The 56421-nt window shown below is 45.9% G+C and overlaps 2 protein-coding genes and 2 long non-coding RNA genes across 5 annotated transcripts; 2 read left to right on the top strand and 2 right to left on the bottom strand.

Annotated features, from left to right (window-relative positions):
- Positions 1-1187: 1187 nt before the first annotated feature.
- Positions 1188-28963, bottom strand: MS4A14 (membrane spanning 4-domains A14). The gene is given in 7 exon segments (NM_001076541.1): positions 1188-1280; positions 1388-3646; positions 14968-15066; positions 19615-19764; positions 22993-23043; positions 25674-25802; positions 28733-28963. Coding segments are annotated over 6 exon segments (2586 nt in total). The 5' UTR covers positions 28871-28963; the 3' UTR covers positions 1188-1280; positions 1388-1627.
- On the top strand, positions 15060-36603 carry LOC112441666 (uncharacterized). The gene is made up of 5 exons (XR_009490739.1): positions 15060-15222; positions 15752-15997; positions 21764-21856; positions 24345-24443; positions 36080-36603. It is a non-coding gene; the product is annotated as an uncharacterized lncRNA (long non-coding RNA).
- Positions 32599-49833, bottom strand: MS4A7 (membrane-spanning 4-domains, subfamily A, member 7). 2 transcript variants are annotated; one of them, XM_015474980.3, is made up of 6 exons: positions 49711-49820; positions 45771-45933; positions 39833-39989; positions 38076-38132; positions 36179-36385; positions 32599-33061 (listed from the first exon to the last, which is right to left on the bottom strand). In XM_015474980.3, exons 2-6 carry the CDS (start codon positions 45878-45880, stop codon positions 32942-32944), a joined length of 651 nt encoding a protein of 216 aa, XP_015330466.2. In that variant the 5' UTR covers positions 45881-45933; positions 49711-49820; the 3' UTR covers positions 32599-32941.
- LOC132342378 (uncharacterized) lies at positions 36958-40685 on the top strand. The gene is made up of 2 exons (XR_009490740.1): positions 36958-39570; positions 40507-40685. It is a non-coding gene; the product is annotated as an uncharacterized lncRNA (long non-coding RNA).
- Positions 49834-56421: the final 6588 nt, after the last annotated feature.

The raw sequence follows: 56421 nt of genomic DNA, 5'->3' as shown, positions 1-56421 counted from the left end.
CCCAGGTGGATTTTCATCTTGCTTTTACCCTGAGATTCTTCAGCAGCAGCCCAGCCTGCCCAGTCCCCAGTGGGTTGGCAGGGAGAGGAAGAGCTGGCATTTCTCTGGGTGACCAATGGCAACTCTCCACCCTCCACCTGCCCAAGGACTGGGTTGAATTAGAAAAATTCCAGGTTTTTTTTTTGTATCGATGTAGAAACTCTGTTTTCTCCCTAAGACACTATTTTTGCAGCTGTTTGAAGTTCGTATATTTTTCTCTACTGCAGAGCTTACACAAAATTAAAGAAGAATGTTAATGTTCAATTTTTATTATCCTGTATTTAAAGTTTTGTGTTTTTTTTTTTTGCAGATCTATTTGCTAATGGACCAAAAAAAATTAGTATTCCCAACCAAAAAAAAGCACACAGCCAGTCTCTCCAGCTCTGTGTATCACTGCCCTACTGCATGTAATTTCACTCGCCTCTCGGTAAAGGCTCCAAGCTCATGTTTATGTTTTTACACATAATTTATTGAATCCCTACTAGAAGGATCCTTTGTGCAGAGTCCTGTAGAAGACATAGATACAGCGCAATCTTGGGGTATTCATAAGAATACGAGAGAACTATGAGAGTGTCTGTGATTTCAAAAAAGAAGGAAGTTGAAGAGATACTCCTGAAATACTATTTAAACTTCTTGAAATAGAAAAAGGAAAAAAAATGCAGACATCAACAAGGGTGATGTCTTAATTTTTCCCGCTAATAAATATTAGCGGGAAAAATGCTGGTGAATAACCCCAATGTATCAAACACAGTTTAAGGAGAAAGAAGATTGCAAATGTAATCAGGCTTGGAGGATGGAGGGCAACTGATGGCTTGTGATCACAGTTTCCTTTGACCACTGAGGGTGACACTGTATGTCATGAGTTTATTAAATTAGAAGGGGCGAGCAGAGCCATATGACGGGCAGTAGAGCTTCACGCAATTCATGAGTCTGTCATAATTTCTACTGTGACTTCTGCATCTCTTCCCTTCCCTGCCTCTTACTTCCCTGTCTCTAGGTATGTTTTATTCTCTCTCTCGCTCTCCACCACATTCTGTACTCACTGCCACATCCTACCTCATTAATTGAACAAAGTCCATATCCTCAACATATATTTAGATTTGGAGCAGGGAGTAAGTTGGGTGATTGGAAACAGCAAAACAGGGTCATGGTGGGATTGATTTTTATTCCTTGCCAACTCTTTCGGTCCTTGAGCCCTTAGGGAGCTGCGTAGACTTCTTCCTGGTTGACTTACTGAGCTCCTGTAATACACAAAGGTGAAGGCAAAACATGTTAGCACCATAGAAGAGTAACTCCATTAAATATTAAGCTGTAAAAAGAATTAGTGATCATAAACTGAGACACTAACCTTGATAACAGAGTTTAAATGTGAATTATTTCTTCACCCCCAGAAAGTTCTGATATAGTATTAATATTTGTTGTCATTTTATTATAATTAAGGACATGTCCTTTGAGTGTTTTGCTTGCCCTTTGTTTTCTGGTGAGTAAATAAGGTAGTAACCACACCTGCACACAGACGTTGGAGATTGCTTTTCCCTAATTCGGTTCCAAAATCAGGAGTGGTGCAGTGTGTGGGAGAGTCTGCACATTAGCCCAAGTCTTCAGATTGCTCTCTTTCTTTTGAGCCACAGGAGGTGGAAGCTAAAGACTGGCCTTCTTTGCATACAGCGGAGCAAGTTGATGTGTCTTGTTTCACATCTTGCTCTGAATTTTTATTGGACATATAGGCGTGATATGTGTCTTGTACTGAGCTTTGGTAGGAAGAACAGTTAGAATCTGGTTTTATGTCTTCTAATTGCAGGTCAGTTGGGCTTTGACTTTTTCCGCAACTCGTGTCCTCTGACTTGATGTCCCTTGTTTGCACAGCATCTGTTTCCATATCTTGTTTTTGACTTCCTGTGGATTGAAGTTCTTGTACTGAGCTTTGGTAGGAGAAACAGTTAAAATCTGACTTCGCGTCTTCTGATTGCAAGTCACTTGGAGTCTGGCTTTTTCCACAACTCATATCCTCTGATTTGATGTCCCTTGTTTGCACAGCATCTGTTTCCATAACTTCTTTTTGGATTCCTGCAGATTGAAGGTCTTGTTGGTCTTTATTTTGGTGCTGACTGTCTTGTAGAACATCTTGGGACTGTTCATCTAGGTCAGCTGGAATAGTGGCGTGCAGAGTCTGGGTTTCCTGGAATAGAGACCTCTGCTTCCGGGATTCTTTCACTTGTAGATCTTGGGTTTGCCAGGCCTGGAAGTCCCAATTTTGGGAATGCTGCATTTCAAGTTGCCGTTCTCGTTTCTCCCATTCTTTGCTTTTCCAGTCCTGAGTTCTCCATTCTTGGGATTGTTGTCCTAAAGATTGCCAGGTTTGGACTCTCCTGTCTGGAGACTGCCAGTCATGGTACTCCTGGATTTGCATATCCTGGTAGAGCTGCCTCGGGGGTTTCTCCTCTTGGATTCGCAGGTTCTCAGCTTGCTGGTCTGGGAGTTGCAGTATGGTTTGACTAACTTGGATTTCCTTATCTATGAATTGCTTTTTTGGAGAGAGCCAGCTTTTGATGTGCTTGTCTAGGGATTTCCTCCTTGGGTGTGGTTGGTCTTGAATGTACACGTCAAGGGCTTTCTGTTTTGCACACGGACAGCCTTTGCTTTGCTGCAGTTGGGAATGCTGCTTTGATGGTCTCCTGCTCTGAAGTTCCTCCTCAGGTTTCCATTCTTCGGTCATTAACATGACTTCCGATTTAATGTCTTGATACAATAAATGCACAGCTCTCTGTTCTTGAGATTGGATGTTGTGTAGTTGAAAATCCAGAGACCGTCGATCTAAGTGTTGCATATTAGAGGACTGCACAGAAAGTAACGACGTGGCTCCAAATGGTATGGCTTGTAACGGCAGGGCTTGTCTTTGGAAAGCAAGGTCTTGGGCAGGCATGTCTGGGGATGGTAGGTAGTCAGATAGCATGTCGTGGGATTGTGTATTTTGCAGTGGTATGCCCTGGGATTCCTTGTCTTGGGATGTAATTCCATGAGACTCTGTGACATGAGATGTTGACGCTTCAGATAGCAAGTCTTGTTCTGGCGAAGTTTTGGCTCTCGGAGCTTGGTATGGCAAGTCTTGGGGTGGTAAATCGTGGACACTTTTTACAGAATAAGATGGAAAAAGTTGGAGTTTTGAGGCTTGGTCCTGCAACAGTGGAGGTTTCTCTTCTGGGGATTGTGTGATAGCAGCTTGTAGGTCTTCGTCTTTAAGTGGTTCAGTATTCATCATGATTTCTGAGGACTTTTGCTCTAGAATGGGAGGCGAATGTTTCACCTCCACTTCTTCTCCATAAAGGCTTAAAGTTTGAGGGACATATTTCTGTCGTTCATCTTCCATAAACAGAGAAGATGTGTTGAAACTATTACTGCCTCTCCTGCCTGCATGTTGGAAGGTAAACTGATTTTTTGTGACTCTTAACTTGAAGAATGAATAGCCTCCAAAGAAAACAGGTTTTATGTTTGTCGTTGAATCAGCACTAGTAGACTCTTCTTGTAGCTCAAATTGTATGACGGCATTTTCGTCAGGAACAGATAGTTCACTCTCTTGAGTAACATCCGAAGGCAAGAAAAACACAATCTATAAAACCAAAGGGTGAGGGAAACAATAGAACAGAATCATCTTTGACATTATTTTCTTCTTGTAGTCCCAAATTATTTTTCCTCTCTCCCTTAAGATAGTATACAGGAAGCAAAATCTACAGGAGGAATCAGAAAACAAACCCAAGACTGCTCTTTACCATCAACTCATTAGTTTTGCTTATTTATATTTACTTTTTGTAAATTTGTTTTTTGGCCATGCCACACGGCATATATGTGGTCTTAGCTCCCGACCACGGATAGAACTCATGCCTCCTGAAGTGAAGCTTAAACACTGGACCACCAGGGCAGTCCCAACTCACTAGTTTTTTTTGTTGTTGTTTGTTTTATGGACAAGTCTTCAGCCTCTATTGTCTCATCTATTGAAGAGGGGAGTTTATTGAGATTGTCTGGGATTAGTCTTCCCATACTTAGGATTTGGCTCAGATGGTAAAGAATCTGCCTGTGGTGCAGGAGACCAGGGTTCGATCCCTGGGTCAGGAAGATCCCCTGGAGATGGGAATGGCTACCCACTCCAGTATTCTTGCCTGGAGAATCCCATGGGCAGAGGAGCCTGGTGGGCTATAGTCCATGGGGCTGCAAAGAAGTGGGACCTGACTGAGGGACTAACACTTTCACTTTCTAAGATATTTTAAGTTATCTACTCAATATTCATATATTCAGGTTTATAATGATTATTGCCAAATTCAGACTTAAATTGAAGAAAGTAGGGAAAACCACTAGACCATTCATGTATGACCTAAATCAAATTCTTTATGATTATACAGTGGAAGTGAGAAATAGATTTAAGGGCCTAGATCTGATAGATAGAGTGCCTGATGAACTATGGAATGAGGTTCGTGACATTGTACAGGAGACAGGGATCAAGACCATTCCCATAGAAAAGAAATGCAAAAAAGCAAAATGGCTGTCTGGGGAGGCCTTACAAATAGCTGTGAAAAGAAGAGAAGTGAAAAGCAAAGGAGAAAAGGAAAGATATAAACATCTGAATGCAGAGTTCCAAAAAATAGCAAGAAGAGATAAGAAAGCCTTCTTCAGCGATCAGTGCAAAGAAATAGAGGAAAACAACAGAATGGGAAAGACTAGGGATCTCTTCAAGAAAATCAGAGATACCAAAGGAACATTTCATGCAAAGATGGGCTCGATAAAGGACAGAAATGATATGGACCTAACAGAAGCAGAAGATATTAAGAAGAGATGGCAAGAATACACAGAAGAACTGTACAAAAAAGATCTTCACGACCCAGATAATCACGATGGTGTGATCACTGACCTAGAGCCAGACATCCTGCAATGTGAAGTCAAGTGGGCCCTAGAAAGCATCACTATGAACAAATCTAGTGGAGGTGATGGAATTCCAGTTGAGCTATTCCAAATCCTGAAAGATGATGCTGTGAAAGTGCTACACTCAATATGCCAGCAAATTTGGAAAACTCAGCAGTGGCCACAGGACTGGAAAAGTCAGTTTTCATTCCAATCCTAAAGAAAGGCAATGCCAAAGAATGCTCAAACTACCGCACAATTGCACTCATCTCACACGCTAGTAAAGTCATGCTCAAAATTCTCCAAGCCAGGCTTCAGCAATATGTGAACCGTGAACTTCCAGATGTTCAAGCTGGTTTTAGAAAAGGCAGAGGAACCAGAGATCAAATTGCCAACATCTGCTGGATCATAGAAAAAGCAAGAGGGTTCCAGAAAAACATCTATTTCTGCTTTATTGACTATGCCAAAGCCTTTGACTGTGTGGATCACAATAAACTGTGGAAAATTCTGAAAGAGATGGGAATCGCAGACCACCTGATCTGCCTCTTGAGAAATCTGTATGCAGGTCAGGAAGCAACAGTTAGAACTGGACATGGAACAACAGACTGGTTCCAAATAAGAAAAGGAGTTCTTCAGGGCTGTATATTGTCACCCTGTTTATTTAACTTATATGCAGAGTACATCATGAGAAATGCTGGACTGGAAGAAACACAAACTGGAATCAAGATTGCCAGGAGAAATATCAATAACCTCAGATATGCAGATGACACCACCCTTATGGCAGAAAGTGAAGAGGAACTCAAAAGCCTCTTGATGAAAGTGAAAGAGGACAGTGAAAAAGTTGGCTTAAAGCTGAACATTCAGAAAACGAAGATCATGGCATCTGGTCCCATCACTTCATGGGAAATAGATGGGCAAACAGTGGAAACAGTGTCAGACTTTATTTTTCTGGGCTCCAAAATCACTGCAGATGGTGACTGCAGCCATGAAATTAAAAGATGCTTACTCCTTGGAAGGAAAGTTATGACCAACCTAGATAGCATGTTCAAAAGCAGAGACATTACTTTGCCAACAAAGGTTCATCTAGTCAAGGCTATGGTTTTTCCTGTGGTCATGTATGGATGTGAGAGTTGGACTGTGAAGAAGGCTGAGCGCCGAAGAATTGATGCTTTTGAACTGTGGTGTTGGAGAAGACTCTTGAGAGTCCCTTGGACTGCAAGGAGATCCAACCAGTCCATTCTGAAGGAGATCAGCCCTGGGATTTCTTTGGAAGGAATGATGCTAAAGCTGAAACTCCAGTACTTTGGCCACCTCATGCGAAGAGTTGACTCATTGGAAAAGACTCTGATGCTGGGAGGGATTGGGGGCAGGAGGAGAAGGGGACGACAGAGGATGAGATGGCTGGATGGCATCACTGACTTGATGGACGTGAGTCTCAGTGAACTCCGGGAGTTGGTGATGGACATGGAGGCCTGGCATGCTGCGAATCATGGGGTCTCAAAGAGTCGGATGTGACTGATCTGATCTGATCTACTAGATGAACTGGACGCTCAAGATCATAGTCAAATGTGGGTTTTTCCCTATAATTGTGCTCAGAATTATAGATAGGTCAAGATATAAATGGATAACAACACAGTCTATCAAATGCTATTACAGAACTAGGTACTATGTGCTTCACGAGAATGTACAAGATGAGCTAATTCTGAGAGCTGGCAAAGGGTTCACTGAAGAAGAGACATTGGTCTGTGTCCTGATGGATGAACAGAGATTCCTTGGGTATAAAGTAAGATGAAGGAAGAAAGGAACCAAAGTCCAGGGAGCGGAAAGAGTGGATACAAGAACATAAGGCTGGGGTGTAGCAAGTGTGATGGCCGGTGACCAGCAGTTAGATACTGTCAGATGTGTAGGTCCCGGGAGCTGAACGTGTCCTTTCAGAGCTGCGCGTTGAAACCTCATTGACCGTGTGTGGGGTTGAGAGTTAGAATCTGGCAGGTGATTGGGCCATGACTGTGAAGCCCTCGTCAGTGAGATCTGTGCCTGGTGAAAGAGCCCTGTGATTTGTCCTTTCTTCCATGAGAAGCCTGCCGTCCGTGGACCAAGAAGCGGGTCCTCACTAGACCCGGAACCAGCTAGCACCCTGATCTTGGCCTTCCCAGCTCCCAGAACCATGGAAATGCATTTTTATCCTTTAAACTACCCAGTATTTAGTACGGGGATTCACAAGTGCTCAGTGGTAAAGAATGCACCTGCCAAAGCAGGAGCCACACAAGACGCAGGTTTGATCCCTGGGATGGGAAGATCCCCTGGAGGAGGAAATGGCAACTTGGCCCAGAATTCTTGCCTGGAAAGTTCCATGGACAGAGGAGCCTGGTGGGCTGCAGTCCCTAGAATCACAGAGTCAGACATGGAACGAGTGTGGAGCACACGTGAGTTCACACACAGCTTTACCACAGCATCCCAGCTAGGTCAGGACAAAATCTGTTACCAAGAAGTGGGATTGCTGCTGTAACCAATACCCAAAGATGCAGAAGCAGATTTGGGACTGGGTAATGAGTAGAAGCGGGAAAAGCTTTGAGGGGCATGCTAGAAAAGGCTTATATTATTGTGAATGAACTGTTAGGGACAATTTCCGTGAGAGCCCAGGAAGAAAAAAGGAGAGCTGCGGAGAAAACTTCTGTCTTAGAGAACACCTTAGTAATCTTGAATGAAGTGCTGGTGGAAATATGGATGATAAAGGTCACTGATGAGGTCTCAGACAGGAATGAGGAAAATGTCATTGGAAACCAGAAGGCGGTGATCTTGGTATAAAGTGGCTAGGAACATGGCTGAACTGTGTTTATGTTCTAGTATTCTGTGGAAGATAGAACTTGTAAGCAATGAAGTTTAACTGAAGCTATGTCTAGGTGAAGTGTTGAAGGTGAGGCTTGACTTCTACAGACAGCTTATACTATAATGTGAGAAGATAAAAATGATGTAAGGATGGAATTATTAAGCCAAAAGGAAGTGGGACTCTATGGTGTGGAAAATTCTCAGTCCATTTGTATTACAAAAAAAATGAGAACATTTAAGAGTAGATCACGTGGGGACTTCCCCTGTGGTCCAGTGGTTAGGAGCCCACCTTCCAATGCCGAGGACACAGGTTTGATCCCCGGTCAGGGAACTAAGGTCCCGTGTGCCACAGAGCAGCTGGGCCTGTGTGCTCTGAAGCCCACATGCCACATCTAGAGAGCCCACACCCCGCAGCTGAAGAAGCCCATGAGCTGCAACAAAGACCCAGCCAGCCACCAAAAACAGGAGAGTGGGCCAAGTGACTGCTTTGATAAGGAAAGTATTGCGGATCCGCGATCTCACCAGCAGCCAGAAGCGATTCTCCAAGACAATGGAAGAATGATCCCCAGAGGCGTCTGAGATCACCAGGGCTGCACTCCCACTACAGACCCTGAGTGCAAGGGCCCCTGAAGAATGGTTTCAAAGGATGGGACCAACTCCCAGGCTCAGGCAGTCAAGATGCCCTCACCCCGTGCTGTGAGGTGGGGTCGAGGCCGAGGGCTGCTGCAGGCACTGTGCCCAGCAGACCCGCGGGGACATGGCCACCGCACCCTCGGTTTCAAAACACAGAGCCGCAGGCGCAGGACCCCAGGCCGGCAGCCACAGTGCCCCGGCGGGGAGTGGCCGCGGGGCCTTCCTGCTCAGTGGGGCTGAGGTCCTCCCAGTGTGCTTGGAAGACGGAGCATCAGGCCCAAGAGGACCATTCTTTCACCTTAAGCCTTAAATGGTTTGTGCTGTCAGGTCTGAGGTTTACTTGAGACCTAGTTGTCCTTCTTTCCCGTTTCTCCCTTAGGGAGTGGGAACGTGTATCCCATGCCCATTCCTTTGCTGTAGTTTGGAAGTTTGGTTTCATAACACGTTTGGTTTCACAGGTTTGCAGCTGGAGGGAATTTGCCTCCGGTTAAGCCATATCTTAACTCTCACCCATATTTAATTAAGATGATGTTTTAGCTGAGACTTCGGACTTAGACTTTGAAGTTGATGCTGTAACAATAAGGAACTTTTGGGGGCCACTAGGATAGAAAGGATGTATTTTTCATATGAAAAGGACATGAATTTGGGAGGGAGCAAGGATGGAAATTACTGACAAATAGATGGGGAAACAGTGGAAACAGTGAGACTTTATTTTCTTGGGCTCCAAAATCACTGCAGATGGTAACTGCAGCGATGAAATTAAAAGACGCTTGCTCTTTGGAAGAAAAGTTATGACCAACCTAGACATCATATTAAAAAGCAGACACAGTAGTACTTTGCCAACAGAGGTCCGTCTAATCAAAGCTACAGCTTTTCCAGTAGTCATGTATGGATAGTTGGACTATCAAGAAACCTGAGCACCAAAGAATTGATGCTTTTGAACTGTAGTGTTGGAGAAGACTCTTGAGAGTCCTTGGACTGTAAGGAGATCCAACCAGTCCATCCTAAAGGAAATCAGTCCTGGGTGTTCATTGGAAGGACTGATGTTGAAGCTGAAACTCCAATACTTTGGCCACCTGATGTGAAGAGCTGACCCATTTGAAAAGACCCTGATGCTGGGGAAGACTGAAGGCAGGAGGAGAGGGGACGACAGAGGATGATGCTCACTGACAATGAGCTTGAGCAAGCTCCGGGAGTTGGTGATGGACGGGGAAGCCTGGAGTGCTGCGGTCCACGGGGTCACAAAGAGTCAGACACGGCCGAGCGACTCAATTGAAGGGTGGAAATTAATTAATTTTCGTATATTGAAAATTAATCAACAACGTGATTACATTTGGAGGTGTGGCCTTCGGGTGATAAATTATGTCATGAGAACCATGCCATCATGAATGGGGTTAGCGATCTTATAAAAGAGACTTCAGAGGCCTCCCTGGCTCCTTCTGCCATATAAAGACACAGCGAGATATAAACCAGGACGTGGGCTCAACCTCCTGGAACCTTGATCTTGGACTCAGCAGCCTGCAGAGCTCCAAGAAATAAAACTCTGCTGTTTAAGTCACCCAGTCTGTCGTTGTTGTTGTTTTTAATAGAAGCCTAAATGGATTAAGACACTAGGCTAGGAAATTTGGACTTTTCCTTATAGGCTTCCCCGGGACTCAGATGGTAAAGAATCTGCCTGCAATGAAGGGGACTCAGGTTTGATACCTGGGTTGGGAAGATCCCCTGGAGAAGGGAATGGTAACCCACTCCTGTTCTTGCCTGGAGAATTCCAGGGATGGGGGAGCCTGGTGGGCTACAGTGCACATGATCGCAAAGAGTCAGACACGACTGAGTGACTAACCCTTTCAGTTTCATTACAAACAAGTAAGATGTAGCCAGTGCTTCCCATTCCTTACAACTTATTTGTATTTGAGAGGAGTTGTCATTACAGACCAGTCTTCTGGGTTTTGTCAGCCTGTGTCCTTGTCTGAGGTCATCTATAGAGTCAGAAGAGACTACTGCTTCTATCTGATGAAGCAATTGGACCTCTAGGTGATTAAATGATCTCGCTGTGGTCACCCAGTGGCTGGATGACAGGCTAAAGCTGTGGCTGTCCACATTCTCACATTATCGTTCCCCACTCTTCCAATTTGTTTCCACACCTACATGTCATCCTTGTTGGAGGGCATTTATGTGAAGACAAATGGTACTTTAAGGGAGATGTCTGAATTTTTACTTATTCCCAAACTTCCATTTCGTTTGAATTATAATTCATTCATTTGTTAAAAGAGCAGTTTGGAGCCATGAATTATAGTTTATCTAGCTTTATTTAAGTGCGATGATTTTAATAAGTTTACTCATCCCTAATGTGGAGAAGGCAATGGCGACCCACTCCAGTACTCTTGCCTGGAAAATCCCATGGACAGAGGAGCCTGGTAGGCTCCAGTCCTTGGGGTCACGAAGAGTCAGACACGACTGAGCGACTTCACTTTCACTTTTCACTTTCCTGCATTGGAGAAGGAAATGGCAACCCACTCCAGTGTTCTTGCCTGGAGAATCCCCGGGACAGCGAAGCCTGGTGGGCTGCCGTCTATAGTGTCGCACAGAGTCAGACAAGACTGACGCGACTTAGCAGCAGCAGCAGCGTCCCTAATAATAACTGAGATTACCAGGTGCTAAGCAAGGCTCCAAAGTCATGTCAGCTAGTTGTTATGACATCTGTATGAGGTTGTCATCCTTGTTTTATGACTTAAAGAGCTAGACTCAGAGAGAGATTTTAAGTGATCCAACTAGTGTCAAGAGCTGTTAACTTGTGAACTTGGATTCATACGCTGAAGTAGAATTATAGGTCCTGTGCTTTCCTATACCTATGCTTCCTCGTAAGAGCTACTTCACTTATGCCTTACTTCAGAGTGGGTACGACCAAAGACTATAAGAAGTCATGCTTTTAGGCACCATGGTGGGCACTGTGGTGGGCACAGGAAACATTCAGAGTCCACTTCCTTTTCCTCTTGAGATCAGGGTGCATATTGCATCATAGCTTTAAATCTTCTATTGTAGCTTGCATATTGCAGAGCAATTACAAAGCTCTGTTCGTAGAATTAAATTGGATAGTTATTCAGTGTGAGCAGTTTGCTCCTAGAGTGTTCTGCAGAGCTTTATAACCTTCTGTACTCGTATCAGGAAAAGAGCGATGAATCAGGCATTTGGGCTCAGATAATAAAAGTGTTACATATGAGTTTAAACTTTACATTTATACTCATTTATAATAAAAGATTCTCTGCAAACTAGGGTAAATTTAGTCCATGAAAACCCTATAGGGTAACATCATATTTAAGGGTAAACTGTAACATTTTTTTACCCTAAGATTGGGAACAAAGAATGGTTGTGTATGCTCAGCATTCAAAATACGAAAAAATGTCCAGGAGGCTCTACACAGTTCAGTAAATCAAGAAAAATAAGGAATAAAATTTGTAAATAAAAGTGTCTTTACTGGGAAAATAGATGTCTATCTAGAAAATTCTAGGAAATCAATAATAAAGCTACTAGAGTTAGTAAGTTTTATAAAGTCATAGCATACCAATATATAAAAATAACTGCATTTCTCTTTCTAGGAATGGACATCTGGCAAGTAAAAATTTTAAATGCCATGTACAATAGCAAGAAAAAACATGAAATACTCAGGGGTGAATTTAACAAAATATGCATAAGATTTATACACTGAAAACTACAAACTATTGCTCAGAGAAATGAAAGGAAATATAAGAAAATGTAAACATATCACAGACATTTATAAGAAGGCTAAATATTATGAGTAAGCAGTTTTCTCCAGATCATCTATAAGTTCAATAGAGCTCCAATCAAAATCCAAGGAAGATTTTTGTAGGAACTGATAGTTTCTAAATCAAATCTGGAAATCTTGAACACCTAGAACAGCCAAAAAGTGTTTTGAAAAAGAACAAAGGAGATGTACACTGCTTGGTTTTAAGAATCACTCTTGAGAAGTCACAGGGAAGAAGGCAGAATAGGAAACTCCTGGAACCTGCCTATTCATCTGCGCAATAATCATACTGGCAGAAACTGAAGTAACTATTTTGAAATTCTGGAGTCTGTTTGAACACTTGAAGCTTCCAAAGAACCTCTTGGCTGCTAAACTGGCAAGTTATGTCAGCCAGTTTCAGCCTTCAGAACAGCAGTGAGCACTCATCTCTCACTCCCAGCCCCTGGCAGGAAGCTGGGAGACGACAACGCATGTCCCTAGTGTGACCTGCTGGAGTGGGATGGGCAGTAAGGACCTTGTCTCCCAAATATCAGGTTTCCTGTTTTAATTGTAGGTCAGTGCTTCTCATCACTGAGGTGCAAGTGCAGAGGCTGGATGCCATTGTTTCAATCCATATTGGCTGAGGCAGCTTTGAGGGAAGCTACCCCTATCTTCAACTATTTTTGTTTTGATTTGATGTTCAGAAACAATTATGTATATGTGAAAATGTAGAAGCCCACCATACAGACCTGAAAAGATGCATGCTGAGAAAAGTCCTGAGAAGCTCTTAAGCTTTCATCTCAGGCTGTTCTCTGGCACTGAGATGCTCAGCTGCTGCTGCTAAGTCACATCAGTCGTGTCCGACTCTGTGCAACCCCATAGACGGCAGCCCAACAGACTCCTCTGTCCCTGGGATTCTCCAGGCAAGAATACTGGACTGGGTTGCCATTGCCTTCTCCAATGCATGAAAGTGAAAAAAGGGAAGTCGCTCAGTCATGTCCTACTCTTAGCAACCCCATGGACTGCAGCCTACCAGGCTCCTCCATCCATGGAATTTTCCAGGCAACGGTACTGGAGTAGGGTGCCATTGCCTTTTCCGCAGAGATGCTCTATGGCAATAAAAACAAACAAGCCCTCTCCCTGAGAAAACCCAAAGGAAAAGGGAGAGTCTGATTTCGAGAGTTCATGCATTATAAGATTCAGATGTCCGGTTTCCAACAAAATAAATCTCAGGGTCTACAAAGAAACAGAAAAATGCGGTTTGTTCAGGGGTGGTGGTTGTTTATTCACTAAGTCATGTCCGACTCTTGCAACCCTGTGGACTGTAGCCCGCCATGCTCCTCTGCCTGTGGAATTCTCCAGGCAAGAATACTGGAGTGGGTTGCCAGTTCCTTCTGCAGGGAATCTTCCCAACCCAGGGATCAAACCCCGGTATCCTGCACTGCAGGTGGATGGACTCCTTACTGACTGAGCCAACAAAATAAATGAGCAGAAATTGCACCTGAGGAACCCCATAATTCAGATATACTAGACAAAGACTTTAAAACAACTCAAAGATCCTAGAAGAGCTGAAGAAAATCATGTGCAAACATAGCAAAATGATATATGAACAAAATGAAGATATAAATAAGATATAAATTATAAAACAGAACCAAAATAATTTCTAGAGCTGAGAAATTTAATAAAAATGCACACCAGAGGGGTTCAGAAGTTGATCTGAGCAGGCAGAAGAAATAATAAATGAACTTGAAGATAGAACAATTGAAATCATTGGGTCTGAGGAACAGAAAGAAGAAATAGTTAAGAGAAGTGAACACAGCCTACGGGACCTGTGAGCTATGAGCGAGCAGACCAACACACGCACGCTGAGATCTCAGAAGAAAAAGAAAAAGAGGAAAAAATAATATTTAGAGAAATAATGACTGAAAATTTACCAAATCTGGTGAAGAATATTCATCTACAAATCTAAGAAGCTCAGTGAACTTCAAACAGGATAAATCCAAAGGGATGCACACCAAAGCACATTTTAATTAAACTGTTGAAGCCAAAGACAGGGAATCTTTTAAACAGCAAAAGTGCCTCATCACATATGAGGAATCCTCAATTAGATTATTAATTTCTTTCATATGTAAAATAAAGATGCTTTAATAATTAAGATTAAGTTGTGTTAGGTGATTATAACAATAACTAACATAGTGAACATTCGATAAATGTGGAGCTACAGTGATTATTATAAATACTATTGGTATCACGAGGGCCTCCCTGGTGGCTTAGAGGGTAAAGCATCTGCTTGCAATGCAGGAGACCCAGGTTCGATCCCTGGGTCAGGAAGATCCCCTGGAGAAGGAAATGGCACCCCACTCCAGTACTCTTGCCTGGAAAATTCCATGGACGGAGGAGCCTGGTAGGCTACAGTCCATGGGGTCACGAAGAGTTGGACACAACTGAGTGAGGACACATTACATTGGTATCACTTGAATAGTTTTCTTCCTCTCTGTTGAGGGGGTTGTTTCAGAGCTTTATGGCCCAGGTATAAGCACCTCATGTTACAATAATATGAATCCCCATTTAGTCTTGTTTTCCATATATTTTGACAGGGAGATAAGGAGTTATGTCTGAACAGAGATGACTGTGTACAGCAGAGGAATAAAAAGCAACATGGTTTGTCTCCGAGCGTCGAGTGAACCATCAGTTTTAAGTTTGTCCCTCCTTGATCTTCCTAAACTTAGAAATTGTAATTCAGCCCCTGAGAATACAGCTCTGCTGACTTAATAGGCTAGAGGTCCCCTTGATGTGTCCCAGTAGGAATCCATACTCACAAACGTCATTGAACGCACCTCGTTTGAATTTGCCCAGCAGTTGCTTCTGAAGGAGGCGATGGTCACAGCGATGCTGAGCTCTGCTATGCTGATGATCAGTAAGACCGACAAAATTCCCTGTAAATAATGAAGATAAGTCTACGGTATTTGGAATGAAAGCTGTACCATTTCAAAGATATAAACCAAGGACCAGCACACGGTGTGACCAAGCACGGGAAAGCCCACGTTTCAGATGCCTCTAGAACCGCAGTGACTGAACTGTTTTCATCCCATGTACGTCTTTCTGATGGGCCGGGACAGTGAACTCCAGTGCCTGTAGAGGCCCCTGACAGCTGTCTCAGACAGGTGAAACAGGGCGGAGAAAGGCCAGAAGGGATATATCCCTCAGTGTCCATCACTCAGTCCCGGGCAACAGTTCCATGTGGGAACATGGGAACCTTGATGCCTCGTGTTCTCTCCTTTCCTAAGGCAGCTGTATCTACACACTGTTAATGTGAGACTTTCCAGGTATTTGTTCACTTCTGTGAACCAAATGGAACAGCCTTTGGGTCTGGCGTAGCCTATAATTGCCATTTTGCACACTCTGCTGTAAGGTGGCGTTTAGTTGCCTTAAAGCACGGAGAAGTGGCAGGGAATAGCATGATGTCCAAAAAGTTTAGCCTTTGGGAACAAGAAGAGCTGACTGCAGTTGGGTCCAATGTTACACTTAACCTTGGACAAGAGTCTGTCTAAATTTTGATTTCCCTGCAACACAGCCAAAAGTTTGAATATTCTCCTTTTGCTTTTTTTTTTTTTTTTTTAGAAAACCACAATGTATGCAGTGGAAAGGCTACCCACTCCAGGGTTCTGGCCTGGAGAATTCCATGGACTGTACAGTCCATGGGGCCACAAAGAGCTGGGCGCAACTGACTTTAACTGTCACTGTGAATGCACCAGCTTCAGCTGGTGAACGAGATGGGCTGACCTTGGCCTTTGTGGAACTTCCATCATTGTAAGGGAGGCAGACAGTGACAAATAACTAGGCAATTATTTACTTCACTGAATTATGGTAAGTGCTATGAAAAAACACTGGGGGCTACTATTAATATAAGGGGAGACCTACCCTGGGTGGGCGGAGGTGTGATCAGGAAGGACCCCCTTAAAGAGAATGAGGAGGAGTTCAGCGGGTGGGTGGGAAAAGATAGGTGCTGGGCTGGGGAACATTTGAAGAAAGAAAACGTGGTCTAGAAAACTTAAAGAATTCTAGAAGGTGGAGAGGGCAGCATGCAGTGAGGATAAAGGCCTGGAATAATGCTAGAAGGTTAGGCCAGATAGATGTGTTAGAGTCTTATAAACCTAATAAAATTGGGGCTAAATTCTGTGTTTGACAGGAAGGCACTGCGTGATTCTGATCAGGTGTGTGTTTTTAAGTGACGACTAGCTGCAGTGTAGACGATGGATTGGTGTTCAGGGCAGAAGTCAGTCCAAGAGATGTGTAAAGCCCACTGTTCCTGGGTCTTTTTAGTTTGTTTTTGACCTTTGGGTTGTGCTCAGCAAGGAATTGTGGAGTGATATACGTAGGAGGTCTGGGAACAGAGTCTCCTGGATTCTGAAAGCAGGAGCTACTAATCCTCCAGTGCACATCCGTGCCGGGCAGGAGCGGAGTCCGCTGAATGCAGGAGCTACTAATCCTCCAGCGCACATCCGTGCCGGGCAGGAGCGGAGTCCGCTGAATGCAGGAGCTACTAATCCTCCAGTGCACATCCGTGCCGGGCAGGAGCAGAGTCCGCTGAACGCAGGAGCTACTAATCCTCCAGTGCACATCCGTGCCGGGCAGGAGCGGAGTCCGCTGAATGCAGGAGCTACTAATCCTCCAACGCACATCTGTGCCGGGCAGGAGCAGATTCTGAAAGCAGGAGCTACTAATCCTCCAGTGCACATCTGTGCCGGGCAGGAGCAGAGTCCGTTCATCTGCGCACTTAACCTCAGAAGACAATTTCTTCCTGGTATTTGCTAATGTAATGCACGGTGGTGGCCTCCTGGGAAAAGGGATAAGGCTAATAGGGGAGCGTCACGTTCTTGGTCCAGTTAGGATTTTGTCTCTTACACTGTTTTCTGACTTTCCTTAGTAACCTTTTATGAGTCTAATTCTGTAATTTATTTCTGAACGCATCAGAGTGTACCAGGCTCACTTTAACGGGTAAACATGAGGATTACACAAGACCTCACATTCAGTCACTGATGGCTGTTTTCCTTCTTTATCAGAGGAGACAATTTCCCATGTTCCCACTTCACTTCTCTCCACCCAAGTCAAACCTCATTAGCATTTAAGGACAAAAGCCTTCAATATTTGACTGATTGGGATTGAATGAAAGCCGAAATTTGCTTAGCAATTGCTGACATGCATAAAAATAATGTCATTAAATACTTATTAGATTAATACTTAAAATAATCCCTATATTTTCTGGTAAAGATACGGTTCATCTCTTGTAATGTGTAAAACTCTATATATAATGATTTGTGCTCTAAAATTATTTAAAAAAACACTTTATTAAGTGCCTTAGACACTTTCTCCAACTATATTTAGCATTAACTGAGCAAACTTTTTCATGCAAAGATGGGCTCGATAAAGGACAGAAATGGTATGGACCTAACAGAAGCAGAAGATATTAAGAAGAGGTGGCAAGAATACACAGAAGAACTGTACAAAAAAGATCTTCATGACCAAGATAATCATGATGATGTGATCACTCACCTAGAGCCAGACATCCTGGAATCTGAAGTTAAGTGGGCCATCATTATGAACAAAGCTAGTGGAGGTGATGGGATTCCAGTTGAGCTATTTTAAATCCTGAAAGATGATGCTCTGAAAGTGCTGCACTCAATATGCCAGCAAATTTGGAAAACTCAGCAGTGGCCACAGGACTGGAAAAGGTCAGTTTTCATTCCAATCCCAAAGAAACGCAATGCCAAAGAATGCTCAAACTACTGCACAATTGCACTCATCTCACACGCTAGTAAAGTCATGCTCAAAATTCTCCAAGCCAGGCTTCAGCAATATGTGAACCGTGAACTTCCACATGTTCAAGCTGGTTTTAGAAAAGGCAGAGGAACCAGAGATCAAATTGCCAACATCCGCTGGATCATGGAAAAAGCAAGAGAGTTCCAGAAAAACATCTATTTCTGCTTTATTGACTATGCCAAAGCCTTTGACTGTGTGGATCACAATCAACTGTGGAAAATTCTGAAAGAGATGGGAATACCAGACCACCTGCCTCTTGAGAAACTTATATGCAGGTCAGGAGGTAACAGAACTGGACATGAACAACAGACTGGTTCCAAATAGGACAAGAATACGTCAAGGCTGTATATTGTCACCCTGCTTATTTGACTTATATGCAGAGTACATCATGAGAAATGCTGGGCTGGAAGAAGCACAAGCTGGAATCAAGATTGCCGGGAGAAATATCAATAACCTCAGATATGCAGATGATACCACCCTTATGGCAGAAAGTGAAGAGGAACTAAAAAACCTCTTGATGAAAGTGAAAGACGAGAGCGCAAAAGTTGGCTTAAAGCTCAACGTTCAGAAAACGAAGATCATGGCATCCGGTCCCATCACTTCATGGAAAATAGATGGGGAAACAGCGGAAACAGTGTCAGACTTTATTTTTCTGGGCTCCAAAATCACTGCAGATGGTGATTGCAGCCATAAAATTAAAAGACACTTATTCCTTGGAAGGAAAGTTATGACCAATCTAGATAGCATATTCAAAAGCAGAGACATTACTTTGCCAACAAAGGTCCGTCTAGTCAAGGCTATGGTTTTTCCAGTGGTCATGTATGGATGTGAGAGTTGGACTGTGAAGAAGGCTGAGCACCAAAGAATTGATGCTTTTGAACTGTGGTGTTGGAGAACACTCTTGAGACTCCCTTGGGCTGCAAGGAGATCCAACCAGTCCATTCTGAAGGAGATCAGCCCTGGGATTTCTTTGGAGGCAATGATGCTGAAGCTGAAACTCCAGTACTTTGGCCACCTCATGCGAAGAGTTGACTCATTAGAAAAGACTCTGATGCTGGGAGGGATTGGGGGCAGGAGGAGAAGGGGGCGACAGAGGATGAGATGGCTGGATGGCATCACGGTCTCAATGGAAATGAGTTTGGGTGAACTCCAGGAGTTGGTGATGGACAGGGAGGCCTGGCATGCTGCAATTCATGAGTTCAAAAAGAGTCGGACACGACTGAATGACTGAACTGAACTGAGCAAACTTTTTAGATCATTCTATTCCTTAATAAGACCAATAAGGTAAAATCAAATCCAATTCCTGTCAATACTAATAGGAAGAGCTAAATCCTATTGGCCCTTACACCGCGCCGAGTCACGCTCTGGTGTATGTGATCGTCATAATACACCAGTGGGCTATCTTATTGTCTTCATTTTTCAAATGAGGAAAATGGAGGTTCGGAGAAGATGAAATACTAGGCTAAGGTCACAAGCTTATAAGTGACAAAACCAGAAGTCAAGTCCAGACTCTATGGCTCTTGAGTCACACTGGCTCTTCTCAACAGTGAGCTCAAATGCTGAGGCAACCTCGATCACAGGCGTCTAAATGAATGAGTCGATGCACCATGAACATTGTTCACACAAGATGATACAGACTCACTGCCCAGAACGAAACCACTTACATTGTAAAGGACTCTACCTATCACGCATATTCCTTCAAGGGAAGGCCCGTGGCAGTACTTGTGTTGGTATCTGTAGCTGATGATGGTGAGAATGATTCCAGCCACTGCGACCACAGAACTGATAACATTCAGGCCCGTGACACCTTGTCCCTGGAAAATAGTTTAAAAAATAACAACAAAATAAATAAACACTTTGAAAGAATTTCCTTGTGCTTTTATCTTTCCCCGTAACCCTCAGGGAGGAGTTGCTCCATCAGTATCCTGAATTCATCAAAGTCATAGGCCAGGCCAGGTTTTAGAATGAGCCAGGGAGCTAAGGAAGCAATCCGGGAAGGCAGGGGTGCTCTGTAGTTGGGTGCGTATTCAGCTGGGTCTGACTCTTTGCAACCCCATGGACTGTAGCCCACCAGACTCCTCTGTCCATGGGATTTTTCCAGGCAAGGTTACCGGCATGAGTTGCTATTTCCTATTCCAGGGCATCTCCCTGACCCAGGGATCGAACCTGCATCTCTTGTGTCTCTTACAGTGGCAGGCGGATTCTTCACCACTGCACCATCTAGGAAGCCCCTGGGGTGCTCTGTGGTTAATGCTAAAGAAAACGTCCTTTCTATCCTAATGTGTCATCTTTCATAATCTATAAGCAGAATTGTGTGCTAGAGAGTATCTTGGCCTTGTAATTAGAACCGATTTTTCAGTCCGAGGGCAATGGCACCCCACTCCAGTACTCTTGCCTGGAAAATCCCATGGATGGAGGAGCCTGGTGGGCCGCAGTCCATGGGGTCGCTAAGAGTCGGGCACGACTGAGCGACTTCACTTTCACTTTTCACTTTCCTGCATTGGAGAAGGAAACGGCAACCCACTCCAGTGTTCTTGCCTGGAGAATCCCAGGGACGGGGGAGCTGGTGGGCTGCCGTCTATGGGGTCGCACAGAGTTGGACACGACCGACGCAACTTAGCAGCAGCAGCAGCAGCAAACTAGGACCCTATACACACCAACAGATCTCTTGGAGTTTCCATTTCTGCTTTTACAAGTGAGAGTGGAGTCACCCAACTTTAGGGCATATCTGCTTATTTTAATAGATATTTCTTGTAGGTCAGCTGTGTGTCAGGTGCCGCATTAAGCCCGTGATTCACAAAGGTAAACACGAAAGATGAGGTCTTGCCTTCATGTGGCTTACCTCACCCCCTAGAGGATTCAAACCGTAAGCAACCAAATCAGTAACATCTTACAGATGGCAATGAATTTGAACTGAGATTTAATGGTTTCCTTCCTTTGGCTCTCACTTTTCGAACCTCCAAGCTATTAACAGTTCAGATAGCCCCACCAATTTCCTATTCCCTTTACTTCCTATTTTTTTTAAATTTTGTTTCGTTTTGTTATATAACTCTTGAGTTCCTTTGAAGGAAGAGAGGTGTCATTCATTACCTAATCCCAGCATGGATAGTGCTCTTTTAAAAGAGAAACAGAAAAGTCTCCTATCTCAGTTCCGCGGATGGTTACTATACTCGACTTTGTTACATCTGTTGGAAGTGCAGTGATACATTTATGCATTTACACACCGTGTCCTATCCGGCAGGACGTGTGACTCTCTGTGGTGTAACTTGGAAGTACACCTATGATTTTAATGTTTGCCCCAAACGCAGATCTTTCTCTGCCCACGGGGATTTTGGCAGAAAATACCCAGGGTCACGCGGATATGCCGTCTCACTCAGTCCCAAGTCTTTTGGTTCCTTCAAGGCTCTGTTCTGGCTCCCAGAGGACATTTCATGGACTAACATCTCTAGCTCAACACCCCCTCAGGTGTATTCTGCTTTACAGTTTACAAAGAGCGTGCACAGCTTAGTCTCCTCTCATCCTCATGACAGTTTTACGATGTCGGCAAACCCCCTTTTATCCCCACGTCACAGGTCAGTAGGATTCTGGGGTCAGGTGATTGTGAATTCGGAGGAAGAGCTCTGATGGAGCCAGGTCTTACACCGCCCAGGTTAGCACTGCTGTCCCCGTGACGTAACGGTCTGCCTCCAGCTCAGTGAGTCGTGGGCAGGTCTGCCTTATCCTCGGTCTATCCCTCAGGTCCAAAAGGAAGTCAGTGCAAGAGAAGAATGAAAGTTGAGGCTTCGTCTGCATTGTCCGTATCTATCTCCACAGGTAGAGAGAGATGGAGGCCTTCGTCCCCGCTAGAAGCCCCTGAGGTTTGTAGCTGTCTCTAGCGGATATTGGCAGAGGACCATAAAGAAAGAGGTAAAATGGCTTTGAGAGAAGGTCTACTTCTCCAGGGCCTTAAAAAAATCAGACTGGTTAGGCATGTAAACATTTAAGTATCATTTTGTCTTATATGTGGTATCTTATTAAATCCTCAAAATAATCCTTCAGATTTGACACAGCGATGAGTGGTGGCCTGGATTCAGCCCTAGAACAATCAGCATCAATGCCAGACTCTTTCCTGCAGACTTTGGGCAGACCCCAAGGAGAAGACTCTGTCGTTGTTGGGGTGTGTGTGTGTGTGTGTGTGCAGTCACTCAGTTATGTCTGACTCTTGTGACCCTATGGACTGCCCTCGAGGTTCCTCTGTCCATGGGATTCTCCAGGCAAGAACACTGGAGTGGGTTGCCATTTCCTCCCCCAGGGGATCTTCCTGACCCAGGGCTCTAACCCACATTCCCTGCACTGGCAAGCGATTCTTTACCACTGCGCCACTTGGGGAGCCCATTGTTGGGGTGAGGGTGTAACAACTGGGACCCTGGGATTGAATTTGCTTACAGTAGGGTTTATACACCTTGACACAATAAGTATTTGGAGCCAGATACAGTTTTTTTTTTTCTTTTACTGTCTTTTGTATTTTAAAATGTTTAGAAACATCTCCAGCCTCTACCCACTAGATGACAACAGCCCTCCTCACCCTCCCACCCCTGGCTGTGATGATCAAAATGTCCTCAGCGTGGGGCTTCCCTGGCGGTCCAGTGGTTAAGCCTGTGGCTTCCACTGCAGGGGCCGTGGGTTCCATGCCTGGTCAGGAACTAAAATCCTGCGCTCTGAGCTTGGCAGCCAGGAAAAAAAAAAGGGCCTTCAGGCTTTGTCTAATATTCCTGGGGGTGGGGCTGGAGGAGGCACAAAATCACTCCCAGTTAAGCACTGTTGAGTTAGAGGAGCGTAAAGTGGTCTTTAATAAGCAGGTCCTTTGGTTGATTTGACCAAGGCAGCGGCACCCAGGGGGAGGCTGCAGGGCTCATGCTGCTGCCAAATAGCAGGGGCCTCGACTGCACACTTGATGCGCAAAGACTTCCCTGGAGGGTCCTTTATTACCCAAGGCTTTCTGCCCAAAGATGCTCTAAAAGAAGTACAGTTTCAAACTGCCCAGAAGTCACAAGGCGACTTACCACACACTTGTCATTGCTGTGGGCTCCTGTGAGGTACCCTGTGACAGTGAACTGTGGGGAAGGAAAGAGAAAAGTTACCAGCGATGGAGCGCTTGACTGCCCTACGGTATAACCTCCTTCGGAGACTATATCGTAACCGACATGTCTGTGACCCTCCCAGACCCTTCCGTAACTGGCCTCTTCCATCAGGGAAGGACGGTGGGCCCTGACGTAAGAAAATAATCCTGTGCTGGCCATGCTTGTCACTCAACAAGGGCTCTTTGCCCACGTAAGGTCCAAAAGGTACCACCCTGCTGGGCTCCAAAAGAAAGACGTCCTGGGCTCTGGGCCTGGAATAGTGAAGGTGAGCTCTGTGTGCTCTGAGTAAGTGCGGGGCCTGGAATCTAGTCTTATCTTACCCACTTATTTATATGAGACACAAAGAGCCTGGCTGTTGTTTAGTCGCTCTTTGTGACTCCATGGACGGTAGCCCGCCAGGCTCCTCTCTTCATGGGATTCTCCAGGCCAGAATATTGGGTGGGTTGCCATTTCCTTCTCCAGGGGATCTTCCCAACCCAGGGATTGAACCCACGTCTCCTGGAGAAGAAGGCATCAGAGGATGAGATGGCTGGATGGCATCACTGATGCAATGGATATGAAGGAGATCATGAGGGACAGGGAGGCCTGGCATGCTTCAGTCCATGGGGTCGCAAAGAGTCGGACACGACTGGGCGACTGAACAACAGCAACTTCTGCACTGCAGGTGGATCCTTTACCACTGAGCTCCTGGGAAGCGCAGAGAGCTTAGAACCACACAGAAGAAATGAGACCGGTGTTCCCCAGGGTGGGGTCCATATTTTTTTTTAATGTTCCAATAATGAGAACCTCTGCCATGGGAATTGGTTTTCCACTTTGGGGATATTGGGCCTTGGAGTCAAGGACCTTGAGAAGACATGTAGGGATCAGAATGTCACCTCTGATGCCTCCTTCAGCTTCACCTCCCAGCTTGGGTCACCGATCAGGCTAGCTCTACTTCCAGGTCATTCTCGAAGCCGTCCGCCTTTATCTTTGCTGCCGCCCAGAGAGTTCAAGGTACCACCTCTCCATTTCTGGAATCCTGCAGCCTCCCCGCAGCTGGTTCTCCCAGATCTGCTCTTATCATGCTTGGGCTCATTACCCTCTCAGGGGACATAACATTTTAGAGATAACAAGGCTTCCGATCTTACTAACCTTGCTCTCGTATTAAAGCACCACATTCTTTTTACGACCATAAGGATCGGCATGACCTGGTTCCAGCCTACATTTTTGGCCTCCTTTTATGCCACTGCAATAGACTCATTGGTCTTCTTTCTGTTGCTCTCGCCCACATCAAGCCCTCAGCTCATGCTTCACTGTTGCCGGGAGCGAGCTTTCCCTCTACTTTGTGCGGTGAACACCCACGTGCAGAGCGCCTCCCTGGCCTCCCAGCACAGGTGAGTCCCCATTAAATGTTCACCTGACGCCTGGAACTCCTCCGAGGGCGCAGCAGGATGTGGTGACGTGCCTGTGGAGCTGCTTGCACTTTCGCTTATAGCCTAGCCACCAGATGCCTAACCCTGTCTATTTCTAAGCGCAGCTCGTCACTTCTCCCAAAGAGGGCCTTGTCCACCAGGGCCCTGGCACCTAGGACCCTCCTGCAGATGTAGGATGGGTGCTCAGTAAATACCTCTTCAGTGAAGAGTGGAGTTTTAAAAAGTAATGTGCCAGACCCTCATTGTCGTTCACGCGTGCCAATTACACAGTATCACGCTGGGAACGTCCTCTCGTGACGTGGGGAAGCGAGGAGCTGGTCTGCCTGCTTTCTGTGTGTGCGCTGTGAAAGTCACGCTGTCTCACGCCATTGACGTTTGGGAAATGGAAGCTAGCAGCACTGCTGGTGTCTCAGGAAAGGTTCGGGGTGTTTGTGCTCATCAAGAGAGGCAGGGCGTTAACAGAGACAGTGTCTCATTTCTTCATTAGTTCACCCATGTGTTCACAGAGCGATTCATTCACGCCTGCTATGCAGCAAGCATGACTCTGAGGTCTGAGAATGTAACGACAACTCTAACAGACAACACTCATGCCCTTTTGGGACTCTAGGTTTTAATAGCGGAAGCTCTACAGAGTCTAGCCTTAAATATGATGGCATAAGATTAGGAACCAAGGCTGTGGGGATTGGACAGATATAGGTCTGTACTAGGAATTATGTTTACGATTCTTTCATTAGCTGGATGAATGACATTCATAAACTGTCTCTGGGCATAATGAAGCAGTTGAGCCATAATAATGTGTTAAAATTCTCCTTAAGCTTTGAGAGGCTGTGATTGTGAGTGTTAGCCAGGCAGGTTTAAATTGCTACCTACTCCCAAATTCCATTTTTTTTATTTGCAAAGGGAAAAGTAGGATATATGCCCATCTAATCTCCCAGATTGGTAGTAAGGAGCAAATGACTTACTATACACACGAGGGCTGGAAAACTTTTCAACACTGTACACGTAAGAGTGGTTATCACCATGAGGATGGTGGTACTGCCATGACCCAGATGGAATCACTTCTTTTCCTGGGGAGGGGATTGGCTATCTGGTCTCCTTGGGGACCACCTGCGTGGGATTCATTGTCTCAGGACTGGAGTCAATTCAAACCAGTCTTTTGGTAATTCCTCCAAAGCTCCTAACAGTACTCACAATAAATGCTCCCCAGAATGGATATCCTGTCAAGAAAACCAGGGGGAATCTTTGGGCGAAGTTGAAGTAATTCAATGCAAATATAGCTCCGATGCCGGCAATGATCAGGGCAAGCAGGACCTGGGAAGCCTGTGAAGAGAAGAATGGGCCGGTGAGGCCACGCGTGCCCGGGCTCTCTGGAGCCTCCCAGGCGAGTGGGCATCGCCACTAGAATGTCGCCCCCTCCGCCTGCGTGCCTTCCCCTCCTGTTTACCCACCACTCAGGCTTTCAGGAGGCCCGGCGGCCTTCCTCCCCTCACTCCCCTGTGTCCGTGTCCGAATCCTTCATGCTCACCCTTCCCTGCTGACAGTGTCTCTGGGGTTATCAGTCCGTCTTGCATCTCACGGGTTTGAGCATGTGTCTGACTCTCCCTCTAAATTTGCGGTCCTCGGCTTTCGGCACCAGGGACCAGTTTCGCGGAAGACAGTTCTTCCACAGCCGGGGGGTGGGGTGTGGGGCGCTGGGGAGTATGGTTTGGGGATGGTTCTCGAAAGAGGCGTGAACCTCGATCCCCCACAGGCGCGGTTCACAGTCGCCTTCACACTCTGATGAGACTCTAGAGCTGCTGCTGATCTGACAGGTGATGCCGTGAGCAGCTGGGGCTGCTGGAAACCCAGATGAAGCTTCGCCCCCCGCCCGCCCGGGGCTCACCGCCTGCTCTGCGGCCCGTTTCTCACAGACCATGGGCTGCCACGGAGCCCTGCCCTAGACGGCAAGCTTCTCGGGACGCCGATCCCAAACTACTCACCTTGACATTCTTTCCCCTTCTGTAGAACCAGCCTCCTGTTACCATCCTCACCCCAACACACACACACACATTTTCCACATTAAATATAGCCTTTGAGAATTATGGTAACCGCTCCAGTACTCTTGCCTGGAAAATCCCATGGACGGAGGAGCCTGGTGGGCTACAGTCCATGGGGTCGCAGTCAGACACGACTGAGCGACTTCACTTTCACTTTCTTTTCTTTCTTTTTTGAGAATTGTAGCCTCAGTCCAGTGCTCTGAAAGTGTATGAAGTTCCCTGAGCTGGAGCAGAGAAGTTGGGGGGAGGTTATGCCTCACCTCTTGATGCGAAGGCCTGTCCAGAGCCAAGAGTGACCCCGTGGGCCCCTCAGCCCATTAGGGGTCACAGGGAGAGGGGAGCGTGGTGGTTCCTGGGGGTCCGCGGCTTTCCTCAGCGCAGAGCGTCTCTGCGTCCGCTCAGGCGTCTGGGTTCCCCCAGGCCACACGTCTATGGCCCTGGGTCACAACTGTCCCGGTAGTGTTCTGATTCTTGTACTAAGGATGGGGGCTGTGCACACAGCTTTGCTCTAGTCTATTTATGACAGATTGTGTGTGTATCAACGCTGCAGCTCACTATGAGCTTTGAGGGTGGTTTTCAAAGAGCTCCCAGTGCCTGTAACAACACAAAGGCGATGTTTAACTTCACCTCCAAAGGCTTTTAGCTCCGAGAGAGGTGCTCCCACAGCCCAAGCTCACTCCTTTAATAAGATATTTAGAAAAGTGGCCCCGGTTTCCTCCGTCCCCCCTGCTGGGATTCAAAGATGATCGCTAGCTCCTCCTGAAACAGGCCAGGGATTTCCTCAGAGTTAGTGGTCTTATTCGTGACAGTTGAGCTTTCTATTTCTCAGAGTTAAATAAGCCCTCAGAAGCATTGCTGAGAAATGAGCAAACCCTGCATGTTTCTAAACAGAACTTTAATTCCCTTGTTGATCAAAACACAGGGACGTTTTGTGACAACCTAGAGGAGTGGGAGGGGGTTTCAGGAGGGAGGGGACACGTGCGAGAAAGGCTGATCCGTGTTGACGTCCGGCAGTGAAAGTGAAAGCCGCGCAGTCGCGTCCGGCTCTTTCCACCCCATAGACTGTACACTCCGTGGGATTCTCCAGGCCAGAACACTGGAGCGGGGAGCCTCTCCCTTCTCCAGGCGGACCTTCCCAACCCAGGGATCAAACTCAGGTCTTCTGCATTGCAGGATGTATGGCAGAGGCTGGCACAATATTGCAAAGCAATTATCCTTCAATTAAAAATAAATAAATACTTTGTCAACAAAGGTCCATCTAGTCAAGGCTATGGTTTTTCCAGTGGTCATGTATGGATGTGAGAGTTGGACTATAAAGAAAGCTGAGTGCCGAAGAATTGATGCTTCTGAACTGTGGTGTTGGAGAAGACTCTTGAGAGTCCCTTGGACTGCAAGGAGACCCAACCAGTCCATCCTAAAGGAAATCAGTCCTGAATATTCATTGGAAGGACTGGTACTGAAGCTGAAGCTCCAATACTTTGGCCACCTGATGCGAAGAGCTGACTCATTTGAAAAGACCCTGACGCTGGGAAAGATTGAAGGTGGGAGGAGAAGGGGACAACAGAGGATGAGATGGTTGGATGGCATCACTGACTCAATGGACATGGGTTTGGGTGGACTCCAGGAGTTGGTGATGGACAGGGAGGCCTGGTGTGCTGCAGTCCATGGGGTCGCAAAGAGTCGGACACGACTGGGCTACTGAACTGAATTGAAATAATTTGTAAAATGTAGGGAAGTGGTCTTGTAGGCTACATGTTAGCTCTTCTACTGAATATCCAATTATGTGTACATGCTCATGACTTAGAAGGCTGCAGGGACTTCCCTGGCCGTTCAGTGGTTAAGAATCTGCCTTGCAGTGCAGGGGATGCAGGTCCATCCCCTGGTCAGGGAGTTAAGGTCCCACATGCCAAGGAGCAACTGAGCCCACATGCCACAACTGCTGAACCCACGAGGCACAACTAAGAGTCCATGCGCCACAAAAAGATTCCGCCTCCTGAAACTAAGGCCCAAGGCAGCAAATAGTAACAGATAAATGAATAAATAGACAGGCTATCTCTTTTTAAAAGAGTATAAGAAAGAAGGATGTATTTTAGGTGACAGATGAGGGGAAACTGAGGGGATCAATGTCTTTTCTGAAAAGCATCTCTGCAAACATACTTGGAGAAATAACATGGTCTCCTTTCCAAGAAGACCCATGAGTGGGCGAGGACTTACCCCCAGGACTTTCGGCTCTCCCTTCAGGAATTCCAGCAGAGAACTGTGAGGGCCATAGGGAAGTGCAGTCAGTACAGTTTCGTTTGGTTGTACACTGATGACATGGGTTGATCTTTTGACCTCAGATGATGATTCCATGATTCAATGGCAAAACTCTATGAAAAAAAATGGGTGAGTAACCATTGCAGCCAAAATCATGGTCTGCCATCAGTCTCACATGGAGTCCTTGGCAATGAGCCCTTAGCAATTACCCAGCACTAGAACCACAGAATCACAGTCATTGAGTCACAGAGTCCTAGAATTCTAGAGCATCTTCTTCTGTCTTCCTGGTGAAGGATCCGGTTATCTGGAAGACTTGCTTTATTGTCCACTTATTTGTAAACAGATGGTCAACACAAAATAAACAGGTGGTGTACCAACAAATCCCAGGGCCTGTGTTCATGGGCTAGAAAGGAACTAAATGAGGAAACACCCACGGTGTTCCTGGCACTGCGGAAGGGGTTCTGTTTTAACATGTATTCACATTGATTCTTTTAACATTTCTACCATCCTGAAAATGAGGTACAGAAGGTTAAACTGTTCGAGGCCACGTACCGAGCGGCGGGGAAGGAGTCAGACCCTGCCCGCCTGCCTCCAAACTCTGCGTCAGCCGGGCTGCCACCCTCTTTCGAAAGGCGTTTCCCACTCGTGGTTGACTGATTGTCTCAGTACTGATTAACCATCTTTCTTTCCCAGTGAAAATCAGTACATGCAGGTATTGGACCAGATGTAGTTGCCACTTCCATAGGGTGTAACTCTAGCTTTCAAAAAGACAGGTAAGATGAAGTCAAGTGAGAGTCTTCCTGGTTAGAGCTATGCAAATGCAACTCAAACAATGTAAAACTCTATATGGAATTTTGCTTTCCGTGTTTGTGTGTGCGTGTGTGAAAGTCACTCAGTTATGTCTGACTCTTTGCAACCCCATGGACTGTAGCCTTCCAGGCGCCTCTGTCCGTGGAATTCTCCAGGCCAGAATACTGGAATGGGTAGCCATTCCCTTCTCCAGGGGATCTTCCCAACCCGGGGATCGAAGCCAGGATCGAATCCGCATTGCAGGTGGATTCTTTACCATCTGAGCCACCAGGGCAGCCCAACATAGGGCTGTAGTGAGAATTAAATGAGATAATCTGCATAGCACACTTTTGTAAGTGCTGGTGTTATCACCACTGTAGTGAAGAGCAGATGGATGGTAGGAGAGAAAGGGTGTCTGAGTCTAGTGCTGTGCTTAGTCGCTCAGTCGTGTCTGACTCTTTGTGACCCCAGGGACTGTAGCCCGCCAGGGTCCTCTGTCCACGTGGATTCTCCCTGAAAGGATACTGGAGTGGGTTGCCATGCCCTCCACCAGGGGATCTTCCCAACCCAGGGATCGAACCCAGGTTTCCCACATTGCAGGCAGATTCTTTACCATCTGAGCCACCAGGGAAGCCCCCTTTTTGTAATTTTTAAAAAACGTTTATTCATTTACTTACTTTATTTTGGCTGTGCTGGGTCTTTTCTCTGTAGCAGTGAATGGGAGTTCTCTCTAGTTGCGGTGAATGGGCTTCTCACTGCGATGCTTCTCTTCTTGTGGAGCACCAGCTCTTGGGCGAACAGGCTTCAGTAGTTGCAGCACATGGGCTCAGTGGTTGTGGCTCCCAGGCCCTGGAGCACGGGCTTGGTGGTTGCAGCTCCCGGGCCCTGGAGCACGTTGGTTGCGGCTCCCGGGCCCTGGAGCTCGGGCTCGGTGGTTTCGGCTCCTGGGCCCTGGAGCTCGGGCTCAGTGGTTGTGGAGCATGGGCTTAGTTGTTCCATGTGGCCTGTGGGATCTTCCTGGATCAGGGATTGAACTCTTGTCTCCTGCTTTGGCAGGTGGATTCTTTACCACTGAGCCACCAGGGAAGCCCCGTTTTCCATGTTACTCCTTGCTATTCTTACATTTGTTATGATTTTAACAATTAAACCATAAAGCAAATAGTTTCACAAAACCTCCCATAATGTTCAAATATTACCTTGAGTATTTCCTAGTTATAGCAGGGTTTCTTAACCTTGACATGGCTGGCATGTGGGGCCTGAAGATTCTTTGCCACCATAGAAAGTTGTTCTGTGCATTGTAGCATCTCCCAGGGCTGGAGATTAGAGGATGCCTTCAGCTCCTTGCCTACTCAGTGAGGCTGCTAACTCACTTCAGCAAGGAGACTCTCACTGGAGTTGGCTAAGATCAGAAGGATCAGAGAGTTTGTGATAAGGATCTGAGTATGTGTGACTCAGCCAGTGATTCTGGGTTAAGTTTCTGAGGAAGATGCATTTTTAGAAAATCAGGGCTGAGAACTTGGACTTCTAATATGTATGATAAATGTCTGCAGTGTCTTCTTGGGCTTGGTTGAAACTTTTCACACCTTTTCTTGCTACAAGTTTCTTAGATCTTCCTGTTAGTGATTCTTGCTAATTGATTTCCCAAACTGAATGTGGTTATGAAGCAAAAAGTAAGGAGCCAAGACAGACTCCCAAATTTCTGACTTTAGAACTGAGCAGATGGTCACTCCAATTTTGACAGACAACCAGGCTAGGGGTAAGGGTTTGGATGAGAGGTTAGAAATGAAAGGTGAAATGTCCTTACCAATCCTCCCATCAGTTTGCAATATTAACCTAGATAATGCTGAATACAATCCTCTAGATATTCTGAAGAAACTTTCTATTAACAGTAGAAAGTAAATAAGAAATAGCTCTTGGATAACATACAATTTTATTGCATTGCTTGGCTTATTGGGTAAAAAGAAATCTCAAAGTTTCTCCAGCCCCAGTGTAAAATATTCACACACACACACACACACACTTGAAAACATTCTAGTGCACTCTAGAGCACTAGTATCCAGATCAAGAAAAACAGTGTCTCCAGGAACCCGTGGGCCCTCTGGGTCCCCTTCCAATCATCACCTGCAAAGGTAACCACTATCCTGACCCTCTCAGTTAGATTCCACGTGTACACGTGGAATCATACACTGTGGGAGTCGTCCATGTGGCATATAATTGCTGTTTGTCCACTTGCGTTGGTATATCACACGCCATTGTTTGTGTGTGTTAGTCGCTCAGCTGTACCTTTTGTGACCCCCAGGACTGAAGCCCGCCAGGCTCCTCTGTCCATGGAGTTCTCCAGGCAAGAATACTGGAGTGGGCTGCCATGCCCTTCTCCAGGGGATCTTCCTGACGCAGGACCTGAAGCTGGGTCTCCTGCGTTGCAGGGAGACTCTTTACCGTCCGAGCCACCTGGGAAGCCCATCCATTGTCCGACTACACCACGGTTTTATTTGTCTCTCCTACTCTTTGGCATTTGGAGAGTTTCCTGTAGGGGCTCTGGTGTGTATCACTTTGGCATTTGGAGAGTTTCCTGTGGGGCTCTTGTGTGTATCACTTTGGCATTTGGAGTTTCCTGTGGGGGCTCTGGTGTGTATCACTTTGGCATTTGGAGAGTTTCCTGTGGGGCTCTTGCGTGTATCACTTTGGCATTTGGAGTTTCCTGTAGGGGCTCTGGTGTGTATCACTTTGTGCCCATCTTTGTACGTGTCACTCGGAAGGCATGCTGTGGATTTCTGTCGCACGTTCCCTCTAGGATAGGCCTCAGCCTAGACCAGGGGAGACAGTAGGAGCCTCTTTATTGGGCAGTTCTATTCACTCCAGTACAGTAACAAGTTAATTATATTTCTATGTGTCTAATTTCTTGTTTGGTCTAGGACTTAGATGGGAGAGAGCGTTCTGGTTAAATTCGATCTTTGAGTTTAGATATTTAAGAATAAGGTTGTTAAATGAGACAGAGAACAGAGGCATATTTAACTGACAGAAATAGAGCCGTATTATTGTAGAAGTATTTTTTAATTGAAGTGTTCTTGGAATCCATGATGTTTAAAATTTAAGCAATGTGAGTATGAAAGTGCTACAGAAGCAGGGCCTATAAACCACACGACTCGCCAGCTCACACCAGCGCAAGACCACACATCCTCTCGTCTTTTTGTTTTTCCTGGGGTTTAGCTGCTTTGCCGAATCGTGTTAGTCTCGTGAGTCTGCCGTCCATGCACACGCGCTCCCTCTTTGCCAGCCCAGAGCGCTGAGAAAAGGCCCTGTGCTATGCGGCAGGTTCTTATTAGTTCTCTCATCCGTCATGATGTGCGTATGTCGGCTCCGGTCCCCCAGTTCTTCTTATTCGTGACTGAATGAACGCAGGGCTGTCACAGTCGACCGTTTCCACCAAAAGACAGAAGCGTATGCAGCTGCTAAGAGCTCCAGCACCGTGAAGTTGAGCATCACCAGCAGGACACCCTGTAAGTCAACACAGGGATGGTTGGTGCCCGACTCGTTCAGGAGACAAGACTGCGAGTGAAGACTCTAACAGTGGAGAGAGGAAGGGGCGGTGAGGACCACGTCATCCTCTTTCCTGCTTTTCCTTTCGGATCTCTGAACCAAAGCAGGGAAATGAATAGCAAGGGTTTCCACTCAAGACCTCGGTATTCCACACTCAGAGATGAGAGTCAGCCTTCATTCACCTGTGTGTGTGTGAAAGCTGCTCAGTCGTGTTCGACTCCTGGCGACCCCATACAGTCCATGGGATTCTCCAGGCCAGAACACTGGAGTGGGGAGCCGTTCCCTTCTCCAGGGGATCTTCCCAACCTAGGGATCGAACCCAGGTCTCCCGCGTTGCAGGCAGATTCTTTACCAGCTGAGCCACCAGGGAGGTCGCTCACTTACCTATAGGCGCTCCTATTATTTTCTCTTTTTTCTTGAGTGTCTTTGGTTGCCACGCTGTTTCTAGGTGTGGGCTTTTTATTCATCCTGCAACAATCTCAGTGCAGTCCTTCAGTCTGAACTCCCATATCTTTCTTAAATTCTGCCAAGTTCTTGCTTATTTCTATTGCATCCTCCCTGTCTACCACGCTGTCCCACTGGAGCTCATATGAGATGTGTTGAACCTTCTCCCTTCACTGTGTCCTCCGTGTCTTTTAACTTCTCATTGATATTTTCTAAATTTTTATCTTAGTGTATTGTGTTCTATGTGGTTTAATCAGACCTATATGTTGTATCTCCTATTTAACTGATGCTAAGTTCTTAATTTCAAATATTTTAATTTTCATTTATAATCATACTATTTGGCTCTTTTTCAGATCCACTTGTTTTTTTGTTCATTGCCATATTCTTTCATTTGGTTTTAATTCCTTTTTAAATATCTTTAATCGTTTAAAATGCAGTTTCATTATAGCATTTTTTCAAATTATGATGTAATCTCTAACTCTCAGGTAACTACATTTCATGTTTGTCCTATTTTCTGCTATCCCTCATTTTTTCCCTTAATGTTTTTCAAAATATTTTCATTCTTAGATAACTTCAGCGTGTGGGCGATGATGGTTGGAGAGTTCATGGTAGGTAGGAGACGCATAATTTGCACTTACAGACATCTCTGTTGATGGAGAAGACTCTTGAGAGTCCTTTAGATTGCAAAGAGTCCATCCTAAAGGAAATGAAGCTTGAACATTCATTGGAAGGACTGATGCTGAAGCTAAAGCTCCAATAGTTTGGCCACCTGACACAAAGACCTAACTCACTGGAAAAGACCCTGAAGCTGGGAAAGATAGACAGCACAAGGAGAAGGGGACACAGAGGACGAGGCGGTTAGAGAGCATCACTGACTCAGTGGACAAGAACCTGAGCAAACTCCAGGACACAGTGGACAACAGAGGAGCCTGGAGTGCTGCGGTCTATGAGGCTGCAAAGGGTGGGACACGCATTAGTGACGGAACAACAGTAACTCTTGATGGGAGTTGGGTTTGATTCTGATAGTACCTTGGGAGTTTCACAGATCCGGGGACAATTTTAAGTTAGTCATTTTAGTCAAGGTTCCTCTATTTTATATGTAATTTCGGATTTGGGTACCCTATCTGCACAAGGCTTGGGGAGATGATTTCATCCTATAAACCTTTATGGAAGAGTTTCTGGAAGCTTCTTGAGATGCAGGACAGAGTGTTCTCCTTGTCTTATTTCTTAAATAGGCTAAATATTTAGTCTCAGCTCCTAACATTTTGCAGAGCACTTGGTGCGAGCTTCCTACATCCAGCGTGCCTGAAGAGCCTCAGATCCTATCATGGGAATTAAACTTCCATGAGCCCACCTCCAACATCTATGTTCCTTCCAGGCCGCCATGGTCTTCTGACCTCTGCTCTGGCTTTAATATCCTTCTTAGTTTTCTAGGATGTAAGATGACCTTCCTGCCACCCTCCCTTCTTTCTGTCTTCCATCTCTTGATATGTATTTTTAACTTTAACTTTGTTACTTTCCCCAGGTAATCTTTACGTTAATAAAGAGAGTGGGCTTTGAATTCTGCCTGGTCTGCCGAGTCGCAGCTCCTCTGATGTTGCAGGAAGTTCTCTTTGGCTCTAGTTACCTGAGCGGGGGAGGCAGTTTGAGATGCGTTTTTGCTGAATTAAGGTCTGATTACCCACGGCGGGAGAGCGCCTCTCCCATTCTCCTTGCTTTGCCTGACCTCTCCCGTGCACCAGCGTTGTTCTGTCTGCTGGGCTTCCTCAAGCTGAGTTCCAGCCAGATGAGTCTCTGTACCCTTCCACTTCCTCAAGCTCCTGGATCAAAGCAGATGCTTTTGGCAACCTCTGGGTCCCACAGGCAACCTCAGAGAAGGCTGTGAGTTCAGAAACGCACACACAGTCTCTGTGATTCAAGAGACAGATCCAAGGGGATGACACAGATTGCCTTTGTCTCCCCAGCTCAGACGAAGAGGAGTCACAAGGGGAGTAACCCTTCTCCTAAAAGGGCCAGAGTTTATGGTTTCCAAACTCTGAGCCTGCATATAGAGGACTGACCAAGCCAAGATGGTCATAATCAACAGGTGATGACCATCAGGTTTGGGGGAAGTGTGGCAAGAAGATGGTGCCAAGGGATGCTGGCATTCCTGCTAAGAGTCATCCCTGGGTAGACCATCTCTCATTGTCTGCAGCCCTGCCTGGCCAGTCTAGTAGTTCTGTGCTTGGGCTTAAGGCTCAAGTTCCATACCAGCTTACCATATGATGCATTAATCCCAAATCAAATCGAAAGGAAATGTTTCTGTCTGTGCTGTGGGCGGTGGGAATGCCTGTTCAACGAAGGGGGCACTTTGAGGGCTAAAGCTACTGAGAATGGGGTATTTATCATTTAAGAAGGATGACCAAACAGGCCATCACGCACAGCCCTTCTTGATTCCCTGTTTTGACCTCGCACAGTGCTTCGCCCATATTATGCAGCCTGCTGACCAACCTCTTTCAACCATAATTTTTTGTCTTTCCTATTTGCTTCCAGACGTTCAAACCAACAGGGCTGGAGACTGCTGAAAAGGCAGAAAAGTCTGCGAAGCAGGGACACTGAGGTATCACATGACAGGAAGTGCAGTCTACTTACTGTTAGATCGACAATGGTCAGGAGACAGTCCTTGACGTCATATATCGAGTAATAGTACGTCGAATAAGGCAGCAAGGATAGGTAATCCCTTCCGGAGTCACACTGCTGGGAGGCCGTCCTCAGGGCTACCAGGCTGCCAGCGAGGAGGATGAGGCCCACTCCAGCAGCCACAGAGCTCACTGCACTGAAGATGAGGCTGTTTATGGCCTGGAAGAAAAATTCTGCACTGGGACCTCATCACGGATGCAGCACGTGAGGCTGTTCACCCTCCATCCACTCTCTGCAATGGGGCTTCCCTGCGTCTGTTCTCCTCCAACCCGTGTGCTCCTTGGGGACACAGACTGTGTTTTATTTACTCTGTAGGCCCTTCTCACTACCTGGTTTGTCACCTGATATAATCAGTAAAAGGTTGTTGAATGAGAAAATGTATGAACGGTTCTTTCTTAGGGGAAGAGGTCTGGCTCCTTGACTCTGCAGGGCCACCAAGATGGAGAAGGAGCTTCCCGGGAACCTGCCAGGGCCTCCTTGACTTCCTCAGCAGCTTTAGCATCATTCTTTTGCTCTAAGGGCTCTGGAATATGGCCTTTGGTCCCTCCTGTGAGGACCATTCTCTGACTCTCTTCCCATCAAGAAGCAGCTTCAGAGAAAAGGCTGAAACCAGCTGGAGAAGTTGGACTACCCATCTGGAGGCGAATCAGACCAATGAGAACCACATCTGTCACACTCTCTCCTGGGGTGTATTCTACATCTTGGGGAAAAGAGCTTCCACAGGATATGATTCCTCCACAAAAATGAGCCAGGCTTGGTGTCAGGCTCCCAGCGCACACTCTTTTCTGTTTTAACATCACAGTGGGATACCGGCTGTTGGGGAGGATGGTTGCTCTGTCCTCTTATCTCTTGGCCCCATAGCTTCAGGGCTTTGTGTGCTGAATCCCTGAAGGAACAGCAGCCTGAACAGGCAGAGTCTTTGCCCAGAGTTGCCAAGTGTAGGCAGTGGAGCCCACGTACTGTCTTGGGTCCCACATGTGAGCCCCCGTGTCATCTTGGGTCCCACATGCAAGTCACATCGCGTTAGGTCATCCTGGTTGTGGCTTGCCTTTTCAGTGAATTCAGGGCACTTGGGAAAACCAGCTCTGAGAGCCACATGTTTCTCTTCTGCATTTTGTAGATGAGAAAACCAGGGGCTGGAGAAGGAAGGAACTTTTTGAAGCACACAGAAGTGTCAGCGACAGAGCTCTGACCCCATCCGAGGCTGTGAACTCTTCATTTTTCTGTCCACTGGTTGTGGGGTTAAGACGTTCAGCTTCAAGCATCAGGAGCTTATACTGGCCTCTACACCGTCTCTCATACACCATCTGATGTGCCCTCATCCATCGCTAACCAGACTGTGGATCTTCCTGAGTCGGGATGTGGCTTCTCCTGAGGTCATGTTTGTGGGTGTGTGGCTGTGCGAAGGGGAGCTTGCTATGGAGAGGATCAAAGACCTCAGCGCCTACTCCCCTCGCCCCCTCCTGACCTTGTCAGCAAAATGGCTGCAGTCTGACGGCTGTTTCTAAGCAGGTGGAGGAGATGGCAACAGGACCTATGCCCACACACCTCTGCCTCTAGAAAAGGATCTCCCTATCCTAGAAAGGACCTCTAGGCTCTAGCAAGATGGGCGTCTGTCCCCTTCAGGGCCAAGATAGCAAGTCGTAAGGAGCCCGTGGTATATTCAAAAATTTCTACCATTTAAGCAAATGAGGTAAACCTCCTCCACGCTTAGAATATGATGCTAGAGGCCTCTTTGTAGGGCAAAGAGCACTAGTCTAGGAGGGAAGAGCCCAAATCCCCCCCAAAGAGTTAACTCTGAAGTTCCTTTTATTCCAGTCAGCTAAGAATCAATGGTTCTCATACTTACAAAAGGCTTATTTGATTTTTTTCCAGAGATAATTGAGACGGTTCCGGTAATGGCAAACTGCTCAGAAAAGAGAGAAATGATCAGTTCAGTTGACTTACAGAAATGTGACCACCATGTTCCTCTCAGGCAATCAATGTGCGTGTGTGTGTGTGTGCACACGCGCACATGCTGAGTTCCTCAGTCGTGTCCAACTCCTTGCGACCCCATGGACTGTAACCCGCCAGGCTCATCTTCCCATGGAACTTCCCAAGCAAGAATACTGGAGAGAGTTGCCATTTCCTACTCTGGGGGATCTTCCTGACCAGGAATCAAGCCCACGTCCCTTGTATCTCCTGCACTGGCAGGAAGATTCTTTACCACTGAGCCACCCGGGAAGCCCCAGCTCAATCAATACATCATGTCAATTCATTGGGATCCATATGGATAGAGACCCCTGATATTCACCCCCAGGATGCCTCCATTGACTTTGAAGAATCCGCAGGATGCACAGAGGAGCTGAATTTATGTTAGTGAAATCACTAGGAGCTGAGGAGGTTTGGGAAGGAGCTACACATGGAGGGAGGCGAGTGTTGCTAGATGACGAGGTGGAAAGAGAGGAGACCGAGAAAGACCGTGACTTGAGGGCTCAGAAGGGCAGGAACAGCCACCTAAAGCATGTAGCAGACAGGCTCCAATGGCGCAAAGTGCAGAAACACATGCGCATCGAGCCGTTGGTGTCAGTAACCTGAGCTAGGCTGGGAGTTGAGGAAAATGGGAAGGGTCAGATGTGAAAGTCTTATATGTGAAGAGTCTTTTAAAGCCCTTCAAGTCTGCATTTGATCCCAGTGGTATTAAGAGTCCAGTTGGTGGAGGGATAATGTTCTGAGAATCTGAAACATGGGTTAAGCTTGTGGTTTAAACTTGGGATCGGGTGGTTGCAGACAAAGCTGGTCAAGCGTGAGTCACTTCTAGCTTTCGTTAGAAAATGCAGGAGCCCAGACTGTGGGTGAGATAGAGGAGTCAGGACAAGCAGCGCTCTGGGGGCGGAAGCAGGGCTCCCCCTGCCTCAATGCACGGTTTGCCCACACGAGGACGGTGTCCATACAGAGGAGGCACCGTGGCAAAAGTCTGTCTGCCCAGAACATGCCTTTTTCTCCTCTGCCGGAATGCTGCATGGAGAAGTGGCCTTTTGTGGGAGATGTGGGGAGGTCCTGGCTAATCTCCAAGGCAAAGGATCTGCTGGGCCCTTTGCCGTGAGCCACTATGTGGAAGGCCTCAAAAAAACTTTATGCAGCAAGAGTGTCCCTGGTCCATGAGTCTTGCCACTGTGAGTTAATCCTCTGCAGATCTGTGGCATCTACCAGCAGCGCTCATTTTATTTAAGAAAAAACCAGCTTTTCACTTTCTGCTGACAGGTGGATTACTCTTAAACTGGAGGGATTCCAATGGCCTCACCAAAGGGCCAAAGAAGGATAGGAAAAACCTTCTGCTTTCTGGAAGTATGTCATGAAGCCAGGTAAGAAATGCTGCACTGGCATGCCCACTGTGGGACCATACTGCCTCCTGCCCCAGCCAGCCACTCCCTGGGAGGCTCACGCAGGATGGACTGTCCTTCTGCCGCTTTTCCTGAACTAGAGACACGCGATGTGCAATACTAATACAGGGAAGGTGGCGGAACTCAGTCTTCTCCTGCTTCCTGGGATTGAGCCATTCCATGACTCAGCACCCAGCTGGCACTTATAAAGCATATCCCCTCTTGGAGACCCCACTCTACTCACACACAGAGCTCCTAAAAATGGGTACCCAGTCATCAGAATGCTGGAAATTGCTGGGCTGAGCTGGGAAGAATTGGGAACAGAAACCAAGATGACCCCCAAACTTGAAATCACCAGGAAACACAGGATCTGGATGATCTGAAAGAAATAAGAGGGAAAACTGTAAAATATTCCAGAGAACACTGTAAACAGATGAGAGCTGTCATTGCACGCACACGGTGAATTCTGAAGAGTGCAGAGTACACGCCATCATCTGTCACTAGAAGGAGCGGGGGAGTGTTACAAGGTGCCAATAGGCATTCTATTAGAGAGTCATATACAACTAACCTCTTTATTTCTGATAGAATTATTAACCTAGCAAATCAGGAAGTGATAGATGCATTTTTAACTTTATTTTGCAAAAGGTAGTTTACAGGTCTTTGTTTGGTTTGGTTTGGTCTAGGGCAAATAGATAGGGAAAAATTTTCTAGACAGTGGTCCAGTTAGATGGCTATAGAAAGCAAATTTATCATGGGAATGTTAATAAAAGGCTCAATTTCAATTGAAGTAGAGCAGAAAGTCTTTAGTGCCATAGTTCATCTTATTCATCATCAGATTTTAATAATTATTCATACTTTTTAATGACACCAATGGTGGTGACAGTCGTCTATGTTTGTTGAACACTTTCTGCGTTTTAGCTATTCATCTCGTCTCACGCATGGATAAGAAAAATGAGGCACCAGAGTCAAAATAACTTGTAAAAACCCATGCCAGTGGCCAAATGGAAGAACCAGGTTTCCAGCCCTATTCATCTGATATGGAGCTTTACTCACTTTACTCACTGTTTAATACTTATTAAACACTGTTTTAAAACTCACTGTTTTAATATTTATTGACTATCCCAGACATCAGGGGAATAAAGCGAGTGAAAAAGCACTGTCACCAGACGTGTGTTATGTCCTTTCCTGATGAATTCCTTGGAGATCAAAATGAGTTAAGAGCAAAGTATTAGGAACTGAGCCCTCAGAAGTACTAAGGGTGTGATGCAAACTATGTATGGCATTGCAGGCTCTTTTTACCGACTTTGCCCGTCATTCTCAGTAAAAAGGCAAGCCCACTGGACACCTTTGAGCAAGGATAGTACATGATCTAATTCACGTTTTTAAAAGATCGTTGTGTCTGCTGAGTTGAGAGTAGATCGTAAGGAGACAGAGCAGGGGCATGAATAGAGAAGGCATTTCCGTAATTCACACGTGAGATGGCGCCAGCCTGGAGGAAGATGTGGATAACAGAGGCGGTTCTAGATGCGCTGTGGAGAGTAAACCTATCCGACTTGCTAATGGTGTGAATGTGGATTATGAAAAAGGGATGAAGTGTGCCTCCAAGGGGCTCGGCTTGAGTATCTGAAGTGATGGAGTCAACACTGATTTAAACTTGGCATTACTGTATGAGGACTGGGCTTGGGGTGGAAGATCGGGATTTCAGCCCGGGGCAGACTAGGGAGAGGTGTCGAGTAGACGCCCAAGTGGAGATGGACATAGGCTTTTGCATATGTGAGTCTTAAGTTGGGAGATCCTGGCAACAGATACAGCCTTTTTGTTCCAAGTTGTAAGTGAAGATAATATGTAAATCCCTATTACCAGATGAGTTCTTCATTGTAACAGATATGGAAAGAGAATGGAGTCAAGGACTGAGCTGTGGAGAACCCCAAATTTAGGATCAGCAAAATAGAAACATAAAAAGCAAGATCCAAAAGGAAGGAGGAAAACCAGAAGGACTGATGTCCAAGAATAGAAAGAAAGTGAAAGTCGCTCAGTCATGTCTGACTCCTTGTGACCCAATGGACTATACAGTCCATGGAATTCTCCAGGCCGGAATACTGGAGTGGGTAGTCTTTCCCTTCTCCAAGGGATCTTCCTGACCCAGGGATCGAACCCAGGTCTCCCACATTGCAGGTGGATTCTTTACCAGCTGAGCCACATGGGAAACCCAACAGGACTGGAGTGGGTATCCTATCCCTTCTCCAGCTGATCTTCCCGACCCAGGAACCAAACTGGGGTCTCCTGCATTGCTGGCAAATTCTTTACCAACTGGGCTATCAGGGAAGCCCATCCAAGAATATAGTATTTCAAGTAGGAGAGAGTGATCAGCTGCATCAAACCTTTCTATTAGCTTGAGAAAATCAACACCAAAGGCCTGGAAACTGGGTTAGCAGCATGAAGCAAAGGAGAAAGATACCACCAGATATGGCTCAAGAGAGAGTATCATCCAAGAGTAATTAGAGACCCTGACTTCCCCCATTAGGAAGTGCTCCTGGGAATGCAAAGGGAGAAGGGGGCATCAGCTGGAGGGTGTGTGAAGTCAAAAGTATTTGTTTTTGCTTTTTGTTTGTTTGTTTTCAAGATGGGGAGAAATTGCAGTAAGATTCTGCCCTCATGGAATTGATTAAGAAAATTTTCAGAGAATTATTGGAGCAAGTGAAAAGGGTTGGGATCTACTGCCCCCAGGGAAGAATATCTTAATTAGAAGGTGGGCATTTATTTTATTTTCAGCAATGGGGAGGAGATAAAGAATACATGAGCATAGATGTGGGTAATTATAGATGTGTAGCAGGTTTCAGACTTTCTCACCAGATAGGCTCAACTTTCTTAGCCTTTTAGGAAGCAAGGTGATCAATGGAAAAGGAAGACTCTAGAGGTTTTGGGGGTCGGGGAGGGAAAGAATGTATGAAGTGGTTTTCTGGGGTCATAGCAAAGTGAACAGATGAAACAAATACCATGCACATTTCAGGCAGCTTTGACAGTCCGTTTGGGCTTATGGTCGTAAATAAGAAGTGATGTGTATGTGTGCATGTGAGTGTGGGCATGTTTTCAGGCATGGTTAGTTACATGAATTCAAGTACAGATTAGGCAAATGGGCAGCGTTAGAGTTAAATCAATGTCATAGGTTTTTTCTAGAGAGTGTGCTATAAGGATACGAGGATGAGGTTGTTGAAGGCATCACAAGAGAGTGGCCCCTGGGGGTCGTGGCTGGGAGAGGAAGGCTCTGTGAAGAAGGGTTATTATCAATAAGTTTCAGCAAGGTTAAACAAAGAGTCAATGGAAGTCAGAGGGAACGACCTTGAGAGATTAGAATTTGTGGCTGTAGTATGAGATTCTTGAAAAATAGATAATGATTGCAAAAGGTTGTTGCTGAGCCATGAAAGACGCTGGGATTCTTGGCCTCCAGAGGAGAGGAATTCGATCTGGGCCCAGAGATGAGGCTTGATCGCTCAGAGCTTTTGTGTGATAAAGATTTATTAAAGCATAAAAGTGGTAGAGAAAGCTTCCGACATAGACATCAGAAGGGGACAGAAAGAGTGCCCCATGCTAGTTTTTAGCAAGAAGTTATACACCTATTAGTAGGTTGCTAATTAGAGAAAGGAAATGTCTCAAAACTCAGAGAGTGGCACCAGGCTGCTCACCCACAACATGCATTCTGAGATAACACTGGCACCAGGAGAGTCATCCCAGGCCATAAGACAATTGACATGAATCTTGAAGAAAGGCAGGTTTCCAAGCAAATACACAGTCTCATTAACATAGCTTAAGAGAACATTTCCATGAGTAAAACATACTGGTTTGTTGAGCCTTGATCCGTTCTGAGTCTTAGGAAGAATGGACTTGAAGAAAGACAGAGTCTAAGGAAAATACATAGTTAATTAACAAAGCTTAAGAAAACATTTCCATAAGAAAAGCCGCATTGGCTAGCTCAAGGTTTGAGAAAACTGAAGCTCAGGTGGAACCAGGTGTCGTCATGGCAACACAGAATTTTAAAAGAAACCTCCTTTTAAATTTGTATAGAGAAGGGAAAAATCTTACATTTGTAGTTTATTTTCTCCTGCTGCTTAAGAGAGAGATGAAAAATCGTCTGATGCTTGCCGCCTATTTCCTCCGTGTGGGGGCCCGGAGGTTTCCTGCCTGTTACCTTCTCAACTGGGTTCCTGCTCTTAGTACTGATAAGGTACAGGGTATGACCCAGGGAATGTTCGTCTAAGGAAGGCTGGACAAGATCCTTGGGGAGAAGAGGTCAAGGAGCTAAGAGGGCACGGCGCTGGGAAAGATCACAAACACCAATTTTGAAATAGCAATGGCTTATGGTGGAAACTCTACTGTATGGAGGGACAGTGACTCAACAGTCAAAACTGAAAGGGAAAGAGTGAATTACCTGGGAGAGTGAACGAAGGGGGAACTCACTGGAATGTGTCTCTCCAATTCCTTCAAGGAATATGGGAATGGGGCTTAAAAAAAAAAAAAAAACAGCTCTGAAGTGTATAGTTCACTGATTAACTCCAGTGTGTAAAACAGTAGCTGGCACACGGCACGTGCTCGATAAATGACAGGTGAATGTATGAATGAAAACTTATCTCTTATTGATATCTCTTATTGATTGCTGAAGCAAATGGTGAAATGTGTTTGTGATTCTAGGCTAACTGTAGGCTAGATTATAGGCTGCATGGGCCAAACGAGGAGAAAGGCAAGTCAGCTCAGAACCAGCTATTTAAAAGAAGTAAATTAAGAGAGTGACTACTGGTAAATGATAGTAGAATAATAAGCAGTAGTTGGTTTTATTTCCAAGCAACGTATTCATCGGATGGTTATCCTAAAGATGATCATGTTTCAAACTTTTCAGTATATCATTTACTGTTATTTTCTAAAACACTGATTATTCTTAGGTTTTTTAAACCAAACTCAATCTTCCTAAAATTTTATTCTATCAATTCTTAATTATTCCTAATATTAGAATTACCTTTAACAAATACCTTTTGAAGTTTATGACTGTCTACAATGGCTTGAAATAATTGTTCTCTTCCATTGTTCAAAACACAACTAAGATTTCAAAAATATCTTTTTCAGGTGAGAGACTGAAATTAGGATTTTTCAAGTAATAAATGAAAAGGACAGTTGCATTGTCCTTTGTTAAAAGTTGGAGTGAATAACCTACCAGGATGACAGGAGATTCTAGAAGTTTCTAGAAATGAGAGGAAAAGATTGATCTGGAAGTCTCCAAGAGAAGCTAGGAAGATACTGCCTTCATTTCCATGCCTAGCAGTGAGTGTGTCAGTGAAAACTGTACCCTTGGGAACAAGATTTCTGTTTGCACAAGCCCTCAGAAGAGGCTTTGAGAAAAGAAAATGAGGGATAAAGAATATGATGCTGCTGTGCTGTGTGTGAGCTGTGAGTGCTCAGTCACTTGGTCTGTCTGACTCTTTTGCAACCCCATGGATGTAGCCCACCAGGCTCCTCTGTCCATGGGATTTTCTAGGCAAGAATACTGGAGTGGGCGGCCATTTCCTTCTCCAGAGAATCTTCCCGCCCCAGGGGCTGACCCTGCGTGTCTTGCATCTCCTGCAGTGGCAGGTGTATTTTTTACCATGAGCGCCACCTGCGAAGCGCCATCGTGCTGTTAACTAGCCCTGAATTCTGACTTTTGGCAGATTTCCAAATCTGGGGATGCATGGGAGTTAGGTCTCTAAAGGCGACATTAAGGAGCACGTGGGAATTCAGTGCTGAATACGAAGGGTGGTGACCTAGGACGCCTGGGCGTCTCACAGTTCCTCCCGTGAACGGGAGGAAATGGCAGCGAGACGACTCCAGATTGTGTCATTTCAAAATGTTTGAGAAATACGCTCAAAATAAAATCAAGTTGAAACATACTGAGTAAAATCAAATGGTTAAATCCTAAGTCTACTGTAGTAAAGATAAATTATAAGAGGATTTATTGTGTAGATTTCTGGTGGAAAAGATCTAATGGTTTCAGTTAGTTTACAGGAGGGTCTTCCTATAAAGCTCCATTTCATGTCCCAATAAGCCTGGAGTCAGGGGGGTAAAAACAGAGATTCTCCCAGGTCCATTGTAGATTGTGGTCTGGATACATTCATAATATTTTCCCCAGGGCTCCCCTTGTAAGGAGATGGACTTACTCCGAGAACTGTGGCTTCTTTTGGCAGACCTTTTGGCAGGTCATCTTTCTGGTAGACGTGTCCAGGCTTCTCTCTTTTGGAAATAACGACGCCCTTTGGAGTGAAGGCATCGAGGGCTCGGTTGGTCATGAGCTTGAGTGGTGATGGCATGGTGCTGGTGACGCTGGAAAAAGAAGTGAACCCAGTTGGGACCCAAGGTTTGACTTAAAGACAGGAAACCAGACTTTGCAGGAGCTTAACATGTTTTCCCCATTGTCCAAGAGGTGACCTGTCCTTTAGGAACCAACTGAGTGCGGGGAGCAGTGGAAGTGCTGGCCAGTAGCAAGCCTGCTGCAGTGCTTTCGCTGTGGACAGGACGTGTGTCGCGGGGAGAAAGCTGGAAGCATTTTGAGGAGTCGCACGGTGCGGAGGCAAACAGTCCACAAGGAGCTCGCTTCGCACCCACTTCACTCTCCTTCCAGCCGCCCTGCTCTCACCCTCTCCCTTACCCCTCTGTACTTCGGCTTCACCAGGGAACATTCCCAACCACATCTCCGGTATGGTATGGCCAGCCCTCGCAGCAACCAGGGGGCGGATCCAGGCCCTCTGCAGTGGAAGCGCAGTCGGAACCACCCAGGAAGCCCCCCCCGCCCCGTATTGTAATTTTATGCTACATCTATTCTTCCCAGTCTTCCGTCATAGTCTTTTTTCTTTCCTTTGAGATGCTGATCGATCCTATTCCACGTCCCTTTCAGCAAATGACTTATCTCACCTAGAACGGAGCCTTCCCAGCTGGTGCTGGTGGTAAGATCTGCCTATTCAGTCACTGGGTGGGGATGATCCCCTGGAGGAGAAAAGGGCAGCCAGTCCAGCTGTTCTTGCCAGAAAGAAATCCCACGAACAGAGGAGCCTGGCGAGCTATAGTCCACGAGGTCGAAAAGAGCCAGACATGACCACGGGGGCAGCACCAGAACAAGCCCCTTGTCTCTGTTAGTTTAACAATTGTTAATATGAACACTTTTATTTAACTCCCGCTGAATTCTAGGCACTGGGCTGTAGTAGCTGTAATCCTTATAACAACTTAGACGTTATTAAATCCACTTTATACATTTAGAAACTTAGGGATAATAAGTTCAAGTGGTTTTCATTAAATGAAAGTGTCATGCAGAGTACTTGGCCTGCCATCCTGTAGCCAACGTAACTAGTGCAAGCTTGTATTCGCATAGCTGGGCAGTGTCAGCACCAAGGCCATCCGACCTGTGATTTTCCTCTCAGGACCACATGCATCCTTTTCTTTCCCTTCCTTTCTTCCCAACGCTGGCAGCTTCAGCGTGGACTCAAGGAGAGAGCTGTCTGCCGCCCACCAGCTCAGCAGCGCTGCTGCCTCTGGGGTGCCCCCAGATCTGTTCTCAGAACAACATCTCTTTTTTCAGGTCACACTTTGAGTGAAGTCCCATGATTGTCTGCTGGGGCCACTCTTAGGAACCAGCCTCTCAAGGTTCATCATATTGTCACATTGTGCGGCATTTCCTTCTCTTTTAAGACTGTTCCTAGGGAAGGCTGAGTGTAGTAGCCAGTCACAGAGGACAAAGGCTGCACGATGCAGCTTACATGCGGTGTCTAAAATAGCAGACTCACAAAAGCCAGGACTAGAATGGAACGGTGGTTTCCAGGAAGTGAGGAGTTGATGTAACATATGTATAAAGTTTCAGTTATGCAAGGTAAGCTCTGGAGATGTGCTGCACAACATCTTGCCTATAGATAACAATACTGTACGTTTAAAATTCTCTTACAAAGAGCTCATGTTCTATGCTCTTACCACAATAAAAAATTTAAAAATTAAATTCGAAAGAAAGAAATAAAAATTGACCTTCAACTTAAAGATTAAAAAAAAATCTTTGTGGTTCTGGATCCTTGCTGTATTTGTCAGTTCTTGTAGCCAAGGGCTCTAGTCTATGCTTGGCTCTAAGCCCGAGACGGGCTGGAGTCCTAGTTGGTGCCTCTGCCTCGCTGTATTCTCATGTACCATGTGTGTTTATTATCTTTCACCACTTACAACTTTAGTTTTACAGACGTTACTGTTGATTCTCATGCTGTGTGAGTTCCAGTGTACAGCTGCTGGAGACTCCTGGACACTCACGGCCAAGCCTGGGCCAGTCTCCTGTGGGGCCGCTGCTCCTTTCTCCTGGGTCCTGGTGCACAAGCTTCTGTTTGTGCCCTCCAAAAGTCTGTTTCCAAGTCCTGTCTAAGTTCTGGCGGCTCTATGGTGGGGTTAGTGGTGACCTCCTCCAAGAGGGTTTATGCCACACCCAGGTCTACTGCACCCAGAGCCCCTGCCCCTGTGGCAGGCCACTGCTGACCCCGACCTCCGCAGGAGACACTCAGACACAGTTCTGGCTCAGTCCCATCACTTCATGGCAAACAGATGGGGAAACAGTGGAAACAGTGTCAGACTTTATTTTTGGGGGCTCCAAAATCACTGCAGATAGTGACTGCAGCCATGAAATTAAAAGACGCTTACTCCTTGGAAGGAAAGTTATGACCAACCTAGATAGCATATTCAAAAGCAGAGACATTACTTTGCCAACAAAGGTCCGTCTAGTCAAGGCTATGGTTTTTCCAGTTGTCATGTATGGGTGTGACAGTTGGACTATAAAGAAGGCTGAGCACTGAAGAATTGATGCTTTTGAACTGTGGTGTTGGAGAAGACTCTTGAGACTCCCTTGGGCTGCAAGGAGATATAAACAGTCCATCCTAAAGGCGATTAATCCTGAATATTCATTGGAAGGACTGATGCTGAAGCTGAAACTTCGATACTGTGCTGTGCTTAGTCGCTCAGTCAAGTCCGACTCTTTGTGACCCCGTGCAGCCTGCCAGGCTCCTCTGTCCATGTAATTCTCCAGGCCAGAATACTGGAGTGGGTTGCCATGCCCTTCTCCAGGGGATCTTCCCAGTGCAGGGATTGAACCCAGGTCTCCCACGTTGCAGGCCGATTCTTTTCCAGCTGAGCCGCCTGGGAAGCCCATTCTGAACAGTTACCATTATGAGCAACGCCACAAGGAATATCTTTGCCCCTCTGTGCTGCCATGTCTATTCAATTACCTTCTGAGAGTAACATTTAGAAGTGCTTTTAATGAGTTTAAGGCTACACTAGTTGAATTTTGACACATATGGCTGGGTTTTAGGAAGAATTCTATATCACCAAGTTTCTTTATGACTTTGCAAGAAGGCTCCAGACTGATGCCATTGTCTTCAAGCTCCACTGTCTGAGAGAGCTCCTTTTTCCTTCCACATTCATCAAGGGGAGATAAAGTTGTGGTAGCTCCCAACTTTGCAAACACTTCTAAAACCCCAACTTTGAAGACAAGTCACCACTTGGAGGCCACCTGCTCTGCAAAGAGCAATTTTCTGTCTTACAGAATTAGAATAGAGCAGTGGGGCTCGGTGCTCAGGGTTCAATCTAACTGCACAGTGTTAGACAGAACACAGACAGCGTGTTCTGTATAAGACTGACACACCAGGAAATGCAGAGAATTATAGAAAATCATCCCCTCAACATCTTGAAGGAAACCTAAGAATCATTTCACTCCATTCTCTGATTTGGAAAGTAAATAAACAGAAACCTGGGAAGGCTTAGCAAGCCAAGCAGGGGGTCAGAGACAGAATGAGAGTCCTGTTCCTGGCTGCCCATTTAAAGGATGGTCCTTGCCCTGCAAATTCATGATCCAAGTCAAAATAAAAAGTGAAAGCGTTAGTTGCTCAGTTGTGTCCGATTCATCGCGACCCCATGGGCTGCAGCCTTCCAGGCTCATCTCTCCATTGAACTCTCCAGCCAAGAATACAGAGTGGGTTGCCTTCCCTTCTCCAGAGGAGCTTCCCGACCAGGAACGCGGGTCTCCTGCATTGCAGGTAGATTCTTTACCATCCAAGCCACCTGGGAAGCCCAAACCAAGGTGCCTACCTGTTCCTGCAGCCCAGTCCTGTGTGCTGTGGCTGGTGGGGCAGCTCTGCTCCGGGGAGCTCAGCCAGAACCTCCCACTGCTGTTCCTGCCACAGCGACCTTGCTCCTCTGCCCTCCCACTTCTGACACTTCCCATCCCTTCTTCAGAATAGCAGTACTTCTGATTACACAAGAAATGATTTGCTATATTTACAGACAATTGATGTATGAAAAATACTTCTTCCTCTTTCTGAATTTCAAGGTCTGGGAAATAACACAAAGGAGAAGTAACAGATAAGAGAAAGAGCTTGTGAAGATTTGTGAGATGCACAACCTCAGTTAGAATTCATTTCCTTTTTCCTTGGGTACATTCAGCTAATTCCTTTAAGCCTGAGTTTTCTTATCTGCTAAACTTTGGCCACCTGCTGTGAAGAGCTGACTCATTTGAAAAGACCTTGATGCCGGGAAAGATTGAAGGCAGGAGGAGAAGGGGACGACAGAGGATGAGATGGTTGGATGGCATCACTGACTCAATGCACATGAGTTTGAGTAAACTCCGGGAGTTGGTGATGGACAGGGAGGCCTGGCGTGCTGCAATCCATGGGGTCGCAAAGAGTCAGACATGACTGAATGACTGAACTGAACTGAAATGAGGCTTGTTGTTTAGCCATTAAATCATGTCCAATTCTTTTGCAACCCCATGAACTGTAGCCCACCAGGCTCCTCTGTCCATGGAATTTCCCAGGCAGTAATACTGGAGTGGGTTGCCATTTCCTTCTTCAGGGGATCTTCCCAACCCAGGAATTGAACCTGTGTCTCCTGCATTGCAGGCAGATTCTTTACCACTGAGCACCTGGGAAAGTAGACAATAATAATGTGGGTAGACAATATTAATTCCACTCTGTGGCTGTTGGGAAAATTAGAGGGAGAGGCCAGAAAGAGTTTACAGAATGTAGGCATTCCATAACTTGTGATAATACTGATATTAATTTTGAACTTGGGAGAACTGATATATTTCCCCATTGCCCCAGCTGTTGGCAAAGTGAAAGCAACCTATGGCATCTCACTGCCCACTTGTTGCTTCCTTTGGATGTCTCTTCATTTCCTGGCACCCTGAGCTTGCGCCTGCCAGCATCCAGGGCCGTGGGGAACGGCACATCTTGTAACACCGCACTGTCTGCGGCATCTGAGAATGGCAGGGTGCACCAGCAGACCGAAGCTGACAAAATCACCTGCCTTTGAAGGTTTAGTCGAAAATGTTTGCAAAATTATGAAATGGAACACTGAAGACTTAATAAGCCTACTCCCTAAGTATTTTCTCAAACAAGCTAGTGGCAGTGAATAGATATGGGGCCATTTTACCATGACTTTGCAGATTATTATTAAAATACACGTGGAAGAATTGTATCTTTCATTTTTAAATGTACAACACTTGTATTATGTCAGATTTTACTGGTATTTTAAAACCCAACATTTGTTTGTCAGTGTTTCCCATCATTTTGGCTAGCAATTAATTTTGAGTATAAAAGGTAAATATCTCTAGGAAATAAAGCTGAGTATGTCTCATTACAACTGATTCAATCTCCTGAAGCTGACAAATGATTATCACCTATGCACAGCAGGACTTGTTCTAAGCAACTCATATTTCCCACCCATAGTTTTAGTTTTCAGTCTCTGCTCTGCATAAACAGTATGAAACGTCCTTCTTACCCCCAGTTGACAAGCTCCTGACTTCCCCTTCCCTGAGTAATGAACTTCCTCTCTGGTTTGTTTCCTATCTGGGCACATGTATAAACACACAAACTCAGCTTTATTTATTTCTTTATTTTGGGTGCCCTGTAGTGATATTTATTTGACTCTTTGACACACATGTCAAATCTTTCTAGATAACAGGATTAAAATGTTTTGAGGCTTCTGATTCCACGTGTGATTTGAGATTTTCAGTGTTGGTTAAGGGTCTCCTGCACTGCAGGCCAATTTTTTTTTTTTACCGTCTGAGCCACCAAGGAAAAGTGGGCAAGTTTTTAAAGACATTGTTATGAAATGTCACCTTCATTTTAAGTAAGAAATACTCAGACAAAATCCTTTCACTTCTAACCAATTATAATCACATCTATTCTTGTCATTTGTCAACTAGGTGTATTGTTACAGATATTTATTTACTTAAAATACAATGATTTTTTTTCATTTAAATTACATTTATTTGTGGTTACCTTTTATTGTTAAAAAAAAAAATACTGCATAAAAATGTGCCATGGTGGTATTTGGTTTATTTTTAAATGTATGTATTTAAATAGAGAAAATGGGTTACTTACAGTAAGTAAATAGTATTACAACTGGTTTAAAGTTATGGCTCTTTAAGTATGGAATCTAGGGGTAGAACACTTTTTCTAAGACAGAACCCTTGAAAAATCCCATTTTATTTTTAAGGAGTATCACACAGTGTTAAGGAATTTAATAGCTGAATTCCTAAAGCATGAACATAGGCCATATGAAGAACAGAAAAATAATATACTTCTTTTTCTCCTATTTGGGTTTTCAGAATCTTTGCAACTTCTAACTGAATAAGTTGGGCTGGGCTTATAGTTAAATAGTTAAAATAAGTTAATAGTTAAATAAGTTAAAGCTGGGCTCACAGAATCCAAAGAAAACAACCTCATTCTTTCCCCACAACTGTCCTTCGTAAACACCCTCAGTGTGGTGGTTCTCCTCAGCTTTCTGTTTAAAATCTGAGATAAGTTACTGTCAGCAATGGACAGCTCTTGTCACTTTAGCCCTAAAATGTAGTATCTTATGCAAGAATAGAAACTTGGTTATTTATAGGGAAGTTGGAGCTGCTTGAGACAGCAGTCCCATCATGGGGGGGAGGAGAGCGTGGTTTTGTTTTTAACCATCGTCTCGAGCTGGCTGAGAGGACTTTCCAGTCCTTGCAGAGTGCAGGGTGGAACGAGGACCGCTGAGGGGCAGGAAGTGTCTCCTGGACTGCTGCTTCCCCAGCTTGCTGTCCAGCTGGTAGAGCTGATGGCTTTGTGGCTCCACTGCTGAGATTCCTTCGCTGTGGATCCTTTTTTTCTAATCCACTTACTCAGTGCTCACAACTCCTCCCATGTCCCACCCTGAGTGTCCATCAGCATTTTCCAGCCTCCTTCTCTTCAAGGTCTTCTCCTCCTGATGTCCTTTTGGGGCAAAGTCTAGGACCACCCAGGTGTTGTCTTTCTCCCATGGCTTACCTGTAGTGGGAGGCTATCCCAGGATGACCTTCCTCTCCTGCTCGGTCAGTGGAGGCAGACAGCCTCTGGGGTGGCTCTGATGGCTCCTGCCTCCTGGCACTCGGGCCCTTTGGTGAAAGCTTCCCCTCAACTATGGACAGCAAGACCTGTGACTTGCTCTGAGTAAGTACAGAATGGCCAAGGGGTCAAGATGTGTGTTCGTGGGAGTGCCTTATGATATTACAGAGCGCCGTAGCACCTGCCTTCCTGGTTTCTCTATTTTTATTTTTTAATTATTTACTTATTATTATTAAATAATTATTTAATTAATGGTTTAAAAGTTATTTTTATTTTTTAATTTATCTTTGAGTGTGCCGCGTCTCCGTGGCTGTGCCCCAGCCTCCGCTCGTTGCAGCAGGTGGGGCTCCTCACGCGCTGCCATTCTCCGGCTTCTCGCTGTGCCAACGTCTCCTGCTGCAGTCGTCGCGGCTTGCGGGCTCAGTGGTTGTGGCACATGGGCTTAGCTGCCCTGTGGCGTCTGGAACTTTCCCAGACCAGGGGTCCGACCCAGTCACCTGCCTTAGTAGGCAGTTTCTTAACCCCTGAACCCCAAGGGCAGCCCCCCGGGGTCGCTTTCTCTCCACGGCCAGCTCTGAGGAAGCAGGCAGCCAAGCTGGGGACCTCCAGGTAGCAGGGAACTGGGGAAGCCTTTAGGTGTTGAGGGTGGCCTAGCCAACAGCCTGCATAGACCGCCAGCTAACACCCAGCAGAACAAGGGGCCCTTGGTCCTGGGGACCTCCAGGTAGCAGGGAACTGGGGGAGCCTTTAGGTGTTGAGGGCGGCCTAGCCAACAGCCTGCATAGACCACCAGCTAACACCCAGCGGAACAAGGGGCCCTTGGTCCTACGGCTGCAAGGAATTGGATTCTGTCAACAACAGAGGAAGCTTGAGCGTGAATCCTTCTCCAGCCAAGCCTCAGTTGAGATCGAAACCGAGCCGACACCTTGTCTGCGGCCTTGTGAGACCTGGAAGCATAGGAGCCTGTCAAGCCACAGCCAGTTTCTTGTGCTGTTTCAAACCTCTGAGGCTGTGCAGTGGGTCCTGCAGCGAGAGGAGCAGACGTTGGCCATCAAAGCTGGAAGCCCCGGCCGTGCCTGTTTGGTTCCTCTGTGTGCTAGACTCATGTCTCGGGTGACGATCGTGGTCCCGCCGCAGCCTGTCTCACTGAGCTTAGCCTTGAGGAGGGGTAAAGCCCCACAGAACTCCAGTAAGTTTCTTCCAATGGAATTCTGCAGCAAAGTTTTCAAATGATGTGTGTGTGTGCGCTAAGTCGCTTCAGTGGTGTCTGACTCTGCAGCCCCATGGACTGTAGCTCGCCAGGCTCCTCTGTCCATGGGATTCTGCAGGCAAGAATACTGGAGTGGGTTGCCATGACCTCCTCCGGGGATCTTCCTGACCCAGGGATCAAACCCTGGTCTCCTGTCTTTCCTCATTTGGCAGGCGGGTTCTTTACCACTAACTCCACCTGGGAAGCCCCTTCAAATAAAAGACTGTTTCTCATGACACTCTCTTGGCTCCTTCTCAGTCTTCAGATTTATTTTCCGGGCGAGTTGAGAAAACCACCTGGCTATTCTTTTGTAGTTTTTTCTTGGGTGAATGCGTTTCATGTTGTAAACTGGGAGTGATTGTCAGTGGTAGGAACGGGGTGATGGAAGCGGCCTGTCCAGGTGCAGGCCATAAGGAAGAACATGGTCTGGAGAAGCTTTCAAACAATGACTGAACTGTCATCTAACCTTTATCATCAGCAGCAATTCTAAATACTGATAATAAAATACTGCTCCAGAAAAGTCTAATCTGAAAATGGCCTATTCCGGGGGCACATCCTTCCCACTGCCTGTCTTTGGTATAACGCTGTGTTATCTACTGTCTCTGGGCCTCAGATGAACTGGGCAGAGCGTCCTTCCGGCTTAAGCCCCGTTACCCCTGGATGGACGATCTGTCCGCAGCTTCACAGTGCAGTCTGGGGCTGCTGCTGCTGCGTCACTTCAGTCGTGTCCGGCTCTGTGTGACCCCGGAGATGGCAGCCCATCAGGCTCCCCCGTCCCTGGGATTCTCCAGGCAAGAACAGTCTGGGGCTGGATCAGAGGAAATGGCCCTTCCTTTGCTGCCATCTGCTGGGCAGTAGTAAAAAGTACCCTGGTCCCTGTAGGTTGCAAAATTCAACAGGTGGGGCTCTTAGATCAGTGTATTTGTGATGGTTGTGTGTGTGTGTGTGTGCATGCACACAAATGTGTACATGCAGCTGTCAGAAAGCAGATGGAACATTTATTGTTATCTAAGAGATGGGGAGACAGTGGAAACAGTGTCAGACTTTATTTTGGGGGGCTCCAAAATCACTGCAGATGGTGACTGCAGCCATGAAATTAAAAGACACTTACTCCTTAGAAGAAAAGTTATGACCAAACTAGATAGCACATTCAAAAGCAGAGACAGTACTTTGCCAACAAAGGTCCGTCTAGTCAAGGCTATGGTTTTTCCAGTGGTCATGTATGAATGTGAGAGTTGGACTGTGAAGAAAGCTGAGCGTCGAAGAGTTGATGCTTTTGAATTGTGGTGTTGGAGAAGTCTTTGAGAGTCCCTTGGACTGCAAGGAGATCCAACCAGTCCATCCTAACGGAGATCAGTCCTGGCTGTTCATTGGAAAGACTGATGCTGAGGCTGAAACTCCAGTACTTTGGCTACCTGATGCGAAGAGCTGACTCATTTGAAAAGAGCCCGATGCTGGGAAAGATTGAAGTCAGGAGAAGGGGATGACAGAGGATGAGATGGTTGGATGGTATCACCGACTCGATGCACATGAGTTTGGGTGGACTCCGGGAGTTGGTGATGGACAGGGAGGCCTGGCATGCTGCGACTCATGGGATTGCAAAGAGTTGGACACGACTAAGCAACTGAACTGAACTGAACCTGCTCATCAGTCTGAAGAGGAGGATAGAGACAGTGAGAGAAACAAAAACACAGACTCAACTCATTTGAACCCCAATCAGGTCCCGAAAACTTACCTGATGACAAAACAGGTCACTCTGTACCCAAACACAGAGAGAGAGAAGGCAATGTAGGCTTTCAGCAGGGAGAGAACCATGATCACAAAATACCTTCTAAAGAGGAGCAGATTCCACGAAGAAATAAAAGAAAAAAGGGAGGGAAAGAAAAATATTATGATAGGTGGACACCTGCATCAGCCTTAGATACTGACTTCAATCTGACCCATTCTCCATTACAGAAATAGATAAGTTCTTTCTCGTGCCAAACTAAAAAAGAATTAAAAAAAAATCCTAGGATGGTTCAGAGGAATTCTACTCTGGAACTTAATATCTTTAGAGTAATTGAGATTAAATCAGATATATTTCCATAGTTTTTTTGGCTTATAAATTCTCTGTTTTCTAGCTATGTTAGTTGTCTATTTCAATTTCTTGTTAGTTTATTGTCTATTTCAAATTAGTTTCCTTATATTAATAATAAC

The sequence above is a fragment of the Bos taurus genome, chromosome 15 (assembly GCF_002263795.3).
Source record: "Bos taurus isolate L1 Dominette 01449 registration number 42190680 breed Hereford chromosome 15, ARS-UCD2.0, whole genome shotgun sequence".
Taxonomy (NCBI): Eukaryota; Metazoa; Chordata; class Mammalia; order Artiodactyla; family Bovidae; genus Bos; species Bos taurus.
This window is presented reverse-complemented; position numbering and strand designations above follow the sequence as displayed.

Bases quoted from the DNA above. Each gene is read 5' to 3' on its own strand.
- MS4A7 (XM_015474980.3), bottom strand. From the start codon at position 45,880: ATGCCTTCACTCCAAAGGGCGTCGTTATTTCCAAAAGAGAGAAGCCTG. The intron at 39,990-45,770 runs GTAAGTCCATCT...AATATTTTACAG, and splicing joins AAGAAGCCACAGTTCTCGGA to TTTTCCCTCTTATTTCTTTC. The intron at 38,133-39,832 runs GTGAGTAGAGTG...TTTTCTGAGCAG, and splicing joins CATTTTTAGGAGCTCTGTGT to TTTGCCATTACCGGAACCGT.